This window comes from Schistocerca nitens, chromosome 1 (assembly GCF_023898315.1).
Source record: "Schistocerca nitens isolate TAMUIC-IGC-003100 chromosome 1, iqSchNite1.1, whole genome shotgun sequence".
NCBI lineage: Eukaryota > Metazoa > Arthropoda > Insecta > Orthoptera > Acrididae > Schistocerca > Schistocerca nitens.
The window spans coordinates 981839024-981911112 of NC_064614.1; the positions used below are offsets into that span (position 1 = coordinate 981839024).

At 43.3% G+C, this 72089-nt stretch overlaps 1 pseudogene; it reads left to right on the forward strand.

Annotated features, from left to right (window-relative positions):
• Positions 1-17043: 17043 nt before the first annotated feature.
• On the forward strand, positions 17044-60610 carry LOC126217136 (ras-like protein 1; annotated as a pseudogene).
• Positions 60611-72089: the final 11479 nt, after the last annotated feature.

Below are 72089 nucleotides of genomic sequence, written 5' to 3' on the forward strand. Positions count from 1 at the left end.
GGTGCACCACGAGCTGGATGATCAACAAGGAATTTCTAATTCATCTCGTGAGGATTGAGCCTCGCTTGTGGGACCAGAGGATTAAAGGCTATCGCAACCGGGATATTAAGCGAGAGCTGTGGGAATCTATTGGGAGCAACTATCAGTCAAAGGTAAATATCGAAATCATGTTGCAATGGTTTTAATGATTGCTTTCAAATCACTACATGTTACTAAACATCATTACTAATTTCAATCATATTACTTTTAACATATAATGCATCACACTGTCAAAAAGAAATAAGTTTTTAATTTCTAAAATACTACTCGATGCGTTCTTTCAGCCACGCAACGGCGCCAATCCCGTTGAAGTATGACTTGAATTTCTCTCTGATAATTTGAGCCTGTTGTGTCGGTCTATTGAACGTTCTTAATGAACCACTTTCTTGACGTGGTGATGCATTTCCGTCTTCTTCTAAACTAGCGGAGTTGAAGAAGTCACGACCTTGAAACGTCCCCTTAGAAAAATTAGTGAATTACTGTGCTGGTAAACCCCTTACGTTATTTGTTTTTCAAACAGGTGAGCAAAACTGAACGTACTCAGACATTTCTCTCTTTACTTATTCTGATCATCACTAAACTGACACAATATTTTTAGCGCAACGCAATCTGACTTTCAATAATCCCTACAAAAGAATGGCCCTGACTAACAATAACCTATACCTTTCATGAATCACTTACCTCACAAAAATCTTCGTTACTCGAACTACTGCAATACAGCGAGCGCCAATACTGCCAGCTGAATAAAGGATTCTAACAACTGAAGGCAGTAACTACTGATAGGCATAGTTAGCAAATGAGAGATTTTGTTAGAGAACAAACAATGTATTTACCTTAATAGTGTTCAAAAGTAATTATATATATATATATATATATATATATATATATATATATATATATATATATATATAACAGTTCATGACATCCAGTCTTACAAATTTACTCTCTCTGATGGACACACGTCCAGATCATCTGCTCTCAAAACCCCGCTATCTCTCTCCCCACATCCACCACTGCTGGCGGCTCACCTCCAACTGCGCAACGCTACGCGCTGTTAAGAGCCAACTGCCCAACACTACAATATTACAATATTACAACAATGCCAACCAGCCACAGACTGCACACAGCACAGCCAGTGATTTTCATAAAGAGTTCTACTTGGCGTTACCAATATAAAAGCTAAACAGCCTACTTACATAACCCCCATGCTCCCCACAAAAAATTTTACAAATTGTTTTGGGCACTTGCCAATACATATTTGTAAAAAAAATTTATATTAACGCTAACAAATATATCAAGTGCACACACTTATCGATACAACGTTGGTCAAAAGCTAAAATTTTCTCACAGTCCATGAAGACAGTCCTGATCATTCATCACAGTATTAATTACAATTTTATACACAAAGTCTGAGGAGTAAAAGAAGCTGCACACAGAAGTAGTGGATTTCCATGCAGTCTGGAAGAAGTAGTGTTGCCCTTCCAACAGAAAGATAATGCAGACAGGTAATGGGCCACAACAGAGCAAACCCATAGCAGAGTCAGTCATAGTTGAAGAATATTGGTAGGTAGGTCATCACAGGGAAGACCAGCTGTAGTCCTGGTACAGATTATGGTATTGGTGGGCCAACAGATGTACAGACCCACCAAAGTCCTTGTAGAGACTGCCAGCAGCCATCTATTGCAACTGTGCAAGTGCATAATCGCCATCGAAGAGTCTTGTGGACAATATAGCAAGTCCATAAACCACCACTTGTGCACTCACAAAGTTATTGGAATTGACCTTAGAACCAGCAATGATGTTAACCATTAATGTGTTGAATTATTAACACACGTGCAAACACTGACAGTCCCAACTTCTCACATATTGTGCATATACTATGACCAACAGAGCTCTGTGCAGTGAAATGAATGCTTACAAGTTACTTAATTTAATGAACTGCAGTCAATTACAATTTTGTAACATGAGAATACAATTACAAAGGTACAAAATACATCATTAAAGAACATAACAATACAGAGAACATTTGTACTAGTACAGGCTTTACTAAAGAATAGAAATAAACAGATACATCAGTGCTACAGGAAGTATGACATAAGTAAATAAATAAAATAATGAGAATAGTTTTCGAAACACTAATTTCACACATGAGCATTGAAACAGAACAGAATTAATAATGTCTAAACATCTTTACAAAGTAAATAACATAGTATTAGAAAAATTCTACCACATAAATCTTATTAGCTAAAGTATTAGAAAAATTCTACAACATAAATCTTATTAGCTAAACACATAAAGACAGGAAAAACACAAATACTCAAGAGTACACAAACACATAGCGGAATAACACAAAAGGAAAGGACAGGATTCGTTTTCAGTGTAACATTTGGTACTGCAGTCCAACCCAAAACTTCATTCCATAGAACTTTCCCCTTATTTCAACATTTGCGCTTGCAAAAGAAATCCTATCTAACCCTGTTGTCCCTAAACCCTACTGCTTTGTTCGTATCCTCTTTCAAAATAAATATTTCTCATTGTACAATACTCATTTTTGACCAAATCTTTTCATATAAGTTCTAAATGCATTCTTTCCCTTTTCTTCAATTTTAGTTTCTTATATAGTCTACCCTCTCTTAAGCTACCTTAAATCTATTGAGCTCAGATATATATACTAAGGGACGAGACAATGCAGCAGCAAAAAACCATTAACACAAACAGCAATGACAAAAGAAAAGTGCAAATTGGCAAAGCTAGCAGCAGTAAATCTAAATTAGCAAAGCAAATGCATCATTGCAACTAATATGAGCCAATCTGCAGCAACAAGAAAAATAAATACGTAGTAAAACTGCCTTAACAGAGTAATACAAAGCGAAATTCAGTAGCACTATGCCTGGCAAACAGCAGCAGCAAACGCTATAACTTATACCTAAACATGACAAAGCTCAAGCAGAAAAAATATTACAGTAAAGATAGGAAATGTCTAATAACTAAGTCACATCTTAACACTAGAGTGATGCATCACCTTGACTTACTCTACGAAACAAGTTACCCAGTCATTGACAAAAATTATGTATGCAATTCCTGTGAAGGGAAATGTCTTTTGGTGCTCCCTCGTTTTTTTAGAAGTAGATCATAATATTATTATTTACTGGATCTGTAGGCATAAAATATCTGTATTAGTACATCTATAAAATTTTATTTTAACCAATGCTGCAGTGCAGCTAGAAACTAGATATTAAACAAAATGAGCATATATATATATATATATATATATATATATATAAAGCAAGGCATGAAACGTCATTCACTAGGCAAATGGCGTCTCCAAAGGCAGTAAAAATATCTCTCAACTAGAAAGACAATAGATGTAAAATGTTTCTCATCATTTCATTAGGCATTTTAGTAAATATCATAAATTAAAGCTTCACAGTGTAATCATATGTTTTCAAGTTTGAGCGTGTCGTATTTGCGCTGCTTTCTACAATGAAATGTCAATAGCGAGGATAGTGGCCCCATTTTTTCTCCACCTAATGGCTTTCTTTTTTCAGGCGACTATTGCTCATCTGGGCGCCCACAATGCATTACGTCAAGGTCACTTACCTTTCTTACCAAGATTTACAACAGAAGTTTCCGCTACAGTGACAGTTTGATACAAATAAAATTTCACAAGTCGAGAAATTACAGTAGAAATGTGTAGAAACAAAATCCTATAAATGTAACAGTCTCCAAAAAATTTTTGCCAGCATTGTGATACATTCACGCATTTACACACATTTCATAACTCTTAAAGTATGATTCTTGGTTTCCAACATCTTTATTCATAAGTCAGAGTCCCTAACCACTACTCATTATTACTTACTTTATTACATATATACAAATTTGTCGACACTTCTTCAATATTTCATCATAATAAATACGTAGCATAATCAAATTCCTCCTATAGCATCAGCTTATTGATCATAAACATACCTCAACACCATAATACACATCGTTGTTGTAATAATAACATCATAACACCTCAGTCAAATCTCAAAATCGTCGTAGCTCCAATAATCTCAAAATCTAAAAAAAATTTTCTGCTCATTTCAATAGTGTCATCTACCCCAAAGGTACTTTAAAAATCATGATCCCATACCAAATATATCATTCAAAGCTCAAATAGTATCACAATGGTTCCAAAAAAATATGAACAGTTCACAAAGTACAGACAAAATACAATTTCGTAAGTGTGAAGTTGTCCAGCTGTGTAATTTCGTAAACATACGTCACTGACGCAGAAAAAGAAATGTTTGTCTCTCTCAGTTAAATGATCAGATAGCTGTATAATTCTGTGTTACAGAAATATGGTACCGATGTTAAAGTTGTATAAGCAAATACCATGTTAGCTAGGGATCCTTGTGCTTGCCTCACACATGGTACTCAAAGTAGGTGTGTACCCCCATGAGGATTAATGTAATCATACCCTCAGGTATTACAGATTACAGCAATGGAATCAAATGTATCACGGAAAACCTTTGTATCTTTGTAATTCAAAAATCTTTAAAAATAAATGTTTTAAGTACAAAATTAATCACTCAAATACGTGTAATGTAGCGCTGAACTGTGCGTCTTGTTGTAAGACAATCTCTGTTATTACTTAAGGGTAAAAAAAGTGCCAAGTGTCGTAATTATCGTCGCCCGTAAGCAAAGTTCTGTAGAAGTCAATGTACTTACCACGCAATAAACAAAAGTGAAATGCTATGCGTATAGATATCGTAGTTATTACGTACCTTACCATCATCAAGAAAGTACTATAATGTAATGTATTGTTGAGCTATGGAAAAGGCTGTCTCGTTGTAGCTACACCACAAAAGTTACAACTAAAACATGTTTTACTTTCCAGAATAATACAGAAAACCTGTGCAGATATAAAACAGATACACCGCAAAAGCAACAATGTAAATTGTGTCACTCATTAGTAGCGTCGTGATATAATCATGTTGCTGTCAAATAAACTAACCACTGTGTCATCTGGTATCTCTCGGAAAGTACTTTAAATCCAGAATGTATTTTCAAGTAAACCAAAATGTTGCATTAAAATCTTATTAGCAGTACCGGTATATGTTCTAAGTATGTGAGCCTTATAGTCGTTACGTAATTGTGCAACTAACAAGCAAGAATGTACACACACGATAACACTGTGTTGTCTGTTCACTATAACAATGCATACGTAATTACTGTCTAAATATGTTCCCTAGGTTCTAGACTGGATAGTTAACTTCAAAAAATTATTGCATGTTAACAGTTTCTAAGTGTGACAAAGCGTACTAGTAATATAAAGTGAAAACTTTTATAGCAAAAAATGGTTCAAATGGCTCTGAGCACTATGGGACTCAACTGCTGAGGTCATTAGTCCCCTAGAACTTAGAACTAGTTAAACCTAACTAACCTAATGACATCACAAACATCCACGCCCGAGGTAGGATTCGAACCTGCGACCGTAGCGGTCTTGCGGTTCCAGACTGCAGCGCCTTTAACCGCACGGCCACTTCGGCCGGCTTTATAGCAAAGACTAAGTTAAAAAGTAGATTATCTTTCAATAAAAGGTTTTACATATGAGATGTGGTGTAAACCTTTACTCTTCCAAGTACGCAGAGTTTCAACTTCAACGCAATTATCATGTTGTATACGTCGGTAAGGAATGCTAAACTTTTTCTCAAGGTTAGCGTCTATGTCATTTTCCTCTGAGCCAGCTGGCGCAAGTGGCAGCCTGCGGTGCGTCATTGCCTACTGTCTCTTTGTTGGCGGGCGTCGTCATTGGGATTAGGAGATCTAACTTCTACAAATTTACCTTGTCGAGAGGGTCCTGCCTTGTTTCAATCCCGCCAGATCTGATGAAATTCAGGTCTGTCGTTTTGCCGGTAGTTTACATAGTTTCTTTTTTGTCGGTCATGTGGTGGAGAATTTCTACCAGAATCGTAACTGCGCGGTGGACCGTTGCGTCTGAAGTTATTCTGTCTCCCTTGATAATAATTATTTTGGTTCCCATATTGTCTGTTTCTCTGATTGTCTCTGTGATAGTCATTACTGCGGAGAGGTGATCTTTCCCTGTAATTATTACTACTCTGCCAATGCTTGTCATACGGGTGGTGTCTGTTTTGTTCATGATTTGCGTTGTAAGAATAGCCCTGTCGTGTCCAGTTATTATTTCTTTCATCGCGGAATTATGACGTATGTGACCTGTAATAGTTGTGTTCCTGTTTTCGCATCCCGCGATTGTCAGTCTCAATTTCCAATTCTTGTAACAGTCCCTGAAAATCTTCAGTGTCGTTTTTGCAACATCCTACCAAAATAATATGTCATAAATGTTCAGGCAATTTGATTAAGCAAATGCGGATGAGTTCTGAGGGGCTGTAGGGGTTTGACAGATACTGATTCTTATGCAAAATGTCTTCAAAATATTTCACAAGACTGGAAAATTCAGATTGTTCGAAATGTTTGATCATTATGATGCTATGTTTTACTCGGTCTTGTGTAGCTTGAGACCAATATGCTGGGAGGAAGGCATGATAAAATTCTCCTTCACTGTGACAATCGTGAATGACCGATCGCATTCTTACAGCTGGTTCATTCTCCAAGTAGCCACACATAAATTCTAATCTGTGCTCCAATGACCAGTTGGGAGGAAAACAATGAGAGAATTGATGAAGCCATGCGTGTGGATGAATGTCGTTGCCAGTATTCTTAAATGCTTTGAATTTACGTATAGTAATGAACAGCTTATAGTCAAAATCATCATGTCGGCGATTCGTATATCGGTCATTGTTACTTCTTTTCGGCGGTTCCATCTCAAAATTCGGTGCACCTTGCCAATTTCTTTCATAATTTCCGAAATGCCATGTGTTATTATTTTGTGGCTTTTCCGTATTGGAGCGCGAGTCTCCTCTGAAATATCAAATTCTTGTATTACTTGTGACAACTGATCTTGTACTTCTCGGATTTCTCTTTTGTACTGTGTATTAATTTGATTTTGATTTTCTTTGAATTTTCTAATTTTTTCATACTCTTCTGTGTCAGTGAAGGCTACGGGTCTTCTGTCATTCAGATCATCATCTACCTTTGTAGATAAGTTAGTGAACTGATCTGAAAGTTCGGCTACTTTCTCCGATAGTGAACTTATTTCCTCAGTGTGTTTTTCTGAAACAAGTTTCAGTGTGTGCATTTGTGTTGAAATCGTATCTACTGTGTCCTTTAAGTTTTCCTGAGTTTTTGCAAGTTGCATAACCGAACCGGTAGATGCAACTGAGTCAATTTTAGCTTGCAAAGTGTCGTGATTTTCATGAACATTAGTTTGCAGTTCTTTTATGGCTGCTTCGTGATCCTGGTTTTCATGACGCGAAAAAATTGGTCGAAAATTCTCACAAATTTATGTTTTTACGTCATTACAGATCTTTTGACGTTTCGATTCGATTTTGAGTAACTCAGCAGTTAAACCTTCATGTGTTTGTTCAAGCGTTTGTTCCATTGAGTCTAACTTTTGAAGGTGTTGCTGTGTTTGTCACTGATTTTGTTCCATTGGTGTGTCTAACTTTTGAAGATTTTGTTCAATTGTGTCTAACTTTTGAAGCTTTTGTCCCATTTGTTGCATTAATTGTAATAACAATCCGCCGTGCTACTCGGCAGTGCATTTGAACAGGCAATATACGCATTTCGAAAAGCAGAAAATGTGTCTTGACTTATATGAAAAAACGGTGAGGACGCAAAACCTGAATCTACAGTATTTGAAAGATTGTGTCCTGTCATTTCAGGTATCCTGAGGCGAGCTGTTGGCGACCGATCGATCGGTAATGCTTCCCTGTTCACTAATTGTTTCACTGTCTACACCGTTATTTGCCTCCCGCACCAATTCCCTATGCACAATTACCAAATTACAATGTTGAACATCAGTTAATTCATTACACGGTGGCGCTAACATACTACTCTCGTCTTCACTGTCATATTTCAGTTTACTTTGGAGCCTAGTATTACGTTTCTCACACGCCATTATTGTCATGATATTTCACATGATAACACAGAAAAGCACAATTTGAAGAGCAAAATAAGAAAACACATTAACATAGCACTGAAAATAATATCTAATTTATTGCAAGCGCAGCTGCGAAATACTTGGTGCAAATCTACATGCATGCCACATCTGTTTTACTGAACAACAATGAAAAACTACAACTACAAAGGAAATTCATAATTACGTGCTAGCAATAAACAATAACTACACTAATTACACAAACTACAAGAAAAAAAATCAGAAGATTCCAGTGAGATATCCTGCCAGGGTCACCATATGAAACATCCCCTTAGAAAAATTTGTGAATTACTATACTGGTAAACCCCTTACATTATTTGTTTTTCAAACAGGTGAGCAAAACTGAATGTACTCAGACATTTCTCTCTTTACTTATTCTGATCATCACTAAACTGACACACAATATTTTTAGCGCAACGCAATCTGACTTTCAATAATCCCTACAAAAGAATGGCCCTGACTAACAATAACCTATACCTTTCATGAATTACTTACCTCACAAAAATCTTCGTTACTCGAACTACTGCAATACAGCGAGCGCCAATATTGCCAGCTAAATAAAGGATTCTAACTACTGAAGGCACTAACTACTGATAGGCGTAGTTAGCAAATGAGAGATTTTGATAGAGAACAAACAATGTATTTACCTTAATAGTGTTCAAAAGTCATTATATATATATATATATATATATATATATATATATATATATATATATATATATATATATATCAGTTCATGACATCCAGTCTTACAAATTTACTCTCTCTGATGGACACACGTCCAGATCATCCGCTCTCAAAACTCCGCCATCTCTCTCCCCACATCCACCACTGCTGGCGGCTCACCTCCAACTGCACAACGCTACACGTTGTTAGCAGCCAACTGCCCAACACTACAATAGCGAATATTACAACAATGTCAACCAGCCACAGACTGCACACAGCACAGCCAGTGATTTTCATACAGAGCGCTACGTGGCGTGACCAATATAAATACCTAAACAGCCTACTTACAACCTTCACGGTCAATAATTATATTGTGAAGTAATCAAATACGTATCACTATCCTCTCCACTTTGCCAGGAGCTGTTTCAATACATTTTCACCGTAAACGCCACTTGGCAGTCATCATACCGAAAGCACACTCCACACATCTTCTTGCCTTCGATAGCCTGCAATTGAAAACTTCTTCTTCGTGTAAGAGATGTCGTTTGCAATAAAGTTTCATGATATAAGTTTTCAAAGGATATGCATCATCTTCAAGCAAGACTAACGTCATATCTGTAGTAATTCCTTCGACAGGTGAAGGTTACGGTAGCGTACCATGACAGTTCTCCAAGAATGCAGATGAAGCAGAAGCCTAAAACGTTCCTCCGTCACCTTCTTTTTTTCATAACCTCCCACATCTACAAAAATACATCGACAACGGTAGTCCGCTTCACCTTGTAAAACTATTGAAAAAACTTTTTGTAGTTAAAAAAGTAGTTCCACTTTGTTTTGGACATTTAATCCAAATATGCTTGCCGTCACCGCATCCATCTGAATGAACAAAATTCCACCGCTCGTGTAATCTTCTCTCTATTTCTTCAAAATTTTTGGGATCAGGAACGGGTAGATGTCGCTCACAGAAATTCCTCCATATCGCATCCGCAACTGCCGAGACACACTTACCTACTGTATAATGACTCAGTCCGAATGTTAGACCCAAAGACCGAAAAGACATCCCTGTTACTAAGTATCTGAAAGGTTGAAATGATAATGGAATATCACTCAAATGATGTGGGTAGCCTTTGTTCGTGATGTTTTAGGAATCTTAAACATACATAAACAATAACAGAACATTTGTTCCAAGAACGGAGTACACCCTCTGTGCTGATTTTGTTAGATTTACGTTTTCTTTCTTCCGTATGCAATGTAGGTGCAGCCTTAGCCATCACACTAGTCCCTTACAGCCTCACCTCAAGAACAACGGGTTGACCACCTGATTACTACATCTGCACTGAGGCAACGGCGTCTTTACAAGATAGCAGGTTGGTGAATCATATAATCTCAGTGTTCTACTTTGATTTAGCATAACACACATAGGACCCTCCTATGTTCTGCAGTTTCATTAGGCTAAACATTATCTACGGTAACACAGAAGAGGAAAAGAAAGAATAAATGAATGAACTTCGACGGTACGTGTTGCAGTGGACAATTACTGGATTCATCACATTCCGTTGTTAATTCAGTTTCAGTCACTTAGATTTCTTTCCAGCCCTTTCATTTCACTTGCTTTGATTAACGCCGGAGCCTCTTCTTGGCGCATGATCACTTTACTGTTCAGCCCAACATACAAGGCATTTGAGAAATTTTCCTTAGAGAAAATAGAAAATGCGAGGGAGAAGTCTGTTACGCACTAACGACGAGTTTAGCGAGCTGCGTTCTTGTATTTTCCGGAACTTTTTAAAATATTTTCCTGTCCTGCAGCTCCGCTGGACGCCTATGTTGGCTAGAAGCGGGCGAAAAATGCTCATAAATATTTAATCACTGTAGCGTAAAATATTCCACAACGTTTGCGAGTATATCCCATAAAGAGCGCTGCATTTTATGCTCCGTGGAATGAGGCTTGTTTAGAGCTAATCAAAGTCCGTATCAGTGGTGGCATTTCCGGAGGGCTGCCAACATTAACATGCATGAGGCTCTCGCGTCCCACGAGGCGACCGGCCAGCCACGGGGTGTGAAGAAAATCCCGCTGTAAAAACACCGGCCGCGCGGATACTTCAGTCGGCCCCCAATAAAAGAAACGGCCCGCTCTCACCGCCGCCGCCCCGTCCACTATCGATCACGGCCATCATCTATCACGTCATAACACCGTGCCGCGCCCCAGGGATCCGCCGACCGTGTTGCGCTATTTGCGTCCGTGACCTCCCCAAAAATCCCCACGGCCTGAGATAAGAGGATTACATTAATGCAGCCGTAAAAACAGGGATTCCGTGTTACACACGATTTGTCATCTCGCAATTGTCGCTACCAACGCAGAAGCGGCAACTTTCCGGCTTGAATAAATCCTTGGCTTGTCAGGTCCTGAAATCTAACAGAACGTATATTTCGGCACAAAATAAATTGGGTTATTTGCTATGAAAGCGGTAATTATTACTTCTGGCTGGTATTTCTTATCAGACGACAAGGTTGAAGGCTGTAGACGCTACTACGGAAACTGTATAAAGTCCGCAGGCTTTTTACCAACGGCTTAGTTGATACAACATCTTCGTCTTTCTCTACTAACTTCTTCTCTCCACTTTTACCTCGCCCCATATCCTACAGCATCGTATTCCTTGCAAAGACTGATCTGCACATTGAGTTGCGTGCTTCGAAATGAACTCAGTCTGTATGAAACATCTGTATAAAAAAAAAAATATATTAGAAATAGCAGGTTACCTGAATTGTAGATAGTTTCTTGGCAATATACCTCATTTGACAGGTACGCCACTACCAACAACTCTTAATTCGTTGTTGGGTGTCAGGTGGCATGCTGAAGGTGAATTTAAATCTTCTGGGTCGTAAGGCCGCACCATGTCCCTCTGAAAATTTCTTCTTCAGTAGTTGACATTTCGACTGCTCTTTCGGGATGATCTTCAAGAATAGTCTGTTCCGGTCAACTGGGACATCCAAGAGAATTCAGCAGATGTCAGGTGAGGGATTGAAACGTCGACAAGAGAAATTTAAAGAAGAATATGATGCGACATTGGAATGCACAAGATTTTACTTTGAATAACGATTGTTACATGAGGTTGAATCTGCCGGATGATAGTGGTGGAATCGATGCATGGTTTAAAAAAAAAATAATAAAAAAAATTAATTCAGATGGCTCTGAGCACTATGGGACTTAACTTCTGAGGTCATCAGTCCCCTAGAACTTAGAACTACTTAAACCTAACTAACCTAAGGACACCACAAACATCCATGCCCGAGGCAGGAGTCGAACCTGCGAACGTAGCGGTTCCAGACTGTTGCGCCTAGAACCGCTCGGCCACTCCGGCCGGCTTAAGGAAACAATTTTATTACTTTACAGTTTCAGTCACACTTGGTTTTAAAATTAATTTTCGTTGACTACATTGTCCATTCTCAAACCTTAGCCTTAGTTGTAGATGTTAACATACTTCCACTGGCACACACATCTCAACACAAAGAAAATTTGGTAATCCAACTTGCTGACATTCATTCCTACACTATGTTGGAACTTCATAAAAACAATATCTGTACATTTTTTCATACGATTTCTTTTCTTTATTCTAATTGTGTCCTACCACTTCTTCATTCTTTTAATTGTTGTGTACCATTTATTGTTTGTGTGCATGTTGTAGTGTACTTGATGCTACAAGAGATTGTTAGTGTGTATTGTGTCCCTTTTTCTTTTAATTAATGTGTTATTTGGTTGATTCTTAATTTATTTTTTGATTTAGCGGTTAGTATAAGATAGGGTGGACGTTAGTTTGCCTAACCTCTTCCGCATTTTTCAATTCAATCTTTACGTTTTGCAGTATTCGGTCGCCTAACTTCTACATCTGGTTTCTCTTTGCTGATTTGTTTTTGTCTCTGTGGACCATAATTTCCTAGGTAATTATTCGCGTCCTGGTCTCGCCAGCTGCTGTTTTTAACTGTATGAGTGTCCACTAACGCTCCTATTTCGGTACCAACTATTCCAGTTAACGTTTCTGTGCCAATTGTCTCCATTGTGCCACTGTCCTTGTCTGTTAAATGGCCTGAAATTATTGGTGTTAGGATTACGATTATTATTATTATTATTGGAATATTCGTTCCTAGTCCTCTCCTTTCCTTTCTTTTTTCTTTCACCTCGTCTTCTTCAATCATAAATTCAAGTTCCCTTAGAACCTCTCTGAATTCTTCGGAATTTTCATTTTTTCCTACTGTCACCTGTTGATACTTTACCGGTAATTTCATTCTACATAGACGTATCAGCTCTCCGTTACTGTATGGTTTGTCTAGGCATTGATTCTTTTTGTCCATTGTATCAAAGAATTTTACCACGCTTTTCTCTCCTGAGTTTTCATATGGTGTCATCTGAAGAAACTCGTATTTAATTTTGTTTTGCGCCTCCTTGGACCAATATCTTTCGAGAAATGCTGTTCTGAACTGTAGGTAAGACAGAAAAGGAGAAAGTTGCCCAGAACACTAGGTTACTGAAAATGAAGAGAGCCTTATACAAAACACAGGGTATTTACAACAAGTAATGTCTGTCTACCTCCACCAAAATTCGTTACTACAACACTGTAATCAAACCTGAGGTGGTATACGCTAGTGAGGCACTGCTGTTACACACAAAGGCCGACCTTGACAACATTCTCACACAGGACGAAAAATCATTAGGAAAATTATTGGGCCGAAACTCACGGACGATTGATATAGGCTTCACACCAGGGACACCACATAGAAGTTCTCCAACATCGCAGCGGGCATTAAAAAGAGGCGGCTAAAATTTTATGGATACATAAACAGGCTCCCACAGACCGAACTCACCAACAGAATCCTCAGGTACATCCAGAGACTCAAGACCACTGCACCCTGGAATTGATCTGGAAAGAGCTCAGATAGATTCAGTTGACGTCATGGACAAAGGTATCTATAGACACCAGGTGTACAAATGGGTAATGATGTCAGAGAAAACAACACCTAAAGCCCAAAGGCCAAAGTGGTTGGAAGAAAGGAAGAGCGCCTTTAGCGAACATATGAAGGAGTACAGGAAGAACAGTAAGAACAAGTATTCATGAATATTTCGCATGGTCTGATAAAAGGCCTGTAACATGTGTAATAATAATAATAATAATAATAATAATACTGTGTACAGCATTATGTAGATACTGCTTTGTTGTGCTGTCAATTATTTCATTTATCTGTTTTGAAGCCAGTAGTGAAACAATTTATGGATGACTGCAGGTACTATCTACAACTTGGAGAAGAAATTTTCTTGAGTTATTTAACATTTGTTATATATATGTCCCATTTCTATCATCAAAAATGTATGGCACAAAGCACAACATATGTGTGCTGTGGGTGGACTGTATGAGGAACCTGTAATCTCCACTCAGGTAATTCCACTAATTGAGAAAAAGTAATTATTGAAAACTTATATAAACAACAGTAGTCTCACAAAATTGTGATAACAGTAATGATATTTTGGAATTAATTTAGTTTTGTGACTGAAACAGTATCAATTCTTTTTATTTTTACCCCCCAGAAAATTTCATTTTACCCCTCAGAAGGTAATAACACCCAGGTTGGGAACCGCTGGTGTAGGAAGAGTGTCAGTTGTCTGATCGGCCTACTTTACCTGGCAGCTTGTACATCAGGACAAGAAACGGATTTCCGACGCCCAACCTGTATGCTGCTCTGCATGACAGACATGTGCTGGAGTAGTATCAGCATGGATGGAGAGATGGACACAGTGGGAGGCAGGAGGTGATGGGTAGAGAGAAGGGGGAAGGAGTGTAGGGTCAGAGAGAGTGGGAGGAGGAGAAGGACAGAGAGTGGAGGAGGTTTAGGCAGAGAGTGTGGAGAAGTAAGAGGTAGACATCATGGAGAGGGTGCGGACGAGATGGACAGAGAGAGATGTGTGGAGGGTATGGGCAGAGAATAGGAAGGAGGAGATATACAGAGAGAAGGAGAGAAGGAGGTGGTTAGAAAGAGGGGGAGACGCAGATGGAGGAGAAGGAGATAAAGAGACAGAGATAGTGGGTAGGAGAATATGGACAAAGGTAGGAGAATGAGATGGAGACAGTGACAGAGGTAGAAGTGGAATCAGAAAGGGGGTAGGAAGTGTGTGCATTGTGTTGAACGCATATATGAGCGAACCCTACAGGAAATGGCTAATATCTATAGTCAAATTTAATCGTTCTTATTGGCTATCACTATTCTCAAGCTTTTTCTAGGGGAAATGATCGCCCCTAGGGGCTATTATTATTCTATAGCTTTCCCTAGGTTATATATATATATATATATATATATATATATATATATATATATATATTTTACTAGTTAGCATTATAATGCCATTTTTCTCTAAATTACTCAATTAGGCAGTCAAACATCTGCCACGTGAGGACGTCTCTTCGGTCCAGGAAGAACAGTTTAACAGGTGAATCCTACTACCTGTACCATAGCGAAACGGTGACAGGCAGTGGTTTTCTCAGTTTATTCATATTATTCATCGTCTACAGACTAGTCGCTACAACATGGCACTCCAACATTTTGACCATTTATATATGGGCTGTCCAGTCCCATGAAAAAAATTTACTAATAATTTCATTAAGCTATACTTGTCAAATAAAATGAACAGAGACCAATTTTCATTTCATGAAATTAGAGGCATCAGAGTTTAAGCATTGGGAAACCCTAGTGGAGAACATTTGTGAAGGGAAGAGAGATAAGACGCATAAGATTAATACACGTGCATTAAGACAGTATTTGAACTGAAGATAGACGACAACAGAAGTTTTCCATATGTTACGTAAGTAGGGACATCCAGTAGCCCGTCGGATCACGGATTAAACACGTGATGAAACTATCTGAGACTGCGACAAGGGATATAAGCCCTGACGCCAACGGAAGCTTTCCAGTATACGTAAGTGGTAACACCGAGTGGAAACCTCTAAGAGAAATCAAACATGAAAGTATTTACGTGTCAAGGGAGCCAGCTAATGGAAATATCCCGAACGGCTGTTATCGAGGGTCAGCCGCGACTTAGACGGTTTATAAGCAAGAGATAAAATGAGAAGAGGTAGTCTAATGGAGAAATCCGATGGAGTAGTCTGACGGAGGAGTCCGAGAGCAGTAGTACGCCAGGCAGCAGCAACATGAGTATGCAGGAGTAATATTCGCAGCGACAAGTCGGTGATCAGATCTGGAGACACACACATCAACTGCAAGTAATCATTATCTATTCTGGAGAATAGCTCTGAACATAGACGATCTGTCTTTGTCTCAAGGCCGGCCGAAGTGGCCGAGCGGCTCTAGGCGCAAAAGTCTGGAACCGCGCGACTGCTACGGTCGCAGGTTCGAATCCTGCCTCGGGCATGGATGTATGTGATGTTATTAGGTTAGTTAGGTTTAGGTAGTTCTAAGTTCTAGCGGACTGATGACCTCAGATGTTAACTCCCATAGTGCTCAGAGCCATTTGAAGCATTTTTTGTTTCATGAAACAGTTAGTATTAGTAGCTTCGTAACTAACAAGAACAATTTACGGAATAGTAATTGTCTCTTGTAAACTTAGGCGAGTGGCCTGTTGATAAGAATAAATTGAGACTGACAAGTAATACAGAAAGGGGTTAGGAACTGGCATTTCTTTTATAAGTTATCAGAGAGAATAAAGGTATTACTAAATAAATACTGAACTCTTCAGCATACCCATCCTGCCATCAATCCTAAAAGATTACAAGTATAACCAATAACCACCCAGTTTCACCTCAGAGAGCTTTCTCCCTCTCATCTCCGACAATAAAGGTGGACTCTCAAACAACCCTCAGATTGTCGTCAAGTTCCTATCGCACTACAAAACTGTGTTGGGACGCGACAGGACACCAGAGCACAGTCGAAAGATTCCACCGAGATAACAGCAGCATGTAGGGAAGTATGTTGTGTTGCCATGGGACCGGAACACGGGCGTATTTTTCCGGTCACAGTGTGTACGCACGGGGGCAAATGCGGCTGCTGCTGCTACAAGGCGTTCGCTTGCGGCCCGAGAGCTGACAGCGGCCGTTAATGCACGTCCTGCGGCCTGCGACCGCAAAGCCCTGCGGCCGCACCGCAGAAAACAATTAGCGGGCTCTGGCCGTGCTCGTCCCCTACCCTACCCTGCCCTACCCTATCCCCCCAACCCTCGGCCACGCCCGCCGCACGCCGTCGCCCTTACCCGTTCGACCCTCGGACCGGCGAGCCTAATCGCGATGTTCCCGCGCCATTTCGCCCGGGGAGTGCGCATGCAGACAGATAGAAAGGGGTCCGAGCAGGAGCCACCGTCCGGAGTTATAAAACAAGCGGCCAGTAAGACGCAGTCGGGTGTGGCGCATAAAAAACGGGTCCGGCACCGCCTCTCTCTCTCCGCGTTCGACGGCGCGCGGCCGCCGGAAGGCGGCGTCCATTTCCTGCTGGCGGCCGCCCGGCCCGGCAGTTACAAATCATCAATTATCTGCAGACCGCCGCATTGTCGTCACGTCTTCGCCACGGGAAGGTGTGCATCCGCGCGCCACTTCCGACAGACATAACGGCCGCCGAATAATGATACGCCGGGAATATGTCGCGTGCGGCCAGGATGCGTCGCCGTGTTATCGTGCCGTGGACGGACTCCCGAGAGACGGCGGGCGGGGAGGAATACAAAAAAATCCGAGAATTTTGTGCAGAAAAAAAGGCTCCCGGCAGTCTCGAGTTCCGCTTCATTTCACGCTCTCATCAATTTTGCCCGACGTAGCCCAGCGCCATTGAGGGGGTGGAGCTGCATCTTTGATGCGGGGTCATCCGCCTTTGTTGGCCGCTGCGAGCGGCCCGATCTGGCTTATTAACGCGGAGGATTCGCCACTGGCGGCCATCGCGCCGTGCAGAGACTCTATACATTGGAGAAAGGCGGTACGAGGAAGTTATACGATAGCCATCTTCCAGTCATACACTCCTGGAAATGGAAAAAAGAACACATTGACACCGGTGTGTCAGACCCACCATACCTGCTCCGGACACTGCGAGAGGGCTGTACAAGCAATGATCACACGCACGGCACAGCGGACACACCAGGAACCGCGGTGTTGGCCGTCAAATGGCGCTAGCTGCGCAGCATTTGTGCACCGCCGCCGTCAGTGTCAGCCAGTTTGCCGTGGCATACGGAGCTCCATCGCAGTCTTTAACACTGGTAGCATGCCGCGACAGCGTGGACGTGAACCGTATGTGCAGTTGACGGACTTTGAGCGAGGGCGTATAGTGGGCATGCGGGAGGCCGGGTGGACGTACCGCCGAATTGCTCAACACGTGGGGCGTGAGGTCTCCACAGTACATCGATGTTGTCGCCAGTGGTCGGCGGAAGGTGCACGTGCCCGTCAACCTGGGACCGGACCGCAGCGACGCACGGATGCACGCCAAGACCGTAGGATCCTACGCAGTGCCGTAGGGGACCGCACCGCCACTTCCCAGCAAATTAGGGACACTGTTGCTCCTGGGATATCGGCGAGGACCATTCGCAACCGTCTCCATGAAGCTGGGCTACGGTCCCGCACACCGTTAGGCCGTCTTCCGCTCACGCCCCAACATCGTGCAGCCCGCCTCCAGTGGTGTCGCGACAGGCGTGAATGGAGGGACGAATGGAGACGTGTCGTCTTCAGCGATGAGAGTCGCTTCTGCCTTGGTGCCAATGATGGTCGTATGCGTGTTTGGCGCCGTGCAGGTGAGCGCCACAATCAGGACTGCATACGACCGAGGCACACAGGGCCAACACCCGGCATCATGGTGTGGGGAGCGATCTCCTACACTGGCCGTACACCACTGGTGATCGTCGAGGGGACACTGAATAGTGCACGGTACATCCAAACCGTCATCGAACCCATCGTTCTACCATTCCTAGACCGGCAAGGGAACTTGCTGTTCCAACAGGACAATGCACGTCCGCATGTATCCCGTGCCACCCAACGTGCTCTAGAAGGTGTAAGTCAACTACCCTGGCCAGCAAGATCTCCGGATCTGTCCCCCATTGAGCATGTTTGGGACTGGATGAAGCGTCGTCTCACGCGGTCTGCACGTCCAGCACGAACGCTGGTCCAACTGAGGCGCCAGGTGGAAATGGCATGGCAATCCGTTCCACAGGACTACATCCAGCATCTCTACGATCGTCTCCATGGGAGAATAGCAGCCTGCATTGCTGCGAAAGGTGGATATACACTGTACTAGTGCCGACATTGTGCATGCTCTGTTGCCTGTGTCTATGTGCCTGTGGTTCTGTCAGTGTGATCATGTGATGTATCTGACCCCAGGAATGTGTCAATAAAGTTTCCCCTTCCTGGGACAATGAATTCACGGTGTTCTTATTTCAATTTCCAGGAGTGTATATTATTACGAAAGAGACAGTTAGGCTTTCGTTAGATTATGTTACTGCTCTGTATTCGAGTGGCATATGACTGTTGCTCTTCACACGTTCTGAGTCATACACGAGCAGCAAGAATCAATTTGGATGTTGAGTCAACATGTGGGCGGTTCTCCTTTTCCCTTTGCCTCACAGCTCGATGAAGCGCATCGACTCATTCAACACGTCTTCTTTTGCATGGTAATGACCAGCAACGATCCAATAGTCACCGACAATACCCTCGTATTTGCTGATGGAAGATCCTCGTGACTAGTACACATCTGTGCTTGCTTTTTTCCTAGCGCCTATTCCGCCTCCGGTGCTCTTGATAGTTCGGTTAGAATATCGTATTTTATGAAGTGGAGATTTGGGACTAGCAGATCATTTGCCTAGCCGAACTTGAAGAACCACCCAAAAACCACTTTCACGGTTGCCCTTGTAGCAGACCTACAGTTGTTAACTGGTCTCACGGATTCGGTCCGGATCTGGCTTGCCTTAATGTCTGCCAAGCTAACGCTGTGTGTTTTAACCTATACGATCAAATCACTGTCATATGTTTCTACAGTGACTCACGACTAATCGTTTGTTGCGAAATGGGCTCAAATGATTTTGAAGTCATTGTTTGAAAATACATCTAACGGTCGTTCTTACGAGAGTATCTCGAGCCTGCTGTAGTATGTTAGGATACTGTCGAGTGACGTGACAAAGTGAATGGAACACTAGACTTATTTAGCCATCTTCATTGAGCCATCCTCATTTAAGTTTTGGCAGATCCCCTCAGGCTGATAGCTCGATGATTCCTTCAAAAAGGTCAAAGCCACCTCTAGCCCCTTTCTCCATCGACCTCCAATTGTGCTACTGTTCAGACTCCAGTGACATAAACGTCTCGCCGGCCGCGGTGGCCGAGCGGTTCTAGGCGCTTCAGTCCGGAACCACGCGGCTGCTACGGTCGAAGGTTCGAATCCTGCCTCGGCCATGAATGTGTGTGATAGGTTGGTTAGGTTTAAATAGTTCTAAGTCTAGGGGACTCATGACCTCAGATGTTAAGTCCCATAGTGCTTAGAGCCATTTGAACCATTAGAACCATAAACGTCTAAGGAATCTCACAGTATTGCATTTTCAGCTTTTCACATGATTTCTAGTATATCTGAACGGCACAAAAGTGTTGAAATTACTTCAGAAACAGCGGCCATCAACTTTTCTATGTAGGGTCAACCTGAGTCACAAGAAAAGTATACTACTCGGGAATTAACCCCTCAATTTTTCATTACATCACTTTCTTTAACACCACGTTTCAAGGTTTCTTGTCATCTGTGCTGTACGAGCTGCTATTTTTCTCTTTCTCTCTTAGTGCTGTTTATGTTTTCAGCCCTCTGTAGTCCATGCAGAAACTTTTTTAAATATTGAATGCTTCACCAGTGCTGCTATCGAAGAACATGACCCTTGCTTATGAAAGGTGGATAAAACTTCTTGAAACACGTAGAAGATGAATGAAGTATGTGAAAACAAACTGCTTCATGAGAAAGTTAGAAATGGTACCGGCGGGTTTCTTCTTATACAAGATGGTTGCAGGACCTCCGCTATTCAATGTACGATACCAAATCAAAATACCTTTAGCCCTCTAAATTTTCTGTTTTTTATGAAAGGTGGATAAAACTTCTTGAAACACGTAGAAGATGGAAGAAGTATGTGAAAACAAACTGCTTCATGAGAAAGTTAGAAATGGTACCGGCGGGTTTCTTCTTATACAAGATGATTGCAGGACCTGTGCTATTCAATGTACGATACCAAATTAAAGTACCTTTAGCCGTCTAAATTTTCTGTTTTATTCATTTATTTTTTTGCTACCAGTTTCAGCGTTACATTGCGCCATTTTCAGGTCCCTGTGCAGTACAACAAAGACAACAGTGTAAAATACATAACAAAAGGATGCTGTAAATTAAAAAAAAATCAAATTAGGTACAGTGGCAATGTGTAGTAAGCATATAGGGTGTGACACAGAGGTACGCATCTTTCGTTGTTCTCACTGAAATGTATGTCTACCTAAGGAACTATGTACGCATTGCAGTACTCTCCTTTAGAATTACTTCATAGTTTATAGTTTGCTGTATCACCTAGCCACATGCGTACTTTCCAGCAAACTTGTTACTTTCATGATAATGTTGGTTATAACCATTTCCATACAATACTTCAATACTTCGTGCTTATGGGAATTCGTTACGGTACATTACATTAGCTTAACAGATGAGCTCATTAAAATGTTTTTATTAGATAGGTGGCACCTAATGAAGCTGTGATTGACAGAATACCTTGACTTCGCTTTATATTCCTTAATTAGTTCTTATTAGTATATGGAACACGGTGATAGAAGTGGTTAATAGGGGGTTGACCTCCAGTAAGAGGTTTTATGTTTTACATGTTTGTTTGACAACATTTTACCTTCAAACTGCACTCATCAGTATATGACTATGATTGTTTTGTTCCAGGTGTTTCACTGCCATTAACGCTAGCATTACACCGTGGTTCTCTATGCGTAATATGTAATTTTGACTTCCAGTTATAGGTTCTTTTTTACTATTCATAGCATAAATATTTTGTTCCCTAGTTTATATTAATACATTGTGTAATGTCCTCTCATTTTATTCCTTGATTTATCTTTAACTTTGATGTCACTCTCTGTACGGTTTGGTTTTGTTATACGTTTACCAGATGTTACTATTGTGTATAATTTGATTTCTTAAAAATTTTCACCACCTTTTTGTTATGTATTTTACACGTTGTAATTGTTGTGTTTATACAGGGACCTGAAGACAGCCTAATTGTAACGCCGAAACTGGTATCACAAATAAAATAAAACTGTAAATTTAGATAACTAAAGGTATTTTGTTTTGACATTCCACTTCAATTTAGGCAGAATGTGCTATGATTTGGCTTCTGATTCATCTTTAGGCCCCCTTGACAAATTCTACAGCTTCATACACGACGTCGGCCTCTCAGTGTGAAATTTGTTTTAAAAGAATGCAGTTTACAGAAGATAACCCCTTAGAATAAAGAGCATTCTGGCCCATCTCGAAATACTGGCTGAACACACATCGGCCCCTTGTGGTACACAAACGGTTTCGTAGCAAACTAAGAGCTCGCCGAACAAAACATTAGTTCTCCTACTGGTCCGTCCACGCATCCTATGAAAAGCACACTGGCCATTTTAGTGTCTGTAGACGGTAAAACTGTGACTATAAACCGAGACGGTTATTAGAACATTCTTAGTGGCCAAGTGTTTCCCTTTCTGATACATCTTCATGGCAAGCATACAGTAGACAATCTTGTCTTACAAGGTGGTGACAGCTGTGTTCACAAGGCTACACGCATGCGATTCTGGCTTGACGGAACATCAGATACCCTATCAGACCTCGAGAGCAGATTTAATCACCTCATCTCGGTTCCACAGAAAATGTATGGGACTATCTGGTACAGCAACTGAAGCGAAGCATTTGACGTCCCCCAATCTGGTAGGTCTGCGGGATCTAACCGCGTGTGGCTAATCGATGTCACCATCGTCGGGAGAAACTATAGAGAAACATGCACCCATGGGCCTAAAAAAATGTGAGAGACTGAATGTAGCCTGGCGGCACTGCGAACTCCTGATGTGGCAATGAACTTATATAAGTGGAGAAGAGGCGAATGGGAAATTCTAACGGCGATGAGGCTTGGAAATGAGGATATCCGCTGACATAAAAGATTTTGACAAATGGCGGATACTTGTGGTTCAGCACCTGGGACCCAGTATCGCGAAAACTGCGGTGCTAGTCCACTGTTGGCGTGGTACTGTCGCGATCATCTATAAAAAGTAGTTGGAAGGATGATGAAACCACAAGACAATGGTTTGGACGTCCACGCCTCGTCACTGGAGGTGGAGGCCGGAGGCTTGCCCATTCTGTGAGGGAGGATAGACAACGAGCTGTGGCAGGTCTGACACCAAATATAGTGCTATTTCAGGCACACCGCTCAGCGCACGTTGATGAACGTATCAGATCAGATGACTCACACGCATTCCCATGTTGATCTACCGAGATCGTCAGCTATGACTGTAGTGAAATCGTTCAAACGGCTCGAAGCACTATGGAACTTACAACTACTTAAACCTGACTAACCTAAGGATATCACAAACATCCATGCCCGAGGCAGGATTCGAACCTGCAACCGTAGCAGCAGCGCGGTTCCGGACTGAAGCACCTAGAACCGCTCTGCTACAGCGGCCGGCTTGACTGTAGTGAGCACTGGGTCATGGAGAATGGACAATGGATCAATGTAAATGCGTCACGTGGTCGGACGAATCACGTTTCCTGTTACACCAGGTCACTGATCGTGTCCGGATACGCAATTATCCAGATGAACGGCTGCTCGAAACATGCATCGTCCTGTATAGGTAGGTGGATGGGGGAGTGTTATGGATACTGGGCTTCCATGGGACCTGTGATAACGACTAAAGGCACCATGGCTACGTGGACTACGTGTGGATTACGTGAACATCATTGCAAACCACCTACATTCCTGCACGCCTGATGTCTTCCCCAATGGCGATGGCATCTTTCAGTATGATAACTGTGTCACAGGAGCATAATCGTGGTCTCGTGATTTGAGAAGCGTGACAGCGAACTCACCTTGATGTCTTGGTCAAAAAATTCGCCTCATCAGAATACGATGGAGCTCTTCTGTGGCGTTTTCGGGCAGCAGATTTGCGGTATTGCGCCACAATTAATTTATTTGGCATGGCTGTGTAAGTTGGGACACCACCCGTAGCTAACGCAAGAGGCTTTGGAAGCAGGTCAGTGCGGGCTGGCCAGGCTAAGTTACATCATGGGCTACCTGCTGATGTGGTAAGGACTGTACCTGAGGTTTCAAGGGGATTACTACATGCTATGGCCAAGCAGAGGGATCAGAAGCGCCATAGCTGGCCACAACAGAAAGACAGAGCCACTGTAATGTGACATATTGCCTCATGCCCGAACAGTGGCTTTGTTGTGGGTTATGTGATAGGAACCGACGCTTCAACAAGACAAAGACGTGCCAGGTCCATATAAATACTATCTATTTGTAGAGAGAGACATTGCAGTTTGCTGGCTAACAACTTAAAGGAGGTGTTTACAATGGCCTACAGGTCTACAGGGTTCAACAACGCACCATCTTCTCGATGCTGCCACGGCCAGCTGCAGCCCTGCTGTTTGCATTTGGTCCGATGTTGCTGACTTAGTGCTCTCCAACAGGCAAGCCTACCTCATCGCTGCTGGCCCACAATCCTGGAGATCTACAGTTCGAGCCGATGGCTGTGCAGCTGCTCAGCCCCCATCACTCGTGTGGGTAAAGTCCTTGCTGCCCACCTCTGTTCATATGGGCAGATACTATTGGTGTGAGCTGTCTAGGTTACGCTGGATTCCCGGCGTCCCATTTTGAGCACCCAGTATGCATCGCGGGCTGTCAGCTGCTGCTGAAGTAGTGACTCTGCTGAGTCCCTGGCGTCATCGTTCCACTGGCCATGTGGCACTACAAGATGCCGGGCCGCTTGCTGTTACGAACTCTAGCACCGCCTTCTGCGAGCTTCGTATCGCCTATTGTGGTTTGTTGAGTAATAAATGAATGTTTTAACAATGACGCTGTCATGGGGCTACGTCGAAGGACTGCCAGGCATCGACTCACCACTCTACTGCTGCCGCACCAGGCTGGTGAAATACTAATCTCCTGATCTCTGCGAGCTCGGTTGCACCATCCACCTCAGAGGCCAACAACCCCTGGCCTCAATAGCGCCCACAAACCGCCGAACCGTAGTTTGCAGGAACAGCGAGATGTACACTAATGTGACAAAAGTCATGGGGTAGCGATATGCGCATATACAGACGGCAGTGGTATTGCGCAGACAGGGTACAAAAGGGCAGTGGAGTGGCGTAGCCGTCATTTGTACTCAGGTGTTCCCGACTTGAATATGTCCAGTCGACGGGAATTAACCGACTCAGAACGCGCAATGATAAGTGGAGGTAGACACATGGGATATTCAATTTCGAAAATTGTTAGGGAATTCAATATTCCGAGGTATACAGTACCAATAGTGTGCCGAGAATACCACATTTCACGCTTACCTCTCACCACAGACAACGCAGTGGCCAACGGCTTTCACTGAACGACCAAGAGCAGCGGCGGTGGCGTAGAGTTGTCAGTGCTAACAGACAAGCATAACTGCGTGTAATATCCGCAGAAACCAATGTGGTTCAAAATGGTTCAAATGGCTCTGAGCGCTATGGGGCTTAACATTTGAGGTCAGCAGTCCCCTAGAACTTAGAACTGCTTAAAGTTAACTAACCTAAGGATATCACACACATCCATGCTCGAGGCAGGATTCGAAGCTGTGACTATAGCGGTCGCGCGCTTCCAGACTGAAGCGCGTGGAACCGCTCGGCCAAAACCAATTTGGGACGTACAACGAACGTATGCGTTAGGACGGTGCGAAAGTTTAATTATAACCACCTTGTGCATTGACTCTATCAGTAGTGCAAGACTGCAGGTGATTGGCTTGGAAACATTTCCGCTGGATACCTGCTCTACTGCCGGCCAGAGTGGCCGAGCGGTTCTAGGCGCTACAGTCTGGAACCGCGCGACCGCTACGGTTGCAGGTTCGAATCCTGCCTCGGGCATGGATGTGTGTGATGTCCTTACGTTAGTTAGGTTTAAGTAGTTCTAAGTTCTAGGGGACTGATGACCTCAGAAGTTAAGTCCTATAGTGCTCAGAGCCATTTGAACCATTTTTGAACCTGCTCTACTGTGGAGTGGCCTATGTCATGTGGAAGATTCTGATCATGGAAAGTTATTATTGACGCCCTTTGTAAGTCGTTAATTTTAGTGTGGACTACAGTTTTTCCCCTGACTCAAGGATTCAGCGACTGAAGTTGTATTGATACCTGATGTCCAGTAAATACCGTAATTGCAAACGTGTTTAATTGTTGCTGTAGGTTACAGCAGTCGACTGCATAGTGCAAACAGCATGGTCTGGTGCACAGATACGGACGTGGGAGAGAATTCCTGCCTGCGCTGGGATGAAACGTTGGCTACCAGTCACTCACCCCATTTACACGGTGCTCCCAAAACCGGATTTCGTAAAGCGATTTCCCAATACCACTTCCGGGCGGCCACGTCAACACTCAAAAATCGATGCTAAAAACCCGCTTCTAGTTGCCGGTTTTGCAAATTCCGCAGTCGATTTTTGCTACCGTGTAAACGCAACCGGATTTGAAACGTGCTTTGTTTGTCAAGATACATCTTACTTTCCGAATATTCGGTTAATATAGACTTATTGTGCAGTGAAGGAGAAGCAGAAATATCAGACTGAGCTTGAAGCTGTGTAGCTGTAATATTTAAGTGAAGAGAAATAACGATTGTGTTGACTGACTCAGAAACTGGATCAGCTGTTTTCCAGCCGCCGTATTTAACTGGGCTAGTAAATCCACTCCAAGCTTTAACATGTAAACACGACAGCGGAAAACGATTTGCGAAATTCGGTTTTTGTGTACAGGAAGCAACGTCATATGTAAACTTAGTGACTGAGATGCACCAACTGTTCATTTGTTGAGGTAAAGTACGCAACAAAAATATTGCGTATGTATCAAGAGAGAGTTACTTTGAATTTGTCGAAAGAAACTAAGTTCAGTGTTCATAAAAATTTAAGTTATCAGGCTTATTCTTTACAAAGGCCGACAGAGTAATTGAATTAAATGCCTGTTTTTGCTCTATGTAAGTTATCGAATAGTGATCCACGGGCAGGCCGAAGTGCATACTCTGTCATGGGAGTAATTTATTACGAGTTTTCTAACTTATCATAGTAATTCTGGTAAGTTTCGCAACGACTGGTCTAGATAAAAAAAAAAAGAGCCGTAAAAGACGGTAGTATACAAACTGCTGACGAGAGAATTCACATAGCTTGAAATTGGGTGAATCCAGAGGCTGTAGCAAACAATTCAAACAATTCCTGTCGGCCAGCTCATTGCGGCCAATCAGCGATTTGGAACACCTTGACTTAACAACCTATGAGGAGGTACACCACGCTGTTATCAAATAAAATTCTCTGATTTATTCGGATACAACGCAGTTGAGCCGTTGATAGACCACTCAAACTAATTTAGTTTCCTGTTTTCCTTGCTCTGCGACTGCAGCGGACCATATAAAAGCCCTTGCAGACTCCTGAATGTGCGGACAAGTGAATTAGAAGGTTCCTTCCAACAACTAAGCAAGTGGAGTGCACACAGAACAACAGAGACGTGTAAGTGTACCTATGCAGAGAATGGGAGCGCGCTGCTCACAGACGACTGGGAGAGGACCTGACGCCAACGCACCACAGGGAAACCCATACACACAGTATAAAACCACGAGTAAGTTCTTAATATCAAAGTAACTTTCGTGACACCTGATGATTCCTTCGGACAGCCCCACCGAAATATTATGTCACCAAGGCACTCACTTATCTGCACAACTGAGACCTAGTTACGGTGTTCCAGCTCCGAGGAAACCTGAGAGATTGCAGATCCTTTTACATTTTCTGCACTGAAGAAGAATCGCGCATAAATTTGCGCTTGTGGCACGGCGATTCTCACTGAAGACGTACTGACATATTAAAACTGTGTGCCATTTCGGAAAATGGATGGAATCCGAAGGTTTCCAATGTGAGAGAGGGAGAGGGTGAAACACGGTGCCACCACACAGCTTGCTCTTGTCGAATCGCACCAAAGGTGCCGCCGAACTTAACGTTCCCATCCGACGGACAGATCAGCATCAACGGGCTCACCTCCGAGTTGCGCCCTACCGCACAGGCGGGCGTTAGCGGTCTTGTCTACGAAGACTTGTCTGTTAGTAAGGTGAGACTTCTTGATGAAGATGCAGCAGTAGGCAAGTGTATTAGAGGATGGGGTACACACCTGAAGTCGCAGGACTGGTAACTGTATTCCAGGCGTTTGAGATGTGGGAACTGTTGTAATGTAAAAATATAAAACAGTGATATATAAAAAATATACAGTAGTCTGCAAATGTAATCGGATTCTTAATGAGTCAATAGTAGTGGCTGAAAACACTTTTCTGAGAATGACTCATAAGATGTTCTTAATAGTACAATATATTTTAAGTTAGCCCGACACACATCAGTAATTAATAAACTAGCTCAGTTCTTAGGGTAGTTACGTACTCGTCAATGATTAATTGCCCTTTCCTTCTTTACCTAACACCACAGATATTATTCCAGGCTCGTGAGAAGTAGTGTGCTTATTGCACTACAGAATATTTCACAAGTCTGTTCGATGTAAACTACTGCAATACGTAACCTAATATCGTGGTTTCGTCTAGATTCCCCAATATAAGAAAACAAGGGTAGCATCTACACATGAAATTCTATAATGGAACTGGAATCCTGTGACCAGACCTTTTCCTCCTAGGATGTTATCTCGTTATTTAAAGAAAAGCTGTAAGTAAAAATTGTTAAATTATTATCAGCGGCCGCCGGGCTCGTAGGGTCTGCAAGAAAGTTAATTGTCCTAACCGACGGCACGTCTCGTAGATCAGCTAAAAGAAAAATGTTAAAGATTTTCTGAGATGGCGCCTAACAATGAAAATTCTTTGTTAAGGCCCATATCTACTTAGGACAATTCAGGTATCAGATTACAAATTGATTGACCGCATACACAAATTCATTTGACAAAATAACCATGGTATTTTTCTGGTTATAAGTGCAAGTTACATTATTAGCTGGTACAGCAAGATGAGCTTTACACAAGAACGTCCTCGTAGGTCCGAATCCAAGCAGATAAGATAAGAGAATGACAAAGCAAAGACAGTTCATGCATAGAAGCGCAAGAGTCCATGGAATAACGTGTCCATTGTAGTTCTATCTCTTTTTCCTTGGCGTAACTTGTCGGTTCTTTATAAAATTTATCGTAATATTTAGTTTACATTTTTTTAAACCCAAGACCACCCATGAGAAACAGTAACTGTGTCGGCTGGTAGAGAATAGGAGTGAAGTAGCTGCAATGACACAATTTTTATTTATTGTTACTTCGTTCTCCCACACGTCTTGACCAAAGTGACGAGGCAGCCACTTGTTGACTTCCTCACGTTTATCTGTATTGTTATTCCATTCTCTCGCCCATAATGACCAAAGTGAGGTAGCAGCTATACCAATAATATTTACAAACCATTGAAACATGGTTTCCAGAAAAACATATTTTTAAAAGTTATCGAAAAGGGCTTCGGAACATTGGAGATTTTAAGTAAAATACGGTTGCCTTCTTTTTTTTTGTACATGATCAGCTGACAACAGTCTTTACAAAAACAGAAAATGTTACTTACTTGATATTAGCAGTAAGTGAGGGAGAATGCTTTTCAAAATATGTGGGAAGAAAGATTTGGGGAGGGGAACACCGAACCATGAAAGAAAGGTGGAGAAAGGGAGAGGGGCAAAGGCCATCCCTGACATGAAAGAGAAAGAGGAGTGCTGTTAAGGCTTGAGGGATGGATGTATCTCTGGGCGGTTTCCGTCGTCAGTTAGGGGAGGAGATTACAGTTTCGTTAGGGTAAGACGTAGGAAGCGTGTAGGTTGTGGGGGATGTGTGAGTACAAGCACAGCAGAGCAGAACGATTAATAATAAGGGATAGTTGGTGTCAAGTTTTCGGAAAATGGATGGAATCCGAAGGTTTCCAATGTGAGAGAAGAGATAGGCTCTGAGCACTATGGGACTCAACTGCTGTGGTTATCAGTCCCCTAGAACTTAGAACAACTTAAACCTAACTAACCTAAGGACATCACACACATCCATGCCCGAGGCAGGATTCGAACCTGCGACCGTAGCAGTCCCACGGTTCCGGACTGCGCGCCTAGAACCGCGAGACCACCGAGAGGAGATAGGGAAAATTACACTACTGGCCATTAAAATGGCTACATCAAGAAGAAACGCAGATGATAAATGGGTATTCATTGGTCAAATATATTATACTAGAACTGACATGTGGTTACATTTTCACGGAATTTTGGTGCATAGATCCTTAGAAATCAGTACCCAAAACAACCACCTCTGGCCGTAATAACGGCCTTGATACGCCTGGGCATAGAGTCAAACAGAGCTTCGATGGCGTGTACAGGTACAGCTGCCCATGCAGGTTCAACACGATACCACAGTTCATCAGGAGTAGTGACTGCCGTATTATGACGAGCCAGTTGCTCGGCCACCATTGACCAGACGTTTTCAATTGGTGACAGATCTGGAGAATGTGCTGGCCAGGGCAGCAGTCGAACATTTTCTGTATCCAGAAAGCCCCTTACAGGACCTGCAACATGCGGTCGTGCATTATCCTGCTGAAACGTAGGGTTTCGCAGGGATCGAATGAAGGGTAGAGCCACGGGTCGTAACACATCTGAAATGTAACGTCCACTGTTCAAAGTGCCGTCAATACGAACAAGAGGTGACCGAGACGTGTTAACAATGGCATCCCATACCATCACGCTGGGTGATACGCCAGTATGGTGATGACGAATACACGCTTCCAATGTGCGTTCATCGCGATTTCGCCAAACACGGATGCGACCATCATGATGCTGTAAACAGAACCTGGATTCATCCGAAAAAATGACGTTTTGCCATTCGTGCACCTAGGTTGTTCGTTGAGTACACCATCGGAGGCGCTCCTGTCTGTGATGCAGTGTCAAGGGTAACCGCAGCCATGGTCTCCGAGCTGATAGTCCATGCTGCTGCAAACGTCGTCGAACTGTTCGTGCAGATGGTTGTTGTCTTGCAAACGTCCCCATCTGTTGACTCAGGGATCGGGACGTGGCTGCACGATCCGTTACAGCCATGCGGATAAGATGCCTGTCATCTCGACTGCTAGTGATACGAGACCGTTGGGATCCAGTACGGCATTCCGTATTATCCTCCTGAACCCACCGATTCCATATTCTGCTAACAGTCATTGGTTCTCGGCCAACATGAGCAGCAATGTCGCGATACGATAAACCTCAATCGCGATATTCTACAATCCGACCTTTATCGAAGTCGGAAACGTGATGGTACGCATTTCTCTTCCTTACACGAGGCTTCACAACAAAGTTTCACCAGGCAGGGCCGGTCAACTGCTGTTTGTGTATGAGAAGTCGGTTGGAAACTTTCCTCATGTCAGCACGTTGTAGGTGTCGCCACCGTCGCCAAACTTGTGTGAATGCTCTGAAAAGCTAATCATTTGCATATCACAGCATCCTCTTCCTGTCGGTTAAATTTCGCGTCTGTAGCACTTCATCTTCGTGGTGTAGCAATTTTAATGTGCCATTAATGTAATAAGCCCTTACAGGATAATGGTGAGGGATTGACGGATAGCCGCGCGGGATAAGCCGAGCGGTCTGACGCGCTGCAGTCATGGACTGTGCGGCTGGTCCCGGCGGTGGTTCGAGTCCTCCCTCGGGCATGGGTGTGTGTGTTTGTCCTTAGGATAATTTAGAGTAAGTGGTGTCTGGGATTAGGGTTCAAACTGTTCAAATGGCTCTGAGCACTATGGACTTAACTTCTGAGGTCATCAGTCCCCTAGAACTTAGAACTAGTTAAACGTAACCAACCTAAGGACATCACACATATCCATTCCCGAGGCAGGATTCGAACCTGCGACCGTAGCGGTGGCGCGGTTCCAGACTGTAGCGGCTAGAACCGCTTGGCCACTCCGGCCGGCTGTGGGCTTTGGGACTGATGACCTTAGTAGTTAGGTCTCATAAGGTTTCACACACATCTGAACATTTTTGATTGACGGATACGGAAGGTGAGGCGGCCTAAAAGACGTTAACTGGTGGACCAGGAATCCACGCGACCACAATGACCTTTACGAAGCATTCCTGGTTGCCGCTGATTCTGAGCAACCTGCCCATTCGAGAATCATCGGGCGCCACCGTGAGATGGCGTGAGGCGCTTGTGAAATCGCCGACTTAGAACGTTCCTACACCGAGGGCTCCGAATGAGCCATCTCGGCGGAAACAAAGGCCGTAATAATTAATGAGGCGCTCAGGCTCTCGAGTGGTGGGCGCCCTCTGACGGCCGCGGAATCAATCTGCAGCGGAATGGCGGGCAGAAAGTTTTCATTAAGCGATACACAGGCGCGATTGTTGGCGGTCGGCCCCGCCCCTCGCCGGCGTTCGACGCTCGGCCCGCGTGCCTTTTCATCCGACTGACGTCGCATTAATCAGTAGCTGTGCCGGCTGCGGCGTATAAAGGCCGCCTATAAAGCTTTTGTAGGCGCCTCTTGATTGCGCGGGGCCGCCCAAAGGAGCTGGTGGGGGGAGCGAGAATGTCGGAGCTCCCACTGAAAGTAAAAAGAGGGGAAAGAAAAAAAAAACTGCGGAAAAGACCGAACGCAGGAAAAGGAGTGCGCCGTGCAATCATATTTACTCCCGTAACGTGAAACGCAAGAATTTCCACGCGGACCGGCTAAAAATAGCAACCTTCGGGACGAGGGAGAGAACTGCTCGATTCTCCATTTTTTTTTTCGCTCTCTAGTTAGTTACTGAAACCGAAATAAAGCGAAAAGACGGGGGGAAGCGTGAGGGTTGCGGGGGTGGGGGGGGGGAGAGGGGTGTATGCAGTGCAGAAACCGGAGAGCAGAGCCACAGGCTGAGGGAGCAGAGGATAGGCGCGCCCGCCGCCGTGGATGCAGGAAATTGGCAGGAAATTTGTTTTGTATCCTGGATTAAAATTTACGAGCGAGTTAGTAATAGAGCCTCTCGACGTCAGCTAGTAGGCGCTCTAGCAGCTGGCTGGGAACTGAGCGTCGTGTTCATGGGATTGACGTTGCCGCGCTGTGGAACACGGCCACACCCGTGAGCTTCCGCCCCGCTTGTTTCGTACGCCGAGTGATAAAAAGGGGCGCGCGGAGCTGCGGGCCGGGGAAAATTCCCGCTGCGGTATAACAGGAGAGTGCGTCGTTCTTTACTCCGTATGAGACTTAATTTTCAGTGCCAGAGTAGGTCGATCTGCGCGAAGCGAATTTTTGGCTCTGGTGCAACAAAACACGCCGTAATCCTTTCTGCTCGTTATGGGAATTGGCGCCATAGAAACCGTCGGAAAAGGATGTTTTCTCTGAAGGGAAATACACTGGTATCAGTAGGGTAGCGTTGTAAGACGTCTATTGACTGTTGCGCCGGCCGGAGTGGCCGAGCGGTTCTAGGCGCTGCAGTCTGGAGCCGCGAGACCGCTACGGTCGCAGGTTCGAAACCTGCCTCGGGCATGGATGTGTGTGATGTCCTTAGGTTAGTTAGGATTAACTAGTTCTAAGTTCTAGGGGACTAATCACCTCAGAAGTTGAGTCCCATAGTGCTCAGAGCCATTTGAACCATTTTCTTTATTGCCTATTGTCAAACCACAATTTATGAAAGATGTTTATATTTTATTAATAGGATTAAGTAGGAATAATTAATATTTGTACAGAAACCAGATGGCAGTTATGAGAGTCGAGGGACATGAAAGGGAAGCAGTGGTTGGGAAGGGATTGAGACAGGGTTGTAGCCTCTACCCGATGCTCTTCAATCTGTATATTGAGCAAGCAGTAAAGGAAACAAAAGAAAAGTTCGCAGTAGGCATTAAAATCCATGGAGAAGAAATAAAAACTTTGATGTTCGCCGATGACATTGTAATTCTGTCAGAGACAGCAAAGGGCTTGGAAGAGCAGATGAACGGAATGGACAGTGTCTTGAAATGAGGATATAAGATGAACATCAACAAAAGCAAAACAAGGATAATGAAATACAGTCGAATTAAATCGGGTGATGCTGAGGGAATTAGGTTTGGAAATGAGACGCTTAAAGTAGTAAATGAGTTTTGCTATTTGGGGAGCAAAATAACTGATGATTGTCGAAGTAGAGAGGATATAAAATGTAGACTGGCAATGGCTAGGAAAGTGTTTCTGAAGAAGAAAGTCGTTTCTGAAAGTATTTGTATGAAGTGAAGCCATGTATGGAAGTGAAACGTGGGCTATATAGATTTTAGACAAGAAGGGAATAGAAGCTGTCGAACTGTGGTGCTACAGAAGAATGCTGAAGATTAGATGAGTAGATCACATGACTAATGAGGAGGCATTGAATATAATTGGGGAGAAGAGGACTTTGTGGCACAACTTGACTAGAAGTAGGGAACGGTTGGTAGGACATGTTCTGAGCCATCAAGGGATCACCAATTTAGTACTGGAGGGCAGCGTGGAGGGTAAAAATCGTAGAGGGAGACCAAGAGATGAATACACAAAGCAGATTCAGAAGGATGTAGGCTGCAGTAGGTACTGGGAGATGAAGAAGCTTGCACAGGATAGAGTAGCATGGAGAGCTGCATCAAACCAGTCTCAGGACTGAAGACAACAACAACAACATGTTGGAAATAATTGTGGTGGCAGGGAATGTCTGCACCAAAGTATTGTTGGCAGGAGAGACCGCACATTGAAGTAATTTTAAAAAGGGCGGGAGAGACCCCGTATTGATACATTTTAAGAAAAGAGCGGGAAAGAGCGCGCATTGATACATTTTGTAATGGTAGCAGTGATTGTCTGCACGAGAAAGCATTGTTGGCAGGAGAGACCGCACTTTAGCGTTCGTAGGAAATCAGTAGTAAGCGAGATGTGAAGCGAGTTGGTAGCAGGTCTGAAGCGAGAGGTTGAGAGGAGCGGTGTACCTGCCAGCCACCAGCTATGATTTACAGGAGATTATAAACGGATGTACAGAGACATCAGCTAACTATTATCATAAGAGTAACTAATATTATTGAATTATTTTCTTTGCGAAACTCAAAACTACTGAAGGTATGTTTGCGCAATGCTAGTTGTAAGATTATTGGAAAAAGTAAGTCCCATTTGAACGTTTGTAAAATCATTTCATTACCAGCAGTAAATATTTGAAGAAACGTTTTCAGAATATAATTAATTTTCGCCAGCAATGTTGCATTACTGATTATAATCCATCCCAAAAACAATCAATCTAAATCTTTGCAAAAATTTAGTTGTTGTCAAGAAAAAGTGTAACTATGAGTTACGTAACTTCAGTCAAATTAATTAAAGAATAACGTCACCTTTGCTACTAAAGAATAACGTCAGCTTTGGTAATAAATACAGCCACTTATTATGAAAGCCCACCAGCAGCTAACTGAGTATAGTAAAACATAGTAAGTATATTCAAGTCGCAGTTCGATGTAGCAGTCAGATGGCGATCCAGTAACAATAAAAAAGGTAAGGAACAATTTTGGGTTACTGCAGATAACGACTGAAGGCCACGACAACGAAACATTCCACGTTTCGTCGAAATAATCAGAAAATCACTTTTAATAAGCAGCAATTAAATTTTTATGCGAAGATTGAGAAAGAGAATAAATTTCAAAGGGAAGATTTCATTTGTTTTTATTAAGCAAGAGATAGAAATCCTAAGGAAAGGTTTCATAGGTTATTGTAGAAGGGGAGGTTGAGTAATAAATAAGATATAGAGGAAACGGTTGTTGCGTAACAACAAATGAGATATAGAGGAGACGGGAAGGTTTCAGCGTTATCAGCGTAAAGTGAATTTCGAAAAAAAATAGTTGAAAGTGTGAAATGCTCCTACCGTCCGTGTTGCGGAACTCCCGAAGCGACAGACGACCGCCGCCGAAGTCCACACGCACTTACCAATGAGTTGCGCTCGAACAAATTACGCGACTTACCGCTCAGCTGACTTTCTCAGAACTGTTTATTGACGGTCTCGGATTAATCCTATGCACTCCTACACGTATACCATCAGTCTAAATAAGCGTTGAAGCGCGAGACAGGATCAAAATTGTCACTAGTCATTTACAGGGGTTGGGCAAAAAATGTGGAAACAACGCTAGAAATACTCGTTTGAAAAAAAATGTGGATGTGGATGATAGCTAAACCTGCAGAATGCGTTGTTATGTTTGACCACGAATAGCACCTGAACAATGTCCTCAACACATTGAAAGTGTTGTAAAGTATGTATGATGAACTGTAAACGGATCCTAGCCAAGGCTCGACATACGTTACGTACCATGAATAATGGAGATGTAACCCTTGTGCTCAATTTCTGATTCAGTCACCTCACAAGGACAATTATAAATTTAAAAATTACACGGTCGCTACCAGCCCAAGCCTTTACTAACAATTAAGAAAAGAGCGAACTGGAAATTATCAGTTTAATTAAATTAAGAATTTAATTATAAGAATGCAATTTTTTTAAAGAAACTAACAAATTGGACAGCATTGTATGTAGTATATCAATAAGCTTAATTAAATGTGACAATTTCTTAATATTGAGACAGTACACCGTTCACTTTAATTTTTTCTCCCATTTTTGTTGATCACAAGCAAGCAGATTAACTTTAAAAAAATCAGGGAATAGAAAATTAATTTGAAAACTGGCATCATTGAGAAAGATAAAGGACGCAGAGTTTATCTTTTACGTAGCACATTTATTTCGTTACTGAATTTGATGCACATCCTATGAATACACATGACTGGTGCCTGAATAAAAAAGTTTAGCTAAATAATTCGCAAAAAATTGTAGAGTCGCGCAATTAAAAAGGAAAAATACAGAAAAGGGAAGTGGAACACAATAATCCAATCATTCCATCTACACGACAGAAATAGTTCAGAGAGATACCTATCACCATTATGCTCAAAATGGTTCAAATGTCTCTGAGAACTATAGGACTGAACTTCTGAGGTCATCAGTCCCCTAGAACTTAGAACTACTTAAACCTAACTAACCTAAGGACATCATACACATCCATGCCCGAGGCAGGATTCGAACCTGCGACTGTAGCGGTCGGGCGGTTCCAGACTGAAGCGCCTAGAACCGCTCGGCCACCTCACCATTATACTCATGCACCACCTTGGAAAGAGGTTTACCCGATCCGCAAGGTTTGTATAGTAGATATACGACATGGAATCCGCGCCTGCCGCTTACGAACGGCTGAACTTCAGCACGTGGTAAACTTCATTACGAGTTAACTGTTCAGAAATTAGACATTAAACCAGGCACAAGTGTAAGAAATTTTAATGGTGCAATAGCAGAATGATTTTGCCGTCACGAAATAAAATTAGCTCGGCATGGCAGAAACCCTCTCTAGGAGCTACGAACTGTATTCACCAACCGCTAGCTGCAGATTGTCCTTTCTCCACCGAGCTTCTGCTAACTACCGGTGCAACGGAAGCTACCAGAGGGGTAGGCTTCCGCCACCAACCTGACAGACAAACCAACCTCAGACTAAAAGGTCCAGGTACTGGGATCCTAAGTTGGTCATCCTGTGCTATCCTCCAAACGAGAAGCAAACACCACCTGCTCCTAGCAGACGACAACCAATTCAGCGTCCCCCACAAAAGAAACCCGAAACCACACGTAAAAACACTCATTCAGTCACATTCACGCACACATAGGGTAGGGTGAAGGGGAAAACGTAATAAATATGTCATGATTTCCTATGGAACATAAAAAATCAAACATAATATCATTTAATAAGCCTTAGTTTGTTTGCTCAGTCTTTCTAGGGGAGTTAATAAATTAAACCGCAATCAGGCGGTGGACAGAATAGGATGCACAGAATCCAGTGAGGCAAGAGTCTTATGAAACGACTCCACAGAGACGTTTCAGTGTCAAACGTGTTCAGAACTGTGATCTGTGTAGTCGTGAGTGTATGAAGTCGGAGGTAAGTGAATTCAGACTTGGGCAAATTGCTGGTGTTCGTTTGGTGGGTGCTTCAGTACCCAAGGTAGCCGAAGTGTTTTGCGTTTCTAGAGCAACCGAATTAAGGATTTGTACCGAATACAGGGAAAGCGGAAAAATATCATCAGCTAAATCACAACACGGACAAAAATATGGTTTGAGTGAGCTTGACAGGTGGTCATTGAAGAGAGCTGTGAAGAGAAGTAAGAAGACGACAGCTGCGAAAGTCATTGCAGAATTGAATGTCACAATCGTGAATTCTGTTAGCGCTAAAACAACACTGTGCGAGCTTCAGAAACAGTGAATTTCAGGGCAACTTGGAATTCCTAAATCACTCAAATGCCTGTAACAGAAAACGTGATGCTGAACCCATAAAACCTGGACTAAGCATCAATGAATGAAAGTCATCTGGTTGCACTGAGTCTCGTTTCATATTATTTGCAATTTCTGGCTGAGTTTACGTTCCAGGAGCGAAACATGACAGGGGTTGGGGGATTCTTTGGGCGATCGTGGCGTGGTAATACGAGTATATGGGCCCCAAGGTCACTCAGCAACGTCGCGTTACTGCCAAAGGTTATGTAACCATTTTGGTGATTCGATAAATCCCATGGTGCAGCATTTATTCCCCAATGGCGCACCTGTTTTCCAATACGGCAGGATCTTTCAGAACAAAACACTACTGCGTAGTCCTTGCCTGTTGCGAGTGTAAAATGATATCAAAGAGAAAAAACGCCATAGTGCCCACGAATTAGTGAGATGCACTGCGCAGGGTCGATAAAAAGACTCTTCATGATAAACATTGCTGCTAAATTAGGTGCTGGAAGTTCAACGGTGTCAGAGTGGAACAGTAATCCGAAAAAACTGAAGACATTTGTTATAAAATCATGATGAAGGAAAGTTGAAAGAGTCGCGGGACAGCTAAGAAGCATTGAATGTATCGCCACATCGCTTATTTCATGTGGTTTAGTGCAAAGGCGGGCAGTGGCGTTGCGGTTTCAGACTCGATGTTTCAGCAGAAAGCGACAGGGTGAAAACAATAGCGGTGATTAGGTCCAATCACAATTGTTATATTTTTCATTTCCTGGCGTGTCATTGTGAACCGATCAGTGTGTAGCCGTTTGGCAGGTAGTTTGTGTCAGCACACTATGTGTGTCGACCTAGAAAAAGTGTTTTTTCTGCTTCAATAGCGATCTGTAGACTTGTTTGTACTGTACATTGGTACTGCATACCTCTGGTTACATACTATAATATTTTTAATGTAACCTCCTTCCTCGTTACCTTTCATTGAACTAGGGCTCATGAATAGATGATGTGAACCAAATAGATAGCTCTGTTTATGTCCGATGACAATCGCGCATTTCATTTCATGGGTTCCAGTTTAGTGGGTAGACTGCGTGGGCGCGGCGTATGCGGTTGGAGGCGGCTCTTGTTTCTGCTTCGTTAACGAGCTGCAGACTTTTTATTTTAATGGTCGGGTGCATTGCATAATGATACTGTGTAATTTTTATAACACAGTTTATTTTTAACAAAGCCTCTTCCCTCGTCACATTTCATAACATATTGTGTAAGCACAAGTATTTGTCTATTGGTATTTCTTTGCATTAAATTCCGGAGGAAACATTTTGTATAATTAATTAAAAAGAATATTTCTGTGGAAGATACTTGTTGTTGACTGAAAATTCTCCACCACAGCCGCATGTAGAAGAACTGGTACCTTGCGGCGTAAAAGTGACATTTTTACTCCCTTGTTTAATGGCACTGTTGCAGCCAATGGACCAAGGAGTACTGGAAAATATTATGGACGTTTATAAGAGGTAGCTATTCAGTAAGCCTGTAGCAGACTAGAGGGAAAAATCGTGTGATGACATTTCTGAGGTTTATAAATGACATAAAAGTCATTACATGATTGTATATGCCTTGGAACACGTTGGCAAGTCAATAATAATAAGTCCTGGAGAACTCTATACAACCCATTTGCAAGTCCACTGACGATGTTTGCACATTAGAGAAGCTAGCGACAATGTCGACCCGTCATATTTCATTGAAGCATTAGCAAACACACCAGAACACTCAGACGTAAGTATCAATGACTGGTTAAGAAATGACAATGCCGCTGGCCACGGTATGATTACCGATGAACAAGTTATTACTGTTTGTTCGTCTACAAACAACGATGATAATGTTGATGCACCAGCTGGCGCAGGCATCATGACATGTACGGAGGACAATAACATGGCCGGACACCATTCGGAAACAGTTTCGGCCGAACCAATCCTGGTGAAACCCCTGCGTGGTCACGATCCACGGAAGTGATATCCGAATGTTGATTAAAAGGAACATACTAATTATTTATTTTTAAATACCTGCTAGTAATTATGTGACAGTAACATACAATTTGTGTGTTTACGCAAAAACAAAAGACATTTCACAATTGCTATTACAGGGATCTAGAGGACTTAATAGATTAAGTTTTGAGAATGAAGCCAAAGTCGGAAATGTGCTGTTTGGATGTAGAATACATTTGGAGACTGGATCATTTTCAAACCTCCCGCGTGCACGGTAGGCACACAGCGGAGATTACGAATTCTAGCTGTGTGCTCTACAGGAGACCAATGTTTCGGGTGCTCGTCATCTGGTTTTCTTCAGCACTTTCAGGGACATCTTATTCAAATTCTTGCTACGAACGAAACAGTTTCTCGCAGCTGCCGTTGTAGCCGGACGAAAACAGTGTGTGATTTCATAATTACACCGTGGACTGACGACGGCGCCTTCTTCTCGGTTTCTGCGCCTACCGCAAAGCGGGAGTTTTAAAACTGATCCGACCTTCAAACTCATTTTACACCCAAACGGTATATTTGCGGAAAAGATTCTACTGAGTCCTCCCTTCAACCTCTAGAAGTCTATAATGGGCGTAGTGAAATGCAGTGTACAGTGTGAGTGGTTATGACATTTGACCCAATGTGGATGACCTACCATCCCATCTAGTCTGGATAAACGAGGCACCGGCACCAATGCACCTGATACACAGAGGCTGGGCAAAACTACGGAAATACCACAAACACAGTACTGTTCCATGCCTAATACGGTGTGGGAAAATTGTTGGCACCCAAAACAGCCTTGAAACTCAGCATCATCATTGGGGAACACATATTGTACCATGGGATAAGCATCATCAGCCAGACTGGTCACATAATCCTTGCAGGGTAACCGTGAGACCGATGGACTACCACGATATTGCTGTTTAAATCATCACCCAACTCCCGCCATGTTTCACTCTTGGCACGAAATCTCGGCCAAAAGATGGAAACTGCATCAAACAACACTCCTCCGACCAAATTACGTTCTTCCATTGCTCCATGCTACCACGTTTTTCTGTGATGGATATTTGCATCACTGATGACCGGTTTTGAAATTCCAGCCTGTCTGAAATTCCCCGCCTCTGGGGCTCCATTCGTGTTGTTTTAGTGCTGACAGGATTCGCGAAGGCGACATTCCGTTCTGCAGCGACGACTGCAACTATCGTCATCTTACTTCTCGTCAGAACCCTTTTCAATAAGAGTCTCTCACGATCGCTCGACACACACTTTCGTCGGCGTTGTGACTTAGCGGATCATCTTTTCTCGCTTTGCGTGTATGCGACACAAATCTTCGACACGATGAACCCATCATACGGCAACCAACAATCTGCGCACGTTCGAATTCACTTCGACATAATGCACTCACAACTACACAGAACGCTGTTCTTGACCGCTACTGACACTCGCAACGTACTGAGGACACTGCACAGGAGCTGTTCGTAGTCAAATACTACAGTGCAACCTCTAGGCTTGGTTAGCGTCTGTATTTTTGTTCAGGCATGAATTTCTAGCGGTGTTTCCGTATTTTTTGCTCGACACCTGTACGAGAATACCTCTGGAAGCAATGCGGGAAGTAGAGACTGTGCGCAACTTCTGTTATTGGTAAAGTCAAATGGTTCAAATGGCTCTGACAAGGGAACCTCCCCATCGCACCCCCCTCAGATTTAGTTATAAGTTGGCACAGTGGATAGGCCTTGAAAAACTGAACACAGATCAATCGAGAAAACAGGAAGAAGTTGTGTAGAACTACGAAAAAAATAAGCAAAATATACAAACTGAGTAGCCCATGAACAACATATGCAGTATCACAGGAAATTGTGACCTCAGAAGCGCCGTGGTCCCGTGGATAGCGTGAGAAACTGCGGTATGAGAGGTCCTTGGTTCAAGTCATACCTTGACAAAAAAATTTTTCTTTGTTTATTTTCTCAAAGTTATAATCTGTCCTTTCGTTAATTGACGTCTCTGTTCACTGCAATAAGTTTAGTGTCTGTGTTTTGCGACCGCACCACAAAACCGTGCGATTAGTAGACTAAAGGACGTGGCTCTCCAATGGGAACCGAAAACATTTGATCGCAAGGTCATAGGTCAACCGAAAACACGTCTGATATATTCTATACGACACTGGTGACGACATGACAGGAATATGTTGTCGACCTACCTAACTTGTACACTTGGCGAATGAGTAAAAAGATTCGTCTACCTTGCCCGATTTAGGTTTTCTTGTGGATGTGATAATCACTCCCAAAAAAGTGATGAAAACATAAGAGTTCGTCACATAAACTGCAACAAATGAATGCATCAGTTTCACAGTCGCACAGTTTTCCCTGTGTTCTGTCAAAACATATGTTTTTAACGTTTTCAAATTTTTCCGTGCGTAGACCGTCAAATCCTGCATACGTCCGAGCAAATCTGAACATGGCCTGGAATTTTGGAGAGCGAAGTTGATTATGTGTGAGTGCCTGAACTTTGATTATTGTCTGAAAATAAAAAATTAAAATTTTCACCCGAGGGAAGACTTGAACCAAGGACCTCTCGTTCCGCAGTTGCTCACCCTAACCACGGGACCACGGCGCTCCTTGAGTTGCTACATCTTGTGTTATTGCCAATCTTGCAGATGGACTACTCAGTTTGTATATTTTGCTTATTTTTTTAATAGTTACACACAACTTCTTCCTGTTTTCTCGTTTGATCTGTGTTCAGTTTTTCAAGGCCTATCTACTGTGCCAACTTATAACTAAATCTGAAAGGGGTGCGATGGGGAGGTTCCCTTGTGAGTACTATGGGACTCAACTTCTGAGGTCATCAGTCCCCTAGAACTTAGAACTACTTAAACCTACCTAAGGACATCACACACATCCATGCCCGAAGTAGGATTCGAACTTGCGACCGTAGTGGTCGAGCGGTTCCAGACTGTAGCGCCTAGAACCGCTCGGCCACCCAGCCCGGCTGGTAAAGTCATCCAGACGTTGGTTGCACAGTTCTGAACTCCGCATCAAAATGGTAATGATTCATTTGAATTCGCGGGGAGCAGAAACTTGGACGACAGGGATGGCAGAATAGTCGCAAAACTGATGCCCTGGAAACAGGGAGCTGTAGAAGATTGCTACGAGTCGAACAAATGAATAGATTCTGAGACAGCTCGGCATAAAAGAAAAAAAAAACATCGACTTTGTCGACCAAAGTCAGTTGAAATATTTTGGCCACGTGGCCAGAATGGAAGAGGGAATGGAAACCATCATAGGGATAAAAGTTAAGGGCGAAAGTCCTCGAGGACACGGATCTCTGCGGTGGATAGAACAGATTAAGTGCCTAACCGTGATGGGTTTACAGCAAACAAGTCACTATGTACAAGACAGAGCTTCATGGACGCGGGTCGTTAAGAGGCTTATCACGTGATGGTCCTTGCGTAGCTTTAGAGCAGAGAGTACCAGAATCAGAAACTGTTACCTCAAAGTTCCTCATACACTTCCGGAAGAAAATAGTACATCTGGAAAGACGAAGTCGATTTTGTACCGTTGCAGGAATATGCCACCTGGGGGATAGTAGATGTACTGATAATGGTTTCAACATCGCCCGCCAACAGATAGCGCAGCGGCGTAGCTACCAGAGCGCTATTAGTGGCTACCCGTTAGAAGGGAATGCTTACAGCCAGAAGGCTCAGTGTGATGGAAATGTGCGAAGCAAGTAGGCAACCACGCTAAGGAGACGCACTCGTGCTACCTATAACCAACTGAGTGTTCTTGAAAGTGGTCAAATTGTAGACTTCCAAATGGCGGGATGGTCACTTCGGAGAACTGCCACACAAGCTGGACGTGCTGCGTCAGTTGTGCAACGATGCTCGACTGGTGCCGGTAGAGAATCACTTGGAAGATGGAATGGTGCTCCATGGTCTTCAGCGATGAAAGCAGATTCGGCCTGCTCGCAAGTGATGGTCGTTTGGGCGTTCGACGTAGACCTGGTGAGCGCTGTTTCGTAGAGTGCATTCGTCCAAGACACACTGGCCCCATCTCAGGACATATGGTTTGCGGTGCGATAAACTCTCTTTCATCTTTGGTGTTTCTGTAGAGTACGCTAGCCAGTGCTCAGTAGGTGTAGAGACCAGTTGTGTGGCTGGATTGACGAGTTTTTAGCAAACAGAACACAGCATGTTGTTCTCAATGGAGAGACGTCTACAGGCGTTAAAGTAACCTCTGGCGTGACACAGGGGAGTGTTATGGGACCAATGCTTTTCACAATGACCTAGTAGATAGTGTCGGAAGTTCCATGCGGCTTTTCGCGGATGATGCTGTAGTATACAGAGAAGTTGCAGCATTAGAAAATTGCAGCGAAATGCAGGAAGGTCTGCAGCGGATAGGCACTTGGTGCATGGAGTGGCAACTGACTCTTAACATAGACAAATATAAAGTATTGCGAATACGTAGAAAGAAGGATCCTTCATTGTATGATTATATGATAGCGGAACAAACACTGGTAGCAGTTACTTTTGTAAAATATCTGGTAGTATGCGTACGGAACGATTTGAAGTGGAATGATCACATAAAATTAATTGTTGGTAAGGCGGGAAGGCGGGTGCCTGGTTGAGATTCATTGAGAGAGTCCTTAGAAAATGTAGTCCATCAACAAAGGAGGTGGCTTACAGAACACTCGTTCGACCTATACTTGAGTATTGCTCATCAGTGTGGGATCCGTACCAGATCGGGTTGACAGAGGTGATAGAGAAGATCCAAAGAAGAGCGGCGCGTTTCGTGACAGGGTTATTTGGTAACCGTGATAGCGTTACGGAGATGTTTAGCAAACTCAAGTGGCAGACTCTGCAAGAGAGGCGCTCTGCATCGCGGTGTAGCTTGCTGTCCAGGTTTCTAGAGGGTGCGTTTCTGGATGAGGTATCGAATATATTGCTTCCCCCTACTTATACCTCCCGAGGAGATCACGAATGTAAAATTAGAGAGATTCGAGGGCGCACGGAGGCTTTCCGGCAGTCGTTCTTCCCGCGAACCATACGCGACTGGAAAAGGAAAGGGAGGTAATGCAGTGGCATGTAAAGTGCACTCCGCCACACACCGATGGGTGGCTTGCGGAGTCTAAATGTAGATGTAGATGTAGAGTGTTGTTAGACCCGTTCTTTAGCGGTTCTTGCAATAGGAAGGTGACGTGTTGTTCCAACGTGAGAATGCTCGTCTACACTCTGCCCGTGCAACTCAACGTGCTCTGCAAGACGAGCAGCAACTTTCCTGGCCAACACGATCTCCGAACTTGTCCCCAGTCGAGCACGTTTGGGATATGATGGGACGATAAGTCAATTTGTGCTACTTTTCAACCAACAACTTTCGCAGTACTACGTGAACAAGTCGAACAAGCGTGGAATAATGTATCCCAGGACAGTATTCGCTATCTGTAAGATCAACTGGATGTCAGAGTCAGTGCCTGCACTGTGTCCGTGAAAGCTTCACCACGTACTAATATGGGTGTTTCAGCATGGGCTGATATCTGGTACTCCAGAAACGCTTGTGCAACTGGTCTGTAAATGGAATCACTTCATGTACTCTAACTGCAGTGTTGCGACAATCAGTCTTGAGTGAACTGGAAACCTCTAAAAGGATGTACTAATTTTTTTTTCTGGCGTGCATAAATGTCTACTCAACTGCGGGGGCTGTGTCTGTGTGTTTATCATACGAGTTGCCTTACACACCTCTTTCTGTAGCTACAGTGCAGAATGGCAGGGCAGAAGTGAACGTCGCGACCGTAGCCGCCCGAGGCGTGTCGGAGCGTGGTGTGGCTTGCTGTGGCGCTATCTGGGGGCGCGCCGCCGCCGTAAAGCCCTCGTGATGGCTGATGAGCTGCGGCTCACCTCGCGCCCGCGAAATTGGGGGGAAGTAATTCCGGGCGCGGTTTAATGTTCTAAACACCTTAATGGCTCTATTAATTTCTGCCCGCCTCGACGACATCTATGTTTAACGGCGCAGGCGCGCGGAATCGGGCGCCTGTTACGGCACGGCGCGACCGTTCCAACTTTAATGATAATGGTGGCGTGCAGCGAACTCGCGACACACACTTGGCTCCCCAGTCTCTTCGCTGGCGCGGCGCGCAGCGGCGCAGATCTTGATGCGGCGCACCTGGGTCGTACACGCTGCCACTACTACACTGGCGCCTAACTCTGCGATATGCCTGACGACTTCCACTGTATCTCAGGGTCGAACACCATGTCTCGGCAAGTGTTTAGGCTCTGTCTGTACAACCGGAGATGCGACTGCAAGGAATTACAGTTGTAATTAATGACAATAATAAACTTAAAACGCTAGCGTAATTTCTCCTCACTGCAACCGCTGTATTTGCCTCCTAGTAACTAAGATACAGGACTTGCTGTGTGAGGTGTTTCAAGATGTGATTTTTGTGACTAGCACATCTAGAAAATTAAACGGCAAGACTGAACATGAAGATCTATAGGATAATAGGAACTATAGGATAATCAGAAACTGGAGCATTTTGGAAAACATGTTCGGACTAGTTGTGAAAGTATCTTTGATTTTTGTGAATTGCTACTTCCACTATAAAGCGTAACGTAAGCACTGTTTTCATGGTGCTTTCAGATTTCCTAAAGCCAAACTGTCATAGAAAATAAATCTCTTTTATTTCCGTCAATGCTCACCAAATTGTGTATTTTTTGACGAAGCCACTACCGCTTCTATGTTTTAGGCCATCCTTTAAAATAGGGCTGAAGATGGTCATCGGTGACCGAAACCGATAGTCTAAGGACCAAGCCATTTTCTGACCATAGACAGAAATAAAAGAAATTTGTCTGTACTTTCTGCCACTGTGCTCCAATTTGAGAAAACTGTCATCTAACAGATCCTAAGTCTTAATTTCCATCCTTTTGTGTATTATTCTTGTCAGCAACTTGCATACTTCAGCTATCCACATGACTGTACGATAGTTCTCGCAATTAGCTATCCTGGTTATCTTTGGAACTGTGTGAATGATATTCTTCCGGAAGTCCAATGCTGTTCCTATGGTTAGGCTCCAGTATAGTAGATTTTACTCACCAACTTCAATCATTGTTTGGTTGCCACTTCCCCCAATGATTTTGGAAGTTCCGAATGATTGTCATCTTCTGTCTTACGTGATTGAAAATCTTCCAAAGCTACACTATGTGATCAAAAGTATCAGGACACCTGGCCGAAAATGACTTACACTTTCTTGGCGCTCTCCATCGGTAACGTTGGAGTTCAATATGGTGTTGGCCCACCCTTAGCCTTCATTTACTAGTCGGTCTAGGTGGAGTTTGATTGACTACTAATCAAAACGTCCTGGTTCCCGGGTTCGAACTAAGCCAGTGCTTAAATTGAGTCTAAAAGTCTTCTGTAATAGCTGCCGAAGACTTCCGGCATATGAAGTCACCCTCAGTCTGCCAAAGGCCTTGTGAAAGAAGGCGGAAGAGCGAACAGAGCATCAGGGCACTCTCGTGCCCTTTAGCAGGAGACGGCTCTTGCAGGTCTGAAGAGTCAGCTTTGGTGTAGGCATGAGGATTCAGGAGGCAGTGGAAACCACTGTACTAAAGACACGTAACGTGTATCCAAAGGACACGTGTCCTGTAACTGAGAATGTGTCATGATGATCTCTCCATTGCAAAAAATTCCGAAATAGTCCCCCACTCGTTTTCCTGGTGATAGCGGGAAAAGATGGAATAACTACCGGCGGGATACCATTTTACGAAGTGGGGAATGGAATTTTAGATATTTGTAGGTAATAAGACAGCTGGAAAATATTGAAAGGGAAGTGCAAAGGCTCAGTCCAGAATAATGGGGGGCAGTCAACGGAAATGAAAAGAAGGGTTTCTGGTCAGACGAACGTAAGGTAATATCAACAGCGGCAGAAAATAGTGTAACGGGAGTAGGATTCATAATGAATAGATTAGTAGAGCAAAGGATAGTGTTTTTCCCATAAGATTCAACAGTAAACCAACACCAACAACGATAGTTCAGATATACATACTAACGTTGCAAGCAGAATCTGAGGGGTAGAGAAAGTATTCGGCGATTTTGAACAGATAATTCAGTGCATACAGGGAGATGAAAATCTAGTAATCATGGGGCACTGGTACGCGGTTGTAGGAAAGTGAGTAGAAAAAAGGATTACTGCAGAATATGGGCTAGGCAGTAGGAACGTGAGAGGAGATAGGCTAACTGAGTTCTGCTATAAATTTCAGACGGTAATAGTGAAGAGGAGGTATACCTGGAGCACACGGAGACACGGGAAGGTTCCAGCTGGATTACAGCGTTGTCAGAGAGATTCTGAAATCAGATACTGAATTGTAAGACGTACCCAGGTGTGGATATAGATTCAAATTACAATTTAGTGATAACGAAGAGCAGAACTAAGTATCGTCCGAAAGAATCAGTGTTGAAGAAAGTGGTATACCGAAGTACTGAGGAATGAAGAGACTCGTTTTCATTTCGCTAAGGATGTGGTTGCGGCGATAAGTAGGCAATTTTGTTGAAGAGGAGCGGACATCTATAAAAAAAGGGCAATATCAGATGCTGGACAGATAAACTTAGGTATTGCTAAGAAACCTTGGGTGACAGAAGAAATACTTCGGTCGATAGGTGAAAGAAGAAAGAACAGAAATGCTCCGGGAAAGACAGGAATACAGCAACATAAATTCTTGAGAAATGTAGGGCAGCCAAGACGAAATGGCTGCTGGAAAGATATGAAGAAATCGAAAAAGAAATGCTCGTCGGGAGGACTGACTCAACATATACAAAAGTGAAAACAAGTTTCTGTGAAATTAAAAGCAAGATATATGACAGTAAAGGTGCAATAAGAATTCCACTGATAAATGCAGAGGAGAGAGTGGATAGCTGGGAAGAGTGCATTGAAGGCGTCTGTGAGGGGGACGACGTGTCTGATGACGAGATAGAACAAGGAGCAGGAGTAAATGTAGAAGTGAACAAGAAACATGAGTAAATTTAGAAGAGATAGGGGACTCAGTACTGGAGCCATAATGTAAAAGAGCTGTAGTAAAACTGAGATCAAATAAGTCAGAAGAGACAGATAACATTCCATCAGAATTTCTAAAAGCAATGGGTGAGATGGCAATTGAACAACTATTGGAGTTGATGTGTAGAATCCATGAGACTGGAGTCGTCCCATGAGATGCGCGAAAAACTATCGCACAATCAGGTTGATAGCTCATGCATTCATGCTGCTAACAAGAATAACATACCGAAGAATGAAAAAGAAAATGGAGAATTTGATAGATGACGATCAGTTTGGCTTTAGGAAAGGCAAAGCTACAGGGAAGTTCTCACGTCGTGCTAGATAATGGAAGCAATACTGAAAATCAAGAAGGCTCATAGGGTTCGTCGACCTGTAAAAAGTATTCGACAAAGTAAAATGGTGCAACATGATCGAAATTCTGAGAAGAATAGGGTGAGCTACAGGGAAAGACAGGATATACGCAATATGTAGAACAACCGAGAGGGAAAATAGAGAGTTGGAAGACCAAGAACGAAGTGCTCCGATTAAAAAGGGTGTAAAACAGGGATGCCGTCTTTCGCCTTCGTTCGGTTTGTAAGTACAAGAAACAATGACGGAAATTAAAGGAAGGTTCAAGAGTGTTATTAAAATTCTGGGAGAAAGGCTATCAGTGGTAAGAGCCGCCGATGACATTACTGTACACAGTGACAGTCAAGGAGAATTACAGGATCTGTTGAATGGAATGAACAATATAACGAGTGGTGAATATGGATAGAGAGTAAACTGGAAAAAGACGAAGGTAATGAGAGCTAGCAGAAATGAGAATAGCGATGAATAGTATTAAAGTTGTTGACTTGAAGTAGATGAAGTTAACTAAGTTAAGGAATTCTTCTACCATGGAAGCAAAATAATCCCTCTTGGACGAAGCAAGAAGGACATAAAAAGCAGACTAGTACAGGCAAACTGGGCATTCCTGCCCAAGAGAATTCTACTGGTATCAAATATAGGCGTTAATTTAAGGAAGAAAGTTTTGAGAATGTACGTTTGGAGCACAGTATTGTATGGTAGTGAGACACGGACGTTGGGAAAACTGGCACTAAAGAGACAATGTGGCGCTGCAGAAGAATGTCGAAAATTTGGTGGACTGACGAGATAAAGAGCGGGGATGTTCGCTTCTGAATCAGCGGAGAGAGGAACACATGGAAACCACTGACAACAGAAAGGGGTAGGGCAACAGAACATATTTTACGCCATCAGGAAATAACTTCCATGGTACTTGAGGGAAGTGTGGGAGGTAAAAACTGTAGGAAAAGACAGAGGTTGGAATACATCCAACAAATAACTGAGGACGTAGGGTGTAAATGCTATTCTGAAATCAAGAGATTAGCGCCGGGAAGGAACTCGTGATGACTCAAAAAAAAAAAAAAAAGTTGTTGGATTTTCCATAAACAGATCTCCCCTTTCAGAAATTCTTCACGTCTTTTTACGCAGCCATTGTACCTTAACTTCCTTGCACTTCCCATTCATTTCAGTACTACGCGACTTGCATTGCTGTGCTCCTTTCTTTTACTGCACGTTTGTGAATTTACATCACCTGTCGACCAGTTGAAATATGTTCTCTGTTACCTTAACTTCTTCACAGTTACCTTTCTTATACCAGTGCTTGTTTGATCAACTTTTGTGTTTACTCTTTTCGGATATCTCTAGTCTTTCTCAGCTTAAGTGCCTACTGTAGTATTCACTATTAAAATAACAACAGCCTCAGAGAACTTCGAATGTACATCACAATTTCTTGTGCATTATTTATCATGACAGTTCTCTTAAACTTCAGCCTACTCTTTAATGTCAAATTGTGATCAGAGTCTATATCTGCTCACTGGTATGAGTTATAACCCATTATTCGCTTATCGATTCCCTGCGTCATCATAACGTAGAACAGCTTGAATCATCCTCTGTCTCCTGGCCTTTTCCAAGGGTACGTTCCCCTCTTGAGAATTTTGAACCACTTGTGAACTTTAAACAGTGTATTGCCTGTTAGTAGTTATAGTTTACTGCAGCATTCAAGGAGTCTTTTCTCCTCTCTCATTCCTATGCCGAGGCCCAATCCTCCTGTAAAGCGGCCTTTTACTTCTTCCGCTACTGTAGTACATCAATTCCGCACAATTATTAGATTTACACGTCTCTCTATGACCTAAGCTATCCGTTCAAAGCCCTCATGCATTCCTTTCTACTTCTACCTCTTCATCGTATGCTTGTGACGTTCGCTGTTATAGCTGAAATACAATCTGCCGGAAAAAAGTTAGTGCACTCTTTTATAGGTTTCCAAATCGTTCAAGATTTGTTGTTGCAACAGTGCATATTGAGTACATGAAATGATTACGTTTGCAGATCAATAGAAGAAGCGATTCTGAGCTACCAGGCATCGAATCATGCTGAAACACCCACATTAGTACATGGTATAGCCTCCACGAGTGGCAGTGATGGCGCTGACTCTGGCATCAAGTCGGTCGTACAGACGGAGAATACTTTTCTGGGATACGTTGTGCCACGCCTGCTCGACCTGTTCTTGTAGCTCCAATCTTGATTGATGAGTCGTACGAGTCACTTCTCGTCCCATCATATCCCACACGTGCTTGGCTGGAGACAAGTACGGAGATCGTGCTGGCCAGGGAAGTTTCTGCACGTTTTGCAGAGTACTTTGAGTTTCACGGGCAGTGTGTGGGCGAGCATAATCCTGTTCAACGACACATCACCTTCCTGTTGCAAGAACAGGAAAAGAACGGGCCCAACAATATTCTGCACGTGCCGAGCGCAGTTTAGCGTCCCCTCCAGAAACACCAAAGTTGAACGAGCATTATAGCTTGTCGCACCGCTGACCATAAGGCCTGGGATGGAGCCAGTGTGACTCCACCGACAGCAGCAGTTCCTGCCGTATTTTAAACCGACTGTCATTGGCAAGGCGTGACAGTCGTCTGCGGTTCCAGTCGATTAGGAATTTTTATATCCACTCTCCTTATGCCGTATTACATTGTTGCGAGGTGTTCCGAATCCCATGCAGACACTTTGGACAGTACATGTTGATTCAATATCTCGGTGAAGTGCATTCACGTTGGGTCGTCGGGATGCTAGACACAACAGCTCTCTTCTGCCATTCTGTCACGTCTCCACGTCGACCACCCTACTGCACTGATCTGACAAAATCGACTTGTGTTTATGTACCATTTCACTGCAGTCATATATGTCAGTGGTGAAGGGTCACATGACTTTCTGGTACAAGTTCAACACCCCATCTACAGCGAACAAAAGCTACCAGTATGGGGGACGACTAATATTGTGTCCTTTGAACCGACAAATGCAAAGGTTAGGCGGACTGGTTCGCAGTCGATTGTACGACTTTTCCCATCATTTATCACTTCCTTTACCTCCGTCCAAAAATATTTAATGTGAAAAATGCGAAAATGCTTCGTGGATCAGAATCCATGTTAGACTGTAGGCAACCCATCTACAATAGGGACATGATTAGTAAAGTACTGCAATGTTTAAACCAACTTTCAGTTTGAGGACAGCTTTACTTAAAAAAAATCCTACCAATTTTTGTTTGTTTGTGGTCTTAGTTTCTGTCGTCAAGAAATCAGCAACATAATTTTTCGTTCGGTGTTTCATGTGGCTCGGTACTGTCTTCTAAGCGCTCCTCAGGCCTTAGTGCTGTGCGTGTCCAGTTGGTGTGCAGACATTTGCCACGCCGGACATTTCCCACAGCAGACATTTGCCACGATTTTACCTACTCCGAAGGGTTGGGTTCCTTGTGTGTGTCCCCCCCCCCCTCCTCCTCCTCCTCCTCACTCGCCGCCCGACCAACAGTAAAGGTACTTACTGAGCCTCTCCGCTGATTTACTTAACATAGGACCAGAATCTCTATGGATTTTCCGCTACATTTCTAGAGAGAGTTTCATTGTGGAAACTATTAAATGCATCTAAATGCTAATTATTGCATCTCGCATTGAAATCCGCACCAAACTTCCGCACCAAATTTCGAGCCTCAGTAAAACTTAGCCAATCTTGGAGATTTTGCATTCGTCTAAATTATACGTGCCTTTTTCGGTGCTCCTGCAGCAGCTTTCTGTCGTGTTTTGTGTACCATGGGGGATCAGTTCCGTCTGTTATTAATTTATTTGGTATCAATCTCTCGAGTGCTGTTGATACTATTCCTTTGAACTTAAGCCACATATGGTCTTTAGTTACATAGTTTGGAAGGATTGGAGACTGTCTCTGAGAAAGGCGTCAACTGAATTTTTAGTTGCTTTTATGAATAGATGTATTTCGCGTTTAGTTTCAGTGAATTTCTTTGTTACGGAATTGAGCCTCGCTACGACTGTGTGTTCACTAATCCCTGTATCCGTCATGATGCTCAGGATTATTTCTGGCTAAGAGGTCAAGTGTCTTTTCGTAACCATTTACAATGTGAATGGCCTCGTGAACTAATTGTTCAAAATAATTTTAAAAAAGCACTTAGAACACTTACGGAAGTTGTTTTCTATCTACAATAGGGTCTGAAAATTCACATTATTCCTCGACTACAGCTATTGTTGAGGAATGATGGTGGACATATTGAGAATTTCCTGTAAAGAACATCATCTTTGCTTTGTCTTACTTTGTTAAGCTAATTATTGCTATTCTGGTCAGATGAAGCGCCATCTGTCGGACATTTTTTGAACTTTTGCATTTTTTTGGTTCTAATAAAACCCCACGTCATTCCAAGCATGTGTGTCAATTTGTACCTCTCTATCTACATTATTCCGTGGTTTATTAAGTTTTCAAATTTATACTGACTTTTTGATCACCCGGTATTTTTGTCAAAATACGGAAGGTAGATTGAAGTCACTGCCAACTGTAATTGTATGAGTAGGGTACCTATTTGGGACGAGACTCGAGTTTTCTTTGAAATGTTGAGCAACTGTTTCATCTGAGACCGGGGGTCGGTGAAAGGAGCCAGTTATTAATTTACTCCGGTTGTCGAATATAACCTCTGTCCATACTAAGTCACAGGAACTACCTGCTTCAATGTTGCTTGTGAGTAAGTTGTGCTTCTTGTTTTTGCTGTAGTGGAGATCATTACAATTACGGCTTTTCCCTCCGAAACGTAGGATGCTTTCTCTGTGACCCTGTAAATACCAGAGCTAAACAATGAGGAACAAGAACGTACGTTACAGGCATAGCATTCTGTAATACTTCATTTCCTTATTTCTAACATTTTGAAATTGTACGTCGACTTTAGATGACATATCAGTCATAGATGTTCATATCTCTGTTTATGAATGTACTTTCAGTCATGTTTTGAACATTGTCCCGCTACACTTTATTAAGTAATGTTTCGCCGCAAGGGATTTTAGAGAGTAAATTAATATGGAGTATGTCGTTCTTCTTTTCAAACATTCAGATACCCATTTCTTCTTTCCTTATTGCCTTTCGGGCATGCAGTTGTAGTAATTAAAGTAGGCACAAGTGCAGTGATCAAAAAGAAATGATTGGCGTACATTCGCGTTCTCTTTACATCGTTCCTTCATGTTGCTCTCACGGCGATGGACTGCTTCTATCGCAATCAGTAAGCGTGAAAGGAAGCTACCGTACAGACAGAGGGATCTATATTTGTACTTGGCAGAGCTAATTACACACTGACATAATCGTCGGAATTGATTTCGTTTCCCAAAAGTTATAAATATTTCGATTTCGGAAAAGAAGCTCTCTATTTCGCCAAGATGTCAAAGAAGAAGATCCCTTACGTACTGGTTGTATCGAGTAAGATGTGGAGACAGCGGTTTGAAAGCGGACAGAAGAAGTACGAGGAAGGGAGTCCCTTACCTGAGGGATCGCTACTCAAGCTACCTGGCAAAGGGGCAAGTGTGGCAAATGTCCGGCGTGGCAAATGTCCGGCGTGGTAAATGTCCGGCATTCGTCCAGCTTGTTGCAGCTCGTAATGTGGCGTGACACAGCCAATCGCGGGGCCAGGGCGTGGAACAGGTGAGGCGGGCTGCAGGCTGCGGCCGTAAACAGGGCCAGCGTCCGCTGATTAGCTTTCGGAAGGCGCCGCGAGAGTAGGCGAGCTGAGCTCCCGCCGTGCGGCTGCGGCGCCCTCTTTACGGCGCATAACGCCGCTTAGCGGCAGCAGGTAGTTGCGCTGCACTAACGTGCCCGCTTTACGGCCGTTGTCAACTGCAGATTCTGCCTCGACACGCCCGACGGCTGGCCCCTTAACGTCCAGTACATCCCGTAGCAACCACTTGCCCTTCCAAATTCATTTGTCACGGCAAATATCCCAACTTCGCGCACTCCTTTCTACTCGAAATGCGTATCCACTTTAAAAATGGTCGAGTACATTAAAATTCCTAACTGAGTTTCTGAACGAGTCGATGGCTGTAAACAAGACATTGCAATACGGTGGACAAGGAAGGCGCGATGAGCTGTAGAACTACAGGGATGCTGCAGCGCATTCTGGAACTATACGTTTCGGAAACTTAGCTGTGTGGCTCCCAGTGTTCTAATATTACCCCCACACCGCTGTTTTCAAGCAGTCTCACCCACTGACAGAACGCGACTTCTCTTAGTGCTTCCATTTTACGACTGGGACCGATGCTCGCGCAAGCCCGCTTGTTGGTTCAAATGGTTCCAATGTCTCTGAGCACTATGGGACTTAACATCTGAGGTCATCAGTCCCATAGAACTTAGAACTACTTAAACCTAACTAAGGCAAGGTTCGAACCTGCGACCGTAGCGGTCGCGCGGTTCCAGACTGAAGCGCCTAGAGCCGCTCGGCCACATCGGCCGACCCCGCTTGTTGGTTTCGTGGTTTTCGTTATAATGAGAAAGAAAACGCAGGAGGTAGGTGACTTTCAAGCATGCGCAGAGTGTCGACATTCTGAATTCATTTAGTTAGTGATATAATTGGTATGTACAGTAATTTGCAAAATATGTATGTATTTCTAAATACAGTAAATACGAAAAATTTGAAGCTATATGCTCGTTAAGTATATTAAGTAACTACGTTAATAAGGCTAAAAATGACATGTCCTTGTTATGCGTCTGTTTCTTCATATAGATGGATGTCCTATTCCGAATGGTTTCCAAGCTAGAACACATTTAATGTACATTATTACTTATTTTATGTATTATTCAATACATTATTAGGTTTACCCATGTGCACTTGTACAGTGGATGAAAGAATTTGTGAGACCCATCGCCCTTATTGTTGTGCTTGAACTGCACAGCTTTAATGTCTGTTCCGCAGCATAACACGAACGGAGACGAGGTACTCTGAACAGCGAAAGAAACTGGTATACCTGCCTAATATCGTGTAGGGCCCCCGCGAGCACGCAGAAGTGCCACAACAGGACGTACCATGGACTCCATTAATGTCTGAAGTTGTGCTGGAGGGAACTGACACCACAAATCCTGCAGGGCTGTCCATAAATCCTTAGGAGTACTAGGGCTTGGTGGCCAGCGGAAGTGTTTAACACTCACAACACTGTTCCTGGAGGCACTCTGTAGTAATTCTGGACGTGTGGGGTGACGCATAGTCCCGTTGGAATTGCCTAAGTTCGTCGGAATGCACAATGGACATGAATGGATGCAAGTGATGCTTACGTACGTGTCACCTGACAGAGCTGTATCCAGACGTATCAGAGGTCACATAGCCGGCCGCAGGGGCCGAGCGGTTCTAGGCGCGTCAGTCCGGAACCGCGCGACTGCTACGGTCGCAGGTTTGAATCCCGCCTCGGGCATGGATGTGTGTGATGTCCTTAGGTTAGTTAAGTTTAAGTAGTTCTAAGTTCTAGGCGACTGATAACCCCAGATGGTAGGTCCCATAGTGCTCAGAGCCATTTTTTTAGGGGTCACATATCACTGCACACGCCCACACCATTACAGAGCCTCCACTAACTTGAACAATCCCCTGATGACAGGCAGGGTCCATGGATTAATGAGGTTGTCTCCATATCCCTACACGTCCATCTGCTCGATACAATTTGAAACGAGACTCGTCCCACCAAGCAACATGTTTCTAGTCATCAATAGTCCAACGTCAGTGTTGATGGACCCAGGCGAGGCGTAAAGCTTTGTGTCGTGCGGTCATCAAGGGTATACAAGTCGGCCTTCGGTTTCGAAACCCCATTTACTGTAGATGTTGTTTCGCTGAATGGTTCGCACGCTGACACTTGTAGATTGCCCAGCATTGACATCTGCAGCAGTTTGCGGAAGATTTGCACTTCTAACGATTCTCTTCAGCCGTCGTTGATCCCATTCTTGCAAGATGTCATTTTCCGGCCGCAGCGATGTCGGAGATTTGATGTTTCACCGGTACACTGGAGAAACGGTAGTGCGGGAAAATCCCCACTTCATCGCTACGTCGGAGATGCTGTGTGCCATCGCTCGTGCGTCGACTATAACATCATGCTCAAACTAACTTAAATCTTGATAACCTGCCATTGTAGCAGCAGTAACCGATCTAACAACTGCGCCAGACACTTGTTGCCTTATATAGGCGTGGCCGACCGCAGTGAAGTATTGTGCCTGCTTACATATCTCTGTATTTCAGTACCCATGCCTATAGCGGTTTCTTTGGCGCTTCAGTGTGTATTATCAACGACGAAAAAGTACCTGAGGACGGTCTGACTGTTCTAGGTAATGTGAGAAACTATACTGCAGCTGGTTAATTTTATTTTACGTTTATCTGGTGGATTAATAAAGTAAGGAGAAAACGCTATTCAGTGTGAGCTGTACTAATGCAAGTACATTAAAAGTTATCACGATGAAGTTACGAAAAAAAAATCTTTTTAATAAAACGAAGCATTCCAAATTGTTAGGAATTAGTAGGTAAATATGCACTTTCGCCTTCGAACCGATCTGTGTCTACGTTCAGCCCACAGTCATATTGAAGTAGCGCTACAGGAAGAACCAGCACGGAAGCATGCAAATATGACAGGAAAGTACATAACTAAAACCAGTTCATAAATCATTCAGTACTACAATTAAGTCCCTACAATTGACAGATTATTCCATACAATTGACAGAAGCAAAAAAGCAGGTATTAACAAATGTACAATTCTGCAGATTTTTCATCTTTGGATGTAAAGAGTACAGAATCAAAGCAGCGACAAAAACTATGAAGGAGCAGTTGTCTTAAGCTTTCTTTATTGATTGTCGCGATCTGGTTACTGGAAGGGGGGGTGGGTTTGGGGGGGGGGGGCACAGGAGATGTAAAAATGTTGTCTCCAGTGAGATTAGAGTCCAAAGTTAATACAATCTTCCCCTTAAATGGCGAACACTTCACCATTATTGCGCTTCCTTGTCGTCCTATTCAAAGTTAAGACAGAGAATTCGCACCATAAATCTAGAGATTCGGTTGAATGAGCTTCCTGGATTCAAAACCATCAATTTACTAAGTCGTTCATTCAATGAGAATCACTCAGATATTTTATCCAAGTGACAAAAAATATCGAGTGAATTTAGCAGGTTTAAAGGCACATTTGCAGGATGGGCGTTGATATACTACAAAAACGTAGATATAAGTTGAGAATATAAATAAAGAATTACTAAAGATACTAATTAGTTTAAAGGGTTATATTGATTGTGACGTGAAACCGCTGAAACATTACAATAATTACGCAGTTCAGTTGTCTTGCCGAAAAGACGGCACCCTTTTTGTTCTTGTAACGGCCCAGATCGGACGCATATCTGCCATCGCTGCAGATAATTATTTGACAAAAGAATGGTTCAAATGGCTCTGAGCACTATGGGACTTACCATCTGTGGTCATCAGTCCCCTAGAACTTAGAGCTACTTAAACCTAACTAACCTAAGGACATCACACACATCCATGCCCGAGGCAGGATTCGAACCTGCGACCGTAGCGGTCACGCGGTTCCAGACTGAAGTGCCTAGAAACGCGCGGCCACACCGGCCGGCCAATTATTTGACACTCCGCCGTTATTCTATTTTATTGAGACGCAATCTCACTAGGCGTACTCGTAGATACACACAGCAACAGAATTAATGTAAGTGTCTATGTAATTTAATTTAGTGTAATGATTGGTGAATACAGTGATATTATTTAATCTTGTGATTCATTTGTGTTGCAAACTATTGTTCCAGTTAAACGTCATCTTGGCATGGCTAAAGGTTCCGTGTTACAAATTTTATGAATGGTCCAGCATGAGCCAGTCCGATACATAAATATTTTAGAACAGTCACTCATGGTCAAACTGACAATGAACGGACCTTACGCAAAAAGCCGTTGTCAAGCGCACAAAGTTTGTATTAAGCGAATTATAAATTTATACTCTGATCACATACTATTGTCATTGTCTATTATTATCTGTCTATTGTCTGATATTCACAAAGGAGACCGTAATAGCCGATAAATCAAACAGGATAACACTGACTCACTCCAGGAAGTAAGTCGACCGCCACTTAGCTAAGAGACATATTCTGCAGTGTTACCAGTCTTCCATTACACTAGCAACAGGCAGAATACGATTGTTCAGCTCACGTGTTTTTTGGCCTGGCTAACACTCATGTCTAGGGGTAGCGTTTTTGATTAATAATCAAAACGTCCTCGGTCCCGGATGTGTTTTTGAGGTGGCAAAACATTGTTTATGGAAATAAAATGATAGCGACGGAAAAGTTATTATTGAAGTGTGATATATTCCAATGATGCTGTAAAAGAAGTTTTCACAACTGTACGTTTTCGTTACTGCTATGCTTGCTTTACATCTTTGAGAAAGATTTAATACAAATTGGTTGTTGCGGGTGCAGGTAGCGTTGGGAAAAGTGCATTGACAGTTCAACTTATACAAAATCATTTTGTGGACGAATATGACACTAAAATTGAAGATTGTTATCCGAAACAGGTTTTGATTGACCGAGACAGGTGTTTGCTAGACATATTGGACACAGCAGTTCAAGAACAATATAGTGCTATGAGAGACCAATATATGAGTATTTGTGAAGGTTTTCCTTTAGATTTCGCTGTTAACAGAGCAAAATCCTTTGAAGATATTGGAACTTATCGCGAGCAGATAAAATGCGTTAAGGGTGTAGAGGAAGTCCCAATGGTTTTAGTTGAGAATTAGTGTGACCTACCACCGTGGGTAATTTACACAAGGCAAGCACGCGAAATAGCGAAGCAGTATGGAATACCCTTCGTCGAAACATCAGCAAAAACACGTATGAGTGTTGACGACGCATTCTGTAACCTTGTACGAGAAATCAGAAAAGATAAGGAAGACACAGGACGAGAAAAACGAGAAAGATTGAGAAGAACCCACAAAAAGAAGAGATGCTGTTTGCAGTAGAGGTTTAATTACTGTAACTTACAACTATATTTCTTTTAATATTAAAATTTATCTAATCTCGTTCCATAATTTCATATGATGACCATGTAATTCTTCTTTACATTTGCCATGGTTGTTGAAGCATTTAAGCAGCTTATACTTCCAGTGTGATTTCCTCTCAACCCTTTGTCCTTCTATTTTTTTTTTTTTTTTTTGCAGAGAAATTGAAGTTTCCCTCGTCAGACCGAAAAACTGCGTAAAGGAAATATAGAAGATTGATGCTCACATGTGGTCTGATACGAAATTTTTTTATTGTTATTATTACAAATACTTGTCCTCATTGTAGAAGTTTTTGTTATCATTGAGATCTTTTTATCGCGTGATTTATACTGGCAGTAACTTCATTGTTCACTTTTTCTGTATGAATGAGTCACGTTTGCAATAATATTTGGCAAACAATATTCCCATTTGAAAGCCTTAAGTACAACAAATTCCAGTTCAAATGGTTCAAATGGCTCTGAGCACTATGGGACGTAACTTCTAAGGTCATCAGTGCCCTAGAACTTAGAACTTCTTAAACCTAACTAACCTAAGGACATCAGACACATCCATGCCCGAGGCAGGACTCGAACCCGCGGCCGTAGCGGTCGCGCGGTTCCAGACTGTAGCGCCTAAAACCGCCCGGCCACTCCAGCCGGCACCAAATTCCAGTGTACATCATTTTGTCATATATGATGTGGACAATTCATAATGTTTTTTAAACTCTTATGCTTCAAAGTATGCAAACCTTTACTCTTTTGTGTGTGTGTGTCTGTGTGTTTTTGCTTGCGTGTGCACGTGTTTGTTTGTTTGTTTGTTTGTTTGTGTGTGTGTGTGTGTGTGTGTGTGTGTCTGTGTGTCTGTGTGTGTGCGAGAGAGACACGTATCCTTCGTAAATGTTTTCAAATTCACTTTGCTGTGTACAGTTATCATTACTTATTTACAGTTCCCATGTAATGTCTTGTAGCACGCTTATGACAATTTTATTCTTTTGAACTGTGATCATTCAGTCAAATGTTCCCCTTTTGCCTTTTCTAAACCATGTTTCTTGAAATGGATAGCTTGCATACTGAGTGTTATTGAGAAGTAACCAGGCAGACGCTAAACGGTGTAAGTTACAATTTTCATAAAAACGCTGAGAGACAAAGCGGCCATTTTATTATTCAAATACTCTTTATATGTTTCAACGTTACACTGTTATCAAGGGGATATGCTTAATGTCATTACTACGAGGGCTGTCCAGAAAGTAAGTTACGATCGGTCGCGAAATGGAAACGACTATGAAAATCCGATTAAGCTTTGCAAAGATGTGTTGGGCAGTGTCTCTAGTATGACTCTAGGTAGAATTATGTCGCTCTTTTCATTCCTGAGCTCTTAGTGAGCGCGTAAAGATGTTATAGAAAATAGTGTCTCCCGCCAAGTACGAGGGCCTGGTGAGAATTTTCCCCTGAAGCTATGCAACCAACATTACATAACTGTCGTGCGGTTTCTTCTTCAAGACAATTCTCAGCCTCATTCTGCAGGGGCAGGGGCATCGTTTCAATTGGAAATCTTTGGTTACCCACAATACAGCCCGTAATTGTCTCCCACTGAGTTTCATCTCTGCTCAAACGAACCGCTGGCTATGAAGACAACATTTTGGCACAGACAACGAGCTTTAGGCCAGCATAGAGAATTGGCGGAAAGCACTGGCGGCTGCCTTCTATGATGAGGGTATTGGAAAGTTGGTACAACGCTACGACGAATGTCTGAGTCAGAACGGCGACTACGTAGAGAAGTAGCTGAAAGGTGTAGCTAACTGTTACAAATGAAACATTTCTGATTTTCACTGTGATTTTCATTTCGCGATCAATCGTAACTTACTTTCTGGACAGCCCTCGTATGAATCAGTAGAAACTTGTCCAGACGGATACCTAGTATCTTGTCACCATTTCTTCACAACAAGCAACAGCAAATACATATTAAGCATTTGCCTTCGATTATCATGTGATGTTGAAATGCAAATGCACACTGCAATAGTAAAATTGTGGTCAGCACATCTCAAAATCTTAAAGTGAACAATATAAATGAAAATTTAAGCTGCTGTCTTATTGATACGAATAATCAAATCGTCGAGCTGCACTAGAACTAGTCTTCTGAGAAAGGAAACTGAGTGCACGAAGGAGACTGTAATGAACACATATGACACCATCATTTTTTTTCATGACTTGAACGAATTGAGTGGATATGGTCTGGCACAAGTAGCATAATTGTTTTAATGGAAAATGGCTCCTGGTAATATTAGTACACTGAACAGCCAAAGAAACTAGTACACCTGCCTAATATCGTGTAGGCCCCCGCGAGCAATCAGAAGTGCCGCAACACGACTTGGCATGGACTCGACTAATGTCTGAAGTAATGCTGGAGGGAACCGATACCATGAATCCTGCAGGGCTGTCCATAAATCCGTAAGAACACGAGGGGGTCTATCTCTTCTGAACAGCACGCTGTAATGAAACCCAGATATGCTCATTAATGTTGACGTCTGGGGAGTTTCGTGGCCAGCGGAAGTGTTTAAACTCAGTAGAGAGTTCCTGAAGCCACTCTGTAGCAATTCTGTACGTATAGGGTGTCGCCGTGTCCTGCTGGAACTGTCCAAGTCAGTCAGAATTTACAATGGACATAGATGTACGCAGATGATAACACAGAATGCTTACGTGTCACCTGTCAGAGTCGTGTCGACGTACCAGGGATCCCATATCACTCCTACTGCACACGCCCCGCACCATTACAGAGCCTCCACCAGCGCGAACAGTTCCTTGGTGACATGCAGGGTTCGTGAATTCATGAGGTTGTCTCCATAACCGTACTCGTCCATCCGCTCGATACAATTTGAAACGAGACTCGTCCGACCAGGCAACACGTTTCCAGTCATCAAGAGTCCATCGTGGGTGTTCGCGGGCCCAGGTGAGTCGTAACGCTTTATGTCTTGCAGTCATCAAGGGTACACGAGTGAGCCTTTGGCTCCGAAAGCGCATATCGATGATGTTTCATTGAATAGTTCACACGCTGAAACTTGTTGATGGCACAGCATTGAATTTTGCAGCAATATGTGGACGAGTTGCACTTCTGTCAAGCTGAACGATTTTCTTCAGCCATCGTTGGTCCCTTCGTCGCTACCTCGGAGATACGGTGTCCCATCGCTCGTGCCCCGACTATAACACCACGTTCAAACTCATTTAAATATTGATAACCTGCCATTGCAGCAGCTGTAACCAATCTAACAACTGCGCCAGACTCTTGTTTTATATAGGCGTGGCCGACCGCAGCGCCGTATTTTGTCTGTTTAAATATCTCTCCGTTTGAATACACATGCCTATACCAGTTTCTTTGGCGCTTCAGTGTATTAGAGCAAATAACTTCTTATTACTATGTGAAGTTACATGTGAACATTCCCTATTTGTCCTAATGTTTTGTGTATTGCAAAGAATTATATACTATTATAGTCCAAAGACACGAATTGAGTTAAATATTTTTTCGGTTACAAAATTAGTGTATTTTTATTTCTGTGTTATTGCAAATTTCTCAAGTATCTACTGATGTTGTTAAGAAACAAAAAATTTTTTATTAATTATCAGCACTGGTGGCCGAAGACTTCCGGCTTAAGAAGTCGCCCTTATTCTGCAACGACCTCGTCGAAGAGGGCGGAGAAGCGCATAGAGTTTCATGGCAGTGTCTTGTCCTTGGGGTGAGAAACTGCCCCTAAAGGCCGAAGAATCAGCAATTATCAGTGGCATGAGGATGCAGAAAGCAATGGAACCTGCAGCATTAAAGAAACGTTACGTGAAACCGCAGGACATGTGGCCTGTAACTGAAAAAGTGTCATGAGGATCTCTCCATTGGCAAAAGATTCAAGAATAGTCTCCCATTCAGATCTCCGGGAGGGGTCTGCCAAAAGAGAAGTGACTATGACAAAAATATTGAATAACAAACGAAAGGATAACGTTCTACGAGGGCTGGGGAGGGGGGTGGGGGTGGAATATCACAAGCTTGAAAGTGGTAGGCAAGCTAGAAAATATGAAAAGGGAAATGCAAAGCGTCAGTCTGGATATAATAGGAGCCAGTGAAGTGAAATGGAAAGAAAACAAGACTTTCTGGTTAGATGAATACAGGGTAATATCAACAGCCGTAGAAAACGGTATAACGGGAGTAGGATTCGTTATGAATAGATGGGCAGGGCAGAGATGAATTACTGTGAAGAGGTCAGTGATAGGGTTGTTATTACCAGAATCGACAGCACACCAGCATCGACAACGAGAGTTAAGGTAGAAGGAGTAGAAGAGATGGTTACAGGAGAATATGGGCTTGGGACAAGAGAATATGGACTTGGGACAAGGAATGAGAGAGGAGAAACACTGATTATGTTCTTCAATAAATGTCAGATAGTAATAGCGAATATCCTGTTAAAAAATCACTAAATGAGGAGGTTTAGTTGGAAAAGGTCGGGTGGTATGAGAAGATTTTAGTTAGGTTACATCATTGTCAGACTGGTTCCGAAATCAGATACTGCGTACCCAGGACCAGATATAGACTCAGATTACAAAGTAGTAGTATTGAATTTTAAAACATTAGTCAGGAAGAATCAATGCGCAAAGAAGTGGGATACAGATGTATTAAGGAATGACGAGACACTCTTGAAGTTCTCTAGGGCTAGAGATACAACAATAAGGAATAGCTCACTAGGCAGTACAGTTGAAAGGGAATAAACATCTCTAGAAAGAGCAATCACAGAAGTTGGAAAGAAAAAAAAATAGGTGCAAAGATGGTAATGGCAAAGAAACGACGAGTAAAAGAAGAAATATTTCAGTTAATCTATGTAAGAATGATATACAAAAATATTCAGGGAAATTCAGGAATACAGAAATAAAATTCGCTGAGGAATCAAATAAATAGGGAAGCTAAGACGAAATGGCTGCGTGACAAAGTGAAGAAAGCGAAAAAGAAATGACAGTCGGAAGGACTGACTCAGCATATAGGAAAGTTAAAACAGCCTTCGGTGAAACTGAAAGCAAGGTTGTTAACATTAAGAGTGCAACGGGAATTCCACCGATAAATGCAGGGGTGAGTGCGAATAGGTGGAAAGAATACACTGAAGGCATCTATGAGGGGGAATATTCATCTGATGTGATAAATGAAGAAATTGTAATCAGTTTAGAAGAGAGAGGGGATCTAGTACTAAAATCAGAATTTAAGAGAGCTTTGGAGCACTTTATATCAAATAAGGCAGAAGGGATAGATAACATTCCATCAGAATTTCTAAAATGATTGAGGGAAGTGGTAACAAAATGACTATTCATGGTGTGTAAAATGTATGAGTCTAGCGACATAGTATCAAACATTCGGAGTAATAACATCCACACTATTCCGAAGACTGCAATAGCTGACAAGTGCGAGAATTATCGAACAATTATCTTAACAGCTCATGCATCCAATTGCTTACCTCAGCTTTAGTTCGCCAGTTACCGTTGCTATCCTCTCTAAAGCAAGACTGTAAATAATTCGTCCAGGGAAAGTTACTGATTAATAACAAATTTCTTGAATCATATTTCGCTCGGTATCTTGCACTCTAAGCTCTAGCAGTGCAATTCTGTCTTGTGTTTCTCGTCGCCATAGCGGAAGTTTCTCCGCCAAGGTGTGTTGAATCTGGCTTAGCTCGTTTCGCAGTTCATTTGCGGGTTCGCCACTATCGAATATACACTCCTGGAAATTGAAATAAGAACACCGTGAATTCATTGTCCCAGGAAGGGGAAACTTTATTGACACATTCCTGGGGTCAGATACATCACATGATCACACTGACAGAACCACAGGCACATAGACACAGGCAACAGAGCATGCACAATGTCGGCACTAGTACAGTGTATATCCACCTTTCGCAGCAATGCAGGCTGCTATTCTCCCATGGAGACGATCGTAGAGATGCTGGATGTAGTCCTGTGGAACGGCTTGCCATGCCATTTCCACCTGGCGCCTCAGTTGGACCAGCGTTCGTGCTGGACGTGCAGACCGCGTGAGACGACGCTTCATCCAGTCCCAAACATGCTCAATGGGGGACAGATCCGGAGATCTTGCTGGCCAGGGTAGTTGACTTACACCTTCTAGAGCACGTTGGGTGGCACGGGATACATGCGGACGTGCATTGTCCTGTTGGAACAGCAAGTTCCCTTGCCGGTCTAGGAATGGTAGAACGATGGGTTCGATGACGGTTTGGATGTACCGTGCATTATTCAGTGTCCCCTCGACGATCACCAGTGGTGTACGGCCAGTGTAGGAGATCGCTCCCCACACCATGATGCCGGGTGTTGGCCCTGTGTGCCTCGGTCGTATGCAGTCCTGATTGTGGCGCTCACCTGCACGGCGCCAAACACGCATACGGCCATCATTGGCACCAAGGCAGAAGCGACTCTCATCTCTGAAGACGACACGTCTCCATTCGTCCCTCCATTCACGCCTGTCGCGACACCACTGGAGGCGTGCTGCACGATGTTGGGGCGTGAGCGGAAGACGGCCTAACGGTGTGCGGGACCGTAGCCCAGCTTCATGGAGACGGTTGCGAATGGTCCTCGCCGATACCCCAGGAGCAACAGTGTCCCTAATTTGCTGGGAAGTGGCGGTGCGGTCCCCTACGGCACTGCGTAGGATCCTACGGTCTTGGCGTGCATCCGTGCGTCGCTGCGGTCCGGTCCCAGGTCGACGGGCACGTGCACCTTCCGCCGACCACTGGCGACAACATCGATGTACTGTGGAGACCTCACGCCCCACGTGTTGAGCAATTCGGCGGTACGTCCACCCGGCCTCCCGCATGCCCACTATACGCCGTCGCTCAAAGTCCGTCAACTGCACATACGGTTCACGTCCACGCTGTCGCGGCATGCTACCAGTGTTAAAGACTGCGATGGAGCTCCGTATGCCACGGCAAACTGGCTGACACTGACGGCGGCGGTGCACAAATGCTGCGCAGCTAGCGCCATTCGACGGCCAACACCGCGGTTCCTGGTGTGTCCGCTGTGCCGTGCGTGTGATCATTGCTTGTACAGCCCTCTCGCAGTGTCCGGAGCAAGTATGGTGGGTCTGACACACCGGTGTCAATGTGTCCTTTTTTCCATTTCCAGGAGTGTAGTTTCGATTGTGACTTTTTGTACCACATTTTGCAGCTCAGTGGTCACATGTTCCTTAATCTGTACATCCTTTTGCTCCACCCTCTGAGTTATTTCTGTTTCAATCTTTTCCGATTGAGCTTTCAAGTGCTCTTCGACCTGCTCAGTTAATTCTAAGGAAAGCTGGTCTAATTTGTTTGTCAATTATGTTACTTTAGTGTCCAAAGCGTTTTGTGCAACCTGGAACTTCTTAACATCATTAACAACCATAGACATTTCTTCAGGTAAGCCATTATATGCTCACTTCATAGCGGTGAGATCTGTGTTAATGGTTCCTAGATGGTCGTCTAGGTTTCTTAAGAGAGCTTCGTCACGCTTTGCCAGAATTTCATTTAACTAGAGGGTGGTGTTCTCATCCCGTACTTTCTTTCTGGCCTCTCGTCTCTCTTCACCTTCTTTTTCACTACGAGCTAACTGTTCTTCACGTTCTCTTCCTTTAGTCTCTAGTAGTTCATTTTGAGTTTGACCTAGCCTGTGAAGAGTTCGGTGCTGTCGATGTATTATCGAATTCGCTGGGTATCTGTTGCTTCGAATCTCATTACTTTCATCTGGTAGTTATTGCAAATTACTGTATCAAGAGATTCGGAATCGGAGTACTGTGATTCGTTTCTCGATTTCTGTCGTTTCTGGTACGATGCACAGCATAAATAAATGCAGTCTTTTTCGTGCTAACTGTGGCTGGCAAATCAACAGTAATTTGTTGCGTCAGCTGTTATTTCGGCTGCGAGTGTTACTCTCTACTAAATGTAGTAAAATCTTAACTAAAACATCCCACGGATACGGCCTTTTGCTGTAATATACTCAGCACATATACAAAACAATACCTAACTCACAATGAAAAAAAAGGTACCATGGGGTATCAGTCAGCACAGAAAACCGAAGGAACCACACGCTACTGCCCTTACCTTAGTCACATTCAGCGATAGGCCCAGATTGTATGTTGTGTATCCTTGTCCAGCTATATATTTGCTTGTCGTTATAACTTTCTCTAAATGCAAGGAAGGTTTTGGAATTACAGTTATCCAATCAAGCACAAGTGATGAACAATGAAAAGAAACATTAATCATTTAATTACAAACACAATAAAAATACAATGCAGCACAAAAAAATAATGATTTCTATGAAACTTTATATGCATTTTGCTTAGAATCGGGCCGCGCGTTAGGGCGGCACTTATATCCTCTCTCTCTCTCTCTCTTCTTTGGTATTACAGTGTTTTGATTTTAATGTAAGATGTGGTTGGGATTGTCTGGAAAAAGGTGAAGGATCTTTAATACACTGTTGGCGTCGTGTATATTGTGCATGGTCGTAAATGCGAGTTACATACGCCGACGATAATCAAAGTTGCTACGCAGATAAAAATATTAGTAAGAATGGGTACAGGTTTGCTTGTAATGGTTTAATTACTTTACCCAAACTCGCGGCTAGCCCCAAAGATAGTCAAGAGTAACATGAAACTATTGCTCTTATTGCCCGATAAATTAATTGTTGCGGAGAAAGATGCGATATAATCACGTACATAATGTGAAGATCTGTACTCACGATAAATAATTTCATTTATATCAGATTGGTCTCTGTTTGGTTAAGTATTTACTTGACAGAAATAAATTTAATTACAAACTCCAAGCTATCGTGACGAAAACCTAAGCCTTGTTGCCTACTACAGTTAAATTTATCGACGCAATTCCGCAAAAATTCTCATAAAATGAACTTTGCAAATATTAATGCTTGAAAATTTAACAAATATTCAAAGTATTTATTATGTTAGCTTGAGGGTAAAGCCCAATATTAAATGATAATTAAATGGACACCCTAGCTGCAAAGAGGCGTTGATATACTTAATTGGGAACATGCTGAAAATATGTGCCCCGACCGGGACTCGAACCCGGGATCTCCTGATTACATGGCAGATGCTCTATCCATTTTTTTTTTTTGCGGGCACGTGCTCTACCAACTTTTTTTTTAAAATGATTTTGGAAGGTTTGTTTTTCTGCTTTTATTTTTATATTATTTTATTTTTATACAAATGGATAAAAGGAAGGCCGTTCTTCTTCGGCTACATAAACAGAATAATAGGAAGTCGTCCCGTTACGACAAAGGATGCTCCATACTATAGCCCGCTGCGAATTTTTCGATGACTGTCTTCTCGTTGCTGTGTTGTTTCCGCTGTTTGTTCAATCTCATAAAAAAAGGAACTGGGAAGAGGTGCTATGGTTATCTTCTCATGTCATCGATAATCCAGCTGCGAGGCGGATTATGGAATGCGCTCCAAAGAAAATTAGAAAAATATTGCCTATATTTAGGGTTCTTGACGATCGCACAATGTCGTTCGTTGAGGTAATACCAAAAATCGGGTACTGTCTTGTCGCCATTACCGAAGAGGTAGTGAACAGCGTGGCCGCTGATCCACGTCACAGAGTTCGTTTTTGCTCTTGGGAAATAAATCTGATCGGGGAAAAGAAGTGATCGGGTAGTTATCCTGTCGGGAGTCGTGCGTGTGAGAAAAGCCAATATCTGACGCACCAAATACCAAACGTCCTTTGCCGACCCGCATTCGAAACGATGTTCATCCGTGTCAATCACTTGGCATGTGGCACGCAAGGGTGAATCAGCTAGGTGGATGTGATGTAGGCGGGACTGGCACAACTGTTTCCCATTAACAGTTACGTACCATGCAGATTGCACGTTAGTATCAAGGGTGGTGGCATTCACTGCCTGCCACACAGCGCGCCACTTTGTGTTAGGGTGTTTGCTTTCAATCACATTCGGCGTCCTGTTCATTTGCATGGCAGCATATACCGCCCTCGTCATCATCAAGCGTGTGGGTAGTAGTGCGGTGCGGATGTAGCTTAATTCAAGGAAGAACTGGCTAATGTAGAAGAAAGGTGCTGGGATGTCCGATATCATCACAGGGGGTGCGAGTGAGATTGGTCGTAAGGCTTCCAGTAAGAGACTTGTGAGGCACGTCGGACTTCGTCGCCACAGTTGCAGGTGACAGCTGACGAACAGGGCCTTCGCTCTGTTCTGAACATGACAAAGGCCTAAACCCCCTCTACTCCTCGGGAGGGTTAGGGACTCGTAACGAATCTTAAATAACATGCCCGTATTAACAAAGGATCCCAAAACCGCCAACATGCGGTGAGCCAGGGTAGGTGGTACGGGGAGTATCTGTGCAAAATGGGGGATACGTGACGCCAAATAGACGTTAGCATATCGTGTCCGTTGCAGGAGGTCTAGATGTCGCAGACGGTGGTCACTTATTCCTGCTCTCATCTGATTCAATAAACGCCTGTAGTTAAGGGCTGTTGAACGCTTCATGTCAGATGTGAAATCAATGCCAAGACAGCGGATTGTGTCACTGATTCTTAGCGGTGCGACACTCTCGTCGGGTAGGCCTCTGCCTATAGACAGGGCGTGTGATTTGTGGAGATTGAGATGGCTCCCCGATGCCGCGCCGTAGGTCGCCACCCACGCCAGTGCTGCACGAACTTCGTCATTATTGCGAAGAAGGAGTACCAAATCATCCGCATAGGCAGTGCAGCAAAAAGTGTGTCCACCAAGGGATATTCCAGTCAGGCGTTGTCGGAGGCCGCAGAGGAGTGGTTCCAAGACGAGGGCGTACAATATCGCCGAAAGAGGGCAGCCTTGTCGCACCGATCGCTGGATCTGTATCGGCGGCGTAAGACGGCCATTATATAACACCTTGGACGTCGCGCCGCGTAGGAGACGCATCAGTACATTAACTATGACGTCCGGATATCCCATGTGTCGCAGTACCTCCATCAAAAATGTGTGGTCGACTCTGTCAAAGGCCTGGCTAAAGTCGAGTGAGGCCAAAACTCCTGGCAGTTGGCGAGCTGTGGCTAGCGCGATCATATCTCTATATCGGCACAACGCAGAGCGAATATTATGGTCACCACCTAACGATGCCTGGTCCTGCGACACAACACATCGTACTGATCGCTTTAGGCGGGCCGCCAGAAGCCGGGTGAAAATCTTCAAGTCACTGTTGAGTAAGGTCAAGGGCCGATAGTCACTGATCCTGGATCCGCTTCGTGGTTTGTGTATAGGCACAATCAGTCCTTCTAGGAAGGCCCCAGGTATCTGCGTCGTGGGAGACATAAGATCGCGGCAAATATCAGTCCATGCTGGTGCCAGCAATTGTTGATACGTCCGGTAAAATTCCAGAGGAAGGCCATCAGGTCCCGGGGACTTATGAGCAGCCCCAGCCTGTATTGCTTCAATGATTTCCTCTTCCGTTACAT